The following is a 68,580-nucleotide window of genomic DNA, read 5'->3' as shown; positions in this document are numbered from 1 at the left end:
GGCATTCCCTCTGTGGACTGTACTGCGGGCAAGCGCACAAAATATGGTCAATTGATTCGCCATGGCCCCAGTGGTCACAGGTTGCGGTGTCGGTCATCCCTATGCGGAATGCATAGGCTTTAGTGAAGGCAACGCCCAACCAGAGTCGATACAAAAGCGTGGCGTCTCCACGGCGAGGTGAATGTAGTTGGGACAAGATATATAAAGATCGTAGGTAAACTTGTACAGTGGAAAACATTTTTCATATAAATAGAAAAGTGAATGCAGTTGCAGCGAGATATGCAAAGTAAGAATGCGGACCTAGTTGCTGTTGTGTGCACGAGAACACACGTAAGGACACGTTTTTCGTTTCCATCCAAGATCACGTGCACCTCAGTTGAGTGCGAGACAGACGGTGGCCGTGTGCCCCCGCGCTCCATAATGAACATTGCAAGTAACACTGCAAGGCTGGGCAAAACGCGACGAGGAGAAGGAAATAAACAGGGCGGACGCTCCGCGTCTGTTTTGAGCGGCTGCCGTACTTGATTGATTACTGACTATCCCGGTTGTCCGTGATATAATGGACAAGCGTGCGTCAGGCGCGCCGTTGGATCGGGATGTGGAAGAAGCTAGCGCTCAGCGTGAAATTCGGAGGACGTTTAATCATTCTGTCGAAGAAAGCCATATAGGTCCTTACCGTAGAATGAAAATTTAACTGTGGGCTTTTACGCGCACATAACAAGGCACAACCCAATGGGAGGCCCCGACTTAATTTTGACGCCCTGAGGTTCTTTGAATTCGGCCTCGAACCCGCGACATAAAGCTGAGCAGCGCCACGTCATAGCCGCTAAGTTATCATGGCGGGTAACATACGCAGTCAATAAAGCCACACAGTATATCTTAAAGAATCCTGCAACTGCTCCAACAAACGTGTGCCAATCCGCCAGTGGCACTGGGGTGCGACGCCAAAGAAAGTGCGATAAATGTTCTCGGCCCCCGCTTTTCTAAAGGGTTCAAAAGAGCCTAGGGCTTCTTATAGACTGTCTTTTTGCAGAATTCGATACAGACAGAGATGTCCACCTTTATGAAAAATTGTGTTCATCCACCTGTTCAAATTTCAGTTCAGTTCAGTTCAGTTTTATTCCTTAAAGGCCCCCATTTCAGGGGGTGTTACATAAGGGGTGGGATTACATTTGTAGTGAGAAAAATAAACAGCGATGGTGATTTAACATTGAAGGTGATCTGTTGAGAACGTGATCTCTTCTTGAAACTGCAACTGCTAATTGTGTCTTATATGCGAATATTCATTTACTACTACTACTACTACTACTACTACTACTACTACTACTACTACTACTACTACTACTACTACTACTACTACTACTACTAATTATATTAAATATTATTTTTGCATTTACGCTGCACAAAAAGCAGACGGCACCAACTGTTTTAAGGCAAGCTGAACTGGGGCTCTTATGACCGAACAATTCAGCAGTTAAAGTAAAGAATAGAACACTGGGGCTCAGTTATATCTCCGCTCCTTTTCAACTTACTTATGCTGGGTCTCCCCAGCAAACTACGAGAAATCGAAGGAATCCACAATCTTATATACGCAGACGATATAATGATTTGGGTGGACCGCGGCAGTGACGGTGAAATTGAGAACGCACTACAAACGGCCATCCACAAAGTCGAAGAGTATCTTCAAGGAACGGGCCTCAAATGCTCCCCGAGCAAGTCCGAACTACTCCTTTACTGGCCCACGCGCAGAGGCATGCCACCAAAGAGCTACACGGTATCCCCGGGAGTACGAGGAAATCGGCCTGCATACACTCAAGACGGAAATGCAATCCCCAAAGTAAACAAGATAAAAATCCTCGGAATTATCATTGAGGCCAACGGAGCTAACGGCGAAACCGTGAGGAAGATCGCAGGCAAAGTCACCAGCGCCATGAGACTCATAAAGAGGATAACCAACACACACGCGGGCATGAAGGAAGAAAACGTCATTCGACTGATCCACTCCTTAGTTGTCAGCCACATCGCCTACGTAGCCGCCTACCACAACTGGTGCGTCGCGGAAAAGAACAAGATCAACACGCTCATAATGAAAACGTACAAGATAGCCCTGGGCCTCCCGAAATCGACGAGCACTGAGCTCCTGGCTCAGCTGGGCATACACAACACCCTGGAAGAAATAGCCGAAGCACAACGCATCTCGCAGCTCGAACGCCCGTCGACCACCACGACGGGAAGGCACATTATGAACAAGCTCGGCATAAGGTACTACAACCAGCACGGCCAGAAAATGCAAATTCCCAACAAAATCAGAGACACCGTTACGGTGGCAAACATCCCAAGAAACGTGCACCCCGATTACTACCGAGGCAGTGCTCCATTCATTCGGCAGGGAGAGAAACGCGCGCTTTGTCGACGCAGCCGAATATCCGAATGGCCAAAAATACTCCGCCATAGACATAGACACAAACTCCAAAATCAGAATCGCATGCAGTGTATACACCAAACGCTCAGAAATAGCGGAGGAAGTAGCGATCGCGCTGGCCCTCACGTAACAGGATTGCGAAGCCGTACTAAGCGACTCGCAAACGGCAGTAAAGAATTACGCCAAAGGTAGAATTTTCAAGGAAGCCCTGTCCATTCTGGCCAAAGCGGGCAGATACAAAACCGCGAGCTCGAGGATGATATGGTTCCCCGCGCACGTCACCACGGAAAGCGACGCGCTCCCGAACCTAAACGAGACGGCGCGAGACATGACCCGCCGCGCCGAACAGGGCAACGCCTCTCGCACGATAGCGAACACTCCTCGCGCAAAACGGGACAAACTCACCAGATACAACGACATAGCCAGTGCATATCTAAACGCCAGGAGGATATACCCACCCCCGAGTCCTAAATTGAACAGGAGGCAGGCCGTCGCCTGGAGACAGCTCCAGACGAACACCTGCCCTAATCCATTCTGTTTGAAACGTATCTTCCCAGATAAGCATCAGGACGACACGTGGAAATTGTGCCAGGAAGGACCAGAAACACTCAAACACATGCTGTGGGAATGCAATGCAGTTAGAGGAAGAGTGGCAGTTGCTCCGGAGACCCTGCCATCGAGGTGGGGCGCCGCTCTGCGCAGCTCAGACCTCGGAATGCAGACGTGGGCTGTCCAGCAAGCCCGTGAGGCGGCGTTGAGGGAGGGCCTTGACGTTCCCCCGTGGGAGACCTGAGCCCGGGTCGCGTTAAACCTCGCCGGACGTACAAGAAAGTTGTACCCATCTTGTTGCGCTGAACATCGCTGGCTAACAGTGCTGTTCCCACGTTTGCGACATGGAAACAATGCTGTTCCCATTGAGACAATTTTATGAGCCTCGATCTGCAACTACTGACGTGCCTTTTTAGTCCAGTCGATGCAGCGTTTAACGTCCGCTCGATGTTTGGTCTGCGCCGACACGCTTGGAATGGAGACCAGTTCCTTGAGAGAACCCACCATTGCAGCCTTGTTCTCATCGATTACCCTGGAGAAAAAGGGCGAGGTTAGAATATTCTCGTCGCTAGACACGTGTACAAGTAGAACAGGGCATGTTCGGTGTAAATTCAAACTCTGGTTCTTCATGTGCCAGAACCACGATTTGCTTATGAGGCACGCTCTTGTGATAGGGGACTCCGCACTAATTTTGACCACTTAGGGCTGTTTAACGTGCACATCAATCTAAATACGCGAGTGTTTTTCATTTACGCCACCATCAGAATGCAGCCGCCGTGGCTGGGATCGAACCTGCTACCTCAAGCCGAGCTGCTCAATGCCATACTCGCTGTGCTAGCTACGTGAGGCTGACCGCTGCGGTAGCTAAAGCCCCGCACGCGTAACGTTTAGACTGTGGGTTTGACTCCATTCAGTGGCAAGTTGTATTTTCGTTCAATTCATTTCACTGTTACTAATTATTTCAATCAAACGTAACTGTTAATTTTCTGTGCCATTTCTCTAGCATCAGTGTCTATTTTCTTCATATGGTTGTGTCCGAACTAAAAATCTAGCCTCTCCGCTGCCCTTATTCCTTTCGTTCGGTGGTGTATTAGTAAAAGCGTTGAGCCTCTTTCCTTACTTCTGATCGTGTTTTTTTTAAAATTGTGCTTCCCTGCCTTGTTTTACGCTGCAGTGTAGCAGTGTTCGCTTGCCTCGGCGAACTTGTCTATCCTCATTCCTGTGAACAAATCCTCTTTCCCTTGGCTACAATGCTGACGCACAGTTGCTGCAATTCGCCAGTTACCTCTCAGCAACGACGCCAAATGCTAAGCACGAATATCGCGTTGTTTTGCAGTCCACACACTGGAACACGGCGTCTACAAAGCCCAACTCATTATATCGACTGCGTACATGGTTTATCTTTTCCCGGTGACCATTCTTTTGCTGACTAACCGCTGCTACAAGGTTATCGTACGGCTCAAGACGCGCCTACACGTGTGAGAACTTTCCCAGTTGTTGCAGCCGATACTGGCATAGCGAAACCATCTTTTCCAATTCGATTGCGCGGTCGACGAGAATAGCAGTGTGCATTCTGGAACGTACGCGAACACCGGCGAACGTGCTATCAGTCTCGCATAACATAGACGACGCACTTGAGTCGTACTTCAACGTCCGTCAATCAACGTCCGTCGATTGCGTTCACCACTGTTGGCGCACTGTGAGTTTTACTCGCTTTTAGGGGACAATTTCGCCCACGAAGGAGCTGGAGTCGTGAGTCACAGCTTCATCACTCACTGGTTCTCCACCGTCATTACAACGTGACGACAGTACTTACTGTCGGAATTCGTACCTGCTACACAAGGTGTTGAAGTACGAAACAGATTGCTCAGCATACAGCACACCTTTGGTCTATAATTTACATTATTGGTCTATAATTTACATTACTATCAACTTATGTGCTTACCTGAAAATTGATTGCAAGTCTTTGGAGATATGTGTGCTTCCCATTTTCAATAGGTCCGTCCGCCTCTGAAACACAAGCGAGCAGTCATTTCCCTAATGCAGGTGGGCAATAATTTCAATAATTCTGTGGCTCGAATGTAGTGTGTGAGAAAACGACAATATAAGATAACTCTAAGCAGTAAGTGCAGCTGAGTCGTTCGGCGGGTTATTTCGGTGAAGTTCGTTTTGAAGAACGGGCAACTTTGATGACGCGTAACAAAATAACAACAACTCTAGCCACCTGTAAAACTGCACTTCTGTTGACGCGCTGATTAGGGCTGCACAAAACAGTAACAGGAGAAACGACTGGATTCGTAATTCACGACTAGATGTTATCAGTTACTTAAACACTGACGAGTGCTAACGTGCCAGTTGATCTATTAAAACTAGTCATAGCGAATACGCGTATATCATTAGCGTAAAGCATGCCTACCGGCGTTGTCTTGGAGCGATAACTCTTTACTTGCAAGTCAGGCACCTTTAGTTGGTCGCCGACGCTTTGGTGCCTAACTGACAGTTCGATTCGTCAGTCAAATTCTAGGAAATGGTGGAACTTGCAGCTGTTTTGTTGAAAAATCGACGATGCCTTTTAAGCTTCAGTAGCGCAAAATCGCAATGGGATGTACGTTGCAAAGAAAAAAAAGGGGGAGGGGGAGGCTTCCCTCGCATGCGCACACTGTCCCGACTATTCATCGAAGGCGTAAGGCAAATGTGCTTTTCGGATCGAATTCTGGCACGAGCCTGCAAATCAAGGCATCGCGAAGCACCTAAACAATGCTCAAACGCTCGAATGCAATTCACGAAGACATGTTTATTTGCGGTGATGGGGAGAAAGTGTGTTGGATGGGCAGTGCTTTTGCCTTCGCACTACGATAAAAAATAGCTGAAAGCAAGCGATATATGCAGCATTCCTTAAAAATGGCTGGCCATCAACGTTTTTTTAGCACGTTGCTCAACGGAAACAAAGTGGCTAAGTTTTCGCAAGATGTTCTAAAGTCGCTATATATCCAGAACTGGAGAGCGCATTATAAATAATCTAGGCGTTTTGAAACCCTATAATGTAGGCTAACATAGCGTGTCGGATCTGCCGAATTGTGTGACGTTCGTCTATAGTATCCACGCAAGTGAGGAATAAGCAGTGAATTTATTAGAAGGATGTAGAAGATGTTTACTCTACTAATGTATTTAAAGAACAGTGCATGATACTGGCTGAAATTTCGTGTTTAGCTTCAGACCTTACGATTAAAGTCAAACATGGCCCGAAAGCACAAGTACGGATCGAGTGATTTTTTTAACACAAGTAAGCATATGGTCCATGTTATGCCTGAAAATTCTCGTTTTCAGCGCATGTGGAAGGAGAACTAAATCATGCAAGCCAAATCTTGGTCTTGTTAACATGATAATGGCAATTACTAACCTTTATGCAAATCCAATACGTCGTTGCTGAACCTTGATCAACCTGAAAGCTTCGTACCGCCTTGATTTGTCCGATATTTGCGAGAAAAGCAGGCGGTGCGTTCAGGCTTGCATGAATAAGCTCATCTGCTCTCTCAAATACATAACTATTCATTCATTCATTCATTCATTCATTCATTCATTCATTCATTCATTCATTCATTCATTCATTCATTCATTCATTCATTCATTCATTCATTGAGAACATTGAGACGCACAGTGCAGATAATATGCAGCAGTCTGGGACAATGTCGCCAAAGGCAACAGTTCGCCTAAGTGGGCTGCAGCACTCTTAGACGCATATACGCTGCGCGCAATACAGCGGACAATGGTGAGGCACAAAACAGTCGAAAAAAAAAGAAAATAGCGTACAAGTGCATACTACAGCTTCACATACAAATGATTTCAAAGGTTTGCATCGATGGCAACCATAAGAAAAAAATGCACCAAGAACATAACCGTACCTATAGCATATTACGTCATCCGACCGAGTGCACCACTATTACCCTTTTAAAGACATAGGATAAATAAATTCGAGGCTAATTCATGAGGTATTAAATAGCTTTTGTTTAATGAAGAATGATTTTGAAAGACTGATGCCCGAGTGCCACAGTTCATACGTGTGCGCGGGGTTGCAATTTTATTTTGCCTATGACTATAGGCAGTCTCTTCGAGAGAGTAAGTCCTATCAAAGTGGTGGCAGTTCATGCGTCGTTGTTGAAAAGCTTCAACACCAAGCCTGCACGGGAGTGCAACTTCTACTGGAAGTAAGTAAAGTTTGACGAAGTGCAATGAAGTGTTTTCAAGAAGTGGCAAATTACAATTGGACCGTATAACTCTTTTCTAGGGTCTTAACAGTCATGCAAGTGTCGTTTTAGAGGCGGTTCTCTCACAAGAAAAGAATAATGTAAGCGATTTGCTGCAGTTACTCTATTATCTTAATTCCCTTTCTGCGTTGGTAATCTCCTCATAAAATTTATTGCACTAAGTTTTGGAAAGTTCATTTAAATTATGGGGTTTTACGTGCCAAAACCACTTTCTGATTATGAGGCACGCCGTAGTGGAGGACTCCGGAAATTTCGACCACCTGGGGTTCTTTAACGTGCACCTAAATCTAAGTACACGGGTGTTTTCGCATTTCGCCCCCATCGAAATGCGGCCGCCATGGCCGGGATTCGATCCCGCGACCTCGTGCTCAGCAGCCTAACACCATGGGTGAAAGTTCATTTACTGCTGCGCTTGCGAGTGTCCACCAAGCGAACGCAAATAGTCGAACGAGCTTTATTAAGAAAAAAAATTCATGTTGTGGACAAATTCTGACGCCCGCTTTTCCTCAGCACAATTAAGCGCGGCAAATGGCTTCCGTGAGTGCCAACCCCCGTTGCTTAATCATGATCACATAGCCCATGCACCGTACAATCAAATCCAGCCACCTTTCTGTTGATCTTTAATACTAAAGCGCTTTATAGAAAGGGATTTTCGAAGCAATAAAATCAAGGTTACTAGAGTACTGCGAATCTTTCTATAACGTCGGTAAAAAGGTGTCACCGGTCGCTAAATAGAAGTATTTGTCGCTAAAGAGGCCAACAGTCAGTGAATTTAGCGAAAAAAATGACTAAAATGACAACAGTGCTGGTCACCACGCACGAACGAGTAATTCAAGTCATGAAGTGCAAATGCGTAGCGAGAGATTTTCATCTGACGCACAGAGAGGCTGATTCAGTTTGCGGACGTAGCATAGGGTAGATCGAGGGCACAAAATTTTGCAGCAGCAGCAGCTCGTCTGCGGTAACATTGTAACGCTGGTTATGCAGAGCCACACCACTCTCATTCCGCATAATGATTTGACAATTCACTCCGTCGTCTTAACTTACCCATCACAGATGTGCAACTGCCATGCGCCGACCCGACTAAATAACTGTTCTATATGTTAGACGTCATTGTCGAGGATTCCGTAATAATTTTCAGGACTTACATGATTCTTTAACTTGAACCGAACTCTGAGTGTGCGATATGTTTTTTTCACAGTTGGCTGCAACAACAACGGGGCCGGTGCGACCCCTCAATCAAACCATCGACAACGTAACTGTTACGTTCTACCGGCCAAAGGCCGGCAGCTACGCGATGAAATCCAGGCCGATTCGCAGAGCGAAAAGACGACGCTTTATTTCCAGTTCGGAAATATATATAAAGAAGGAAAGAGGGACCATAGACGCATGCGCGGAGAGGCGCACGTGGCTCCGAATAGGTTATCTGCAGCAGTAACCAAACTGGCCATCTCATAGCGAGATAACGAACGCCACAGATACCGAGAAACCGCGGTGCGCCAAGCGTGACTTCCGGTAACCCGTCGAAGTAAACAATGTATTCCTCCGCGAGTACACATGTGTGGAACACAACAGTACAACTTGGAGGGAATAAAGTCGTTTTATTCGTAATTATATAAAAATATTTTAATATGACAATTTCTGTATCGCGAATGTCCGAAGAAGGCAAAAAAAAAAAAATCCTCCTGCGAGCAAAATACTACCGGGTCAGATTCTGATTTCCAATTGCGCGGCACAGGATCCCTCCCGTAGTGCGGGCTCCGAAATGTCGACAGCGGATTTCTCGGGCCTTGTACCGGTTTGTAGGTGGACTTCCATTGTGGAGTCGGTGCCTCGATCGCGGTACAGGATCGCTCAGGAGAGCTTGGACAGTTCGAACATGTACGCTGCGAACAGCTTCGCCTGTAATGCAGCATCAGAAACACATTGGTAAAGTAAAAAGTAGACAATAGGAAATATCGTTTAGAGATACGACTACATTGTCGAGCCCTTATATTATCACGCTGTGAAATTGTGGCTCTAAAATAAAGCCTCCACGTAATTCCCAGTTCAGAAGGGGATGGTGGTGAAAATAAAGCTTTTTACAGTTGGGTCTGGCGACAAATTTCGTAGCTCGCGAAAAGGCTTTGCAGTGTTTCACAAATGCTGTACAATCCGACGGGTATCGCCCCATAGCGGTGGAGCTTCCCACCATAATAGCGCAATCATGGAACAGCCACGCGTCTTTCAGACACAAAATGCCTGAATAGCGTTTGCGACGCGTAGTGTCTGAAGGAGACGAAGGCGATGGCGTGATTCCGCCCCACTTCAATTAGATCGACGAAATGATAGCAGGAACTTGCCGCGGGCCAGCTGCTTGCTCCCGTAAATTTATTTCACTTTAATGCGACAGTAGTCGAGAGTTCTAAAAAAAGACTCGCTGTGTCGGTAGGCCGTCTTCGTCTCGTTTTCATTGATTGATTGATTGATTGAAAACTTTATTATTCCACCAAGCTGGGGGGCCCGCCTCTTAATCTACACGTAGGTAGGGGGGGGGGGAGGATGAAGCAGTCCCCGCGCGTTGAGGACGGTGAGTCTTCACGGCCTCAACGGCCAGGCGAATTGCTCGACGCTGGTCGTCTCCAGCCTCGCTCTGGAGCAAGGCCTCCCAGGCTTCTCTACTGTCAATGTTTTCCTTGGCCCCTGGGGTGCTAGCACATTCCCATATTATATGGTCTAGCGTATCTTTTTGCTTACAAATTTTCAACCTACCCATGACATAACCGTCGCAATATGGCGGAGAGAAACGAAACTTCTCCCGCTACGGCCTCTACTGCCAAATGGGTATCGAACTGCTGCCCTCGCCGCAGCGTGCAGTACGAAGCCGGACGTGCTAACCACTGACCGATCGCGCTACGCTCGGCTTGGTAACTTGTGCGGGGTTTTGTGCGCCACGCAAATCCCGAGAGTCGTGGCGTCAGTGCATGGATTTGAAAGGTCACGGCCGGATGTAGCGGATGGAGACGGCGTGGCGCTCATCGCGACTGAAGGTGGCAGAGGCCGCTGTGAGAGCACGGTTCCGTCGCACGCAAGAGAGTTCAAAGCTCGTAGAAATCGCTGAAGCCCGCGGTTACTTCATTTTTTTTTTAAAGATTTCGCGTACTCTCTTAGGCAGCACGTTTGCTCGTGCCTAATCAAAGTGAACGCATATCGCTGGGCGCACGAGAAGTCTGAAAGATTGAGCTAAGTATAAAACCAGAAATAGTCCCGTAACAGGAGTCGTAAGCAATTAATTTGTTCTTATGGAGCGTAATGATATAGTAGAACACATCCGCTATTACAATAACGGCAGTCAACCGGCGCAGGAGGAAATGCAACGAGAAACGTCTGAAATATAAAGTGTTAGTCGAAGCTCGGCTGCGTCTCTCATCGAAGGCTTTCGAAGCATCGATAATGACGCTCACATACCATGCATTTGAAGTCTGCTCGTTAGCCCTGAAATGGGTGATGGAGCTTGCACTTCTCGCTATCACATTTAACATGTATATAACTTCAAAGATTAGGCACTTAGCTGAGTATGGGATCAGTTAAGCGCCACGGAACCGGTAGCAAACATAAAAAGACAGTGACGCTATTGTATGCCAACGGATGGAGCCTTTATGCACACGTCCAAATGGTAATGCGGCACGCGTTCCTCTGTATAAGCGCGTTGACCATGGCTTCCGGCAAGGAATGCCACATGGTAGGCAAAGTGGCAAATTCTTCTCAAATTCACTTACAATCTTGTAAATGATAAATGAAGAAACGTTTAGGATAACCACAGGCTTTGCGGAATAGCTGTACGTGTCCGCTGCAGCGCTCATTTCAGTAGATGTAACAGCCGGTTGCACAGAAGAAGGTGTCGCACTACGACTATGCACATAGAAATAGCGATGCCGAATCGCTCATATCTGACGGTCAAATATTAGATGCATAATATATCAGAAGAATGCACGCGTTCATACTACATGCTATCGCGCTGCGGCTGGTCACTGACCCCTGCGACGAGGTCTTCGATCCGGAGGTACTCGTCCTTTGAATGGAATCCGCGGCCGGCGGGGGTCATGCTCAGCATGACCAGGTCGGGGCACACGTGCTTGTGCAGATAGCCGGCCGCAGTCACGCTCCCGCCTTCACGGGTCAGGTCCGGCCTCACGCCGTACGCTGTGCGACAGTGAACGAGTGACAACGCGTTGTTAGTGCGATAGCAATTATATGAATGCTCCAGGCGCATTTCTGCAGTCTCCGTGATGTTCGGTATAAAGCCCAAATGTGATAACATCGTCGGCGCGGAGTGAAAACGTGGGAGGGTGAGCCGACGATGGAGGCCCAATCTCGCACACGGAAGGGAGGAAAGCGGGGAGGATGCGCGCCGTCTTCGGTCGCGCGCAACGCTCCGGAGGGGAGAGAATTCTGCTACGTTCTTGTTTACCTTCGCGTCAGCAAATTTTATGTGCTTATGCATTTTGCTCCATGAGCTGTAACTCTATTTACTTTGGTTTGTCCATTATCACTTGTGCTAATGTATAACCGTCTAGTCACTGCCGTTGTTAGTTTCCTACTCATTACCAACGGGCAAGCTTTAGTCAGATGGAAATAACACCTTTTGCCTGCCCTTTCGCTCTATTGCTTGTAAATGAGTGCATGCAATAAGGACGTTTTACATTATTAGTAAAATAACTTGTCATGTGTTAGTAAATTGCCCTTCTGCAATACGAAAACAGTCACTCTCACAAGCTCACCGTGACGCCATAGATTTTGACGGGGACTGCCCGGCCTAGTTAATGTTTTATTGCTAACGATGGACTACACTGTAATCTAACGCAGCGAAAGATTGAAAGTGTGAAGTTTCAGAAACTTTTAATAAGCCATAAGGGCCAAGATACGAAAAAACACCTTGAAATCTGTGACGTTGGTTTGTAATCCAATAAATAAAGCTGCGACCATCATATTTTTTAGTAAGCCCCCTATTACCGCGAAATAAACTAGAGTTCTTAATTAACTATTCGTCTAAACTGATATCTTGTTTCTTTAAAGCCAAGAAAAAAATACAGAGTCTTACCATCAAGGGAGGATTAACAAAACAGAAATGAATAAAAAAATACACGAAAGAATACTGGAGACGTCAACGTGAAGTTTCTGCAGTTGTTCTCAATGGCGTCATGAATTTCGATAGCGTATGCTTTGGGATAGATAGGCGTCTTTCGATATAGATGACATTTTATTTTGAATGTAAGCGAATGTCCGAGCAGTGAACTTTTGTGACCTTCTTATCGGCAAAAAGCGACTGAAGCAAAAATACCGTGAAATTCATGACAGTTGCATGGTGGCATGGTTTGGGCGGGAAGTGTGAATGTGTAAGTCTGGCCTGGTAGTTTCTTTTCTGTTAATGAACATTCTTTGGCCAAAGAAGTGTGAGTAGTGTTTTAAGTGAGTAACCAGGGCCAGCATATAGAGATTTAATATTGTTGCTTGTGGCTCCTGCAAGCAGTTTCACAAGAGGCGACGCAATAGCCCTGGTCACTATTTCCGGTGTTCCTTAGACTTCCCGTAATCTTTGTATATCGGATGTGGCGGATGGCACAAAACCATTTCCTTGAGGAACATTACTTGAACAGTACTTGCATGAAATCTTGAGATGCATACAGAATATTAAACAAATCATTAATTAGCTTACCTACTATATTGCGGCGCATACTGTACTTCACCAATTGTAGCCGGTCAGTTTGCAAGGACTATCCACTTAGAATTAATTCTGCCGATGACAGCAGTTTTGATATATTTAATCCCAAACTGCGCGACGACATACACTGGCGATCCAGTTATTCTCGAGCTTCAATGCATAAAAGTGGCGCTTTCTTCAAATAATAATGGGAACAAGACTCTATCTCTGGTATCGTCAACAGAATTCATTCCACGCGGATATGTTTTGCAAGCTAACCGGTTTGAATTAATAAATTTTAATATATGCCTCAAGATACACAGCTAAAACTTAATTAGTTGAATTTCGTTAATTATTCAATAACTTATATTGATTTATTGTACAGAAAGTAACCTCTTCCTATTCGAGCAATGCAGATCAAGGAGTAGCATTGTGCTATCTGATGGTGTTATTCCCATCTGACTAATTGATTGATTGATTAGTAGAGTTTATTGGCGCAAGGGCCAGATGTGGCCAAAGAGTGCCAAGTCGATGATCAGTGCTTCTCAATGATATGTGAGTGTTAATTGCGAGGAGTAATAAAACACGGCTGTATAGTGGCCTAAAATATTCACTAAAATGTGCAAAACATGCATGTGGTGCAATGAAGATGTAAAAGGACCTAAAATTTATTCGCTCTGAAGTGCATAAAATAAGAATATCTACATATTAAAAATGACAGTGATTGATCGTTTCTCTGATGACAATAGATGTTCCACGAGATAGGGATGATCAGTAAAATATGTAGAATCTGTAGCACTAGTGCCTCAGCAAGGCCTTGAAAGCAAGGGCTGGGAGACACGTGCTCTAAATAATGGTTTCGTTGCAGCTACGACCTCCAGGTGGAGGCTGTGCTACAAGTAGCCTGGCCAAATCACTTGTAAGGTGTCCGTTTCAGTTAGAAAGTTTAATACTGATTGAAAAGTAAAAAGGGGTTCATTGCTGAGAAAGAATGCTGGGTGTAACGGTGTGTGTTGGAGATAAGCAGAGGGAAAGTGCTTTTTTCTTTCTGCCTCTATTTCTGTGCATTGTATAAGAACATGGATAACTGTAAGCCTCTTGCTATATTTGGTACATGTCGGAGGTTCGCTTCCCGTCAAAAGGTAGGAGTGAGTGGCATAAGTATGTCCTATTCTTAACCTACAAAGAAGCACTTCCTTATGTCTTGCTGTTCTTTCAGATATCCAGTTGCCTAATTTTGGTTTGATAACGTGTAGCTTATTCTCTACTGCATTATCCCATTGGTCCTGCCAGTGCTTCCTCAGTTTGTGGCGTAAGAATGGCTTAAGTTCTGTAGCTGCTATGGGTTTATTCACATCCGTTTCATTAAAGATGACTGACGTTGCACTTTCGTCAGCAGCTACATTACCTTTTATACCCCTATGGCCAGGCACCCAACATATGACTATGTTTTGGTTGTATGTTAAGCCTAAGCATAGTTCTGTGTATAGATTATTAAAAATAGGGTTTTTATGTTTTCGAAAACTCATTAAGGCCCTTATTACGCTTAATGAGTCTGTGAAAATGATGGCCTTATTGAGATTTGTTTGTCTGATATGTTTTACAGCAGAGAGTATCGCGTACGCCTCAGCCGTGAAAATACTTGTGTTGGGATTTAGAGAATCCGAGGTGGAAAAACATGGCCCAAGAGCTGCATACGCGACACCAGCAGATGATCTGGAAGCATCTGTATAATATTCCGCACAGCAGTACTTCGCTTGGAGTTCGAGGAAGTGTGACTGTATGTGTGCCTCTGGTGCATGTTTTGTTATTTCGACAAAAGAGATATCGCATTGCATGGTCTGCCATTCCCAAGGAGGTGGAAGGCGAGTGGGAGGCATAAGGATATTTTCCGGGATATGGATGTTTGTTTCTTCTGCCATTGCTTCCAAGCGTAGGCTCAAAGGAGTTCTAATACGTGGGCGGTTAGTGTAAAGTCTGGAAGCGGACAGGTCGCTAACTATGGAATGACATGGATGCTCGGTGTCTGATTTTACCTTGGTGTAGTATGCAAAACTTAGGAATGTTCTGCGTTGGTGTAAGGACCATTCGTTGGCTTCAACGTACAGACTTTCAACAGGGCTAGTTCTAAAGGCGCCTGTTGCCAGTCGTATACCGAGGTTGTGGATTGGGTCGAGAATCTTTAGCGCACTCTCAGTTGCCGAATGGTACACCACGGCTCCGTAGTCGAGGCGTGATTGTACGAGACTCTTATACAGGGTAAGCAGACACTTCCTGTCACTGCCCCAGGTTGTTCGAGAGAGCAGCTTGAGGAGGTTCATGGTCTTGAGGCACTTTTCTTTAAGATATTTTAGGTGGGGGATGAAGTTAAGTTTTGTGTCCAGGATAACACCTAAGAATTTGTGTTCAGGGCTGAAAGTTAGTCTTTCTCCATTAAGGTTAATATCGGGTTGTGGTAGCACACCTCTCTTGTTTGAAAACAGGACACATGTGCTCTTTTGCGGGTTCAATTTGAAACCATTCTCGTCCGCCCACCTTGAGAATCTATTCAAGCCAAGTTGTAGCTGCCGCTCGCAAATGCTAAGATTGCATGACCTGAACCCTATCTGTACATCGTCCACATAGACGGAATAGAAGAGTGTGCGAGTTAATACGGTGTGGAGGGAATTCATTTTAACAATAAATAACGTGCAGCTCAGTACTCCACCCTGCGGTACACCTGTCTCCTGTATGAATGGTCGAGATTGCACGTTGCCAACTCTAACACGAAATGTCCTGTCAGAGAGATAACTTTCAGCTATTCTCAGCAAGTTGCCGCGAATGCCCATTGTATAAAGATCCCGAAGGATCCCGAAGCGCCACGTAGTATCATAAGCCTTCTCCATGTCGAGAAATACTGATAATACAAGCTGTTTGTGGATAAAGGCATCCCTGATATACATTTCCATGCGAACAAGCTGATCTGTCGTCGATCTGCCTTCTCTGAAACCACATTGATATGGGTCTAATTTCTTGTTTATTTCTAGGTAGTGAACCAGGCGACTGTTTACCATCTTTTCAAAAACTTTGCATAAGCAGCTCGTCAATGCAATAGGCCTATAACTATTTGGCAAAGAAGGGTCCTTACCCTGTTTCAAAATAGGAATTATGATGGCCTCTTTCCAGGCAGAGGGAATGTGGCCGGAAGACCATATAGAATTGTAGAGACAAAGAAGGGTTTTTTGTGATTCAGACGGCAGGTGTTTTAGCATTTCATATAGGATGCGGTCAGAACCTGGGGCAGATTTGTTGCAGCTGTTTAGGGCTGCCTGAAGCTCTGCCATGCAAAAAGGTCTATTGTATGCCTCGCATTTTGTACTTTTCCGTTCTAATGGTTGTCCTTCTATTTGCCTTTTGTATCTTTGGAATGTTTCAGAATAGTGCGACGAGCTGGATATATGTTCGAAATGTGCGCCAAGAAAGTTCGCCTGATCTTCCATGCTGTCGCCTTGAGTATTCACTAAAGGCAGAGAGTAAGACTGTCGGCCCTTTATTCTATTCACTCTATTCCAAACCTTTGTTTCGTCAGTGTAAGAGTTAATGCCCGATATATACTTGTAGCGTTCCTACTTAAAGGACACAGTAAACGTAAAGCATTGCTGTGGAACTGGCGTCCATCTTGTCTACATTTTATTCTCACTTCCCTCTTCTCTTCTCCTGAACGCAGACTCCTGCGCTTCTTCATCTTCTATTCCAAGGCTCATACCGCTTCACCCTTCCAGGTTTCTTTTGCTAACCCCTCCTGGTGTAATACTTGAAAACGTTTCCAATCGAAGCACATTCAACTGAGCCACGTTCGCCAATGTACCACACAGTCTTCAATATTCCTTTCTGAGTGGCCGTCTTTGTCACAGAGTAAGGACCATAAAATTTGGCATTGGATTCTCTTACTCCTTTCCTAACTAGAATGAGGTCGGTGACTTGAATGTCTGGAATATCTGAGCAATGTCTCTTGTCAAAATTTTTTTTCATTCGTTTACGGTACCTCTCCTCCTGCGATTTCTGTTTCCTTTCCTCGACGATCTGGAGATTTTCTAATAGCCCAAGTTCACGGTCCGCCTGAAGAATAGGGGTTTCTCCTGAAGAAGCGAATTGCGGGCTGCATCCCAAGCCGCTGGTGTAGGAGCGATTGTGATGTCTTACAGCTGCTTCTAAAGAGCATTTCCAACCACCAGGGAAACTATCGTACATCCTGATGTATTGTTTAACATCTCGTATAGCACGCTCTGCAAGCCCATTCGCTGCGGGATGGTATGGCGCACAGAACTGGATTGATATATTATGGTCTCGAGCCCATCTTGCTAGCTTTTCGCTCTTGAACGCTGGACCGTTGTCACATACAATTGTCTTGGTTGTCCTAAACATATCCCGTTCGAGAAGGGCGATGACACTATTCGCATCTTCTTTTCCTGCCCGTGCCGCGACCATCCTGGTGCATTCATCTATGGCCAGAAGAAAAGCTTGCGTTTTTCGGACTCCTTCTCGTTTCTTATTTAGCTCGGCGAAATCCAGGTGTATAACTTCAAAAGGCACGTTTGAGTGGCAAGGTATTATCATGGCGTCCGTAGGCTGCTTATATTTCACTTTGTTGATTTGACAAATGTGGCATGAACGAACGTATCGATTGACGTCGTCTTTCATGTGAGGCCACGTAAATCTCTTGACTAGCTTGTTGTAGGTGCGCCAAAATCCGTCGTGTCCTCCAGATTCTGGGCTATCGTGGTACAAATAAAGCACCCTGGAAACCAGCGTTGGCGGGACTTGATAGCGACCTTCCCTAAAAATCAATTGTTCAGTGCCTTCCCACAATTTAATTTCATTGATTTCTGCCGATTGTTCGTTGTTGACCTGTATCATCAGTCTAGACAATGCATCTGCATCAGTCAAAAGGGGTCCAGGTCTGTGGGAGATGGTGAAATCGAACTGCTGCAAATAGTTCACCCATCTGGCGATACGTCCCTTAGGTTGGGTCATATTCAAGAGATGAGTGAGGGCTTGGTGATCGGTGAACAAAGTAAACTTCGCACCTTCTAGGTACGTACGGAAGTACTGAATTGCTTTGAGGACTGCAAGAGCTTCCTTTTCAGTAGTGGTGTAGTTGACTTCAGGTGGCTTGAGGGTGTAGCTGTAGTAACCTACTACGTGTCGCTTTTCTCGGCCGGATGCTTCTGGACATTTCTGGTACAAGACTGCACCTGTCCCATAGTGTGAGGCGTCGGTATTCAGTTCAAAGGGTAAAGTGAAATCTGGTATGCGTAGAATAGGGTCAGCAGATATTCTGTGCACCAGATCACGGTAGACTCTCTCACATTCCTCATTCCACTCAAATGGAACTTCTTTCTGTGTTAGGCGCGTGAGGCATCTTGTTTTGATGGCAAAGTCTTTTATGAAGAGCCTGAAATGTCCTGCTAATCCCAAAAATACACGCAATGAGTGTACGTCATATGGTTTTACCAGTTGGGAAATCCTCTCGACGGACTCTTGTTTCGTGCTTTTGGTAGTCCCATCAAAGACTCTTCCAAGAAACACCACTTTTCTTTGAAAGAACGCACTTTTCTTAAAATTAACCTTGAGGTGTGCCAAGCTCAAGGCATTTAATACCTGGGACAGGTGTGCCTGATGCTCCGTCTCTGTTTTGGAGAAGACGATAATATCGTCTATGTACACGTTACAAAAGACACCTAGGAAAGGCTTCAGGACTTCGTTCATAATCTTCTGGAACCATGCTGGTGAGTTTTTCCAGCCGAAAGGAAGCCGCTTATACTCGTACAGGTCGAAGGGCGTGATAAAAGCAGTGTGCATTTTTGTTTCTTCGGTTAGCGGGATCTGCCAGAAACCTTTGCACAAGTCAATACGTGAAAAACATCGGCAACCACCTGTCTCATCTATAATCGTGTCTATCTTCGGCATGGGAAATGGTACAAGTTCTGTCTGTCGGTTGAGAACCCTGTAATCTGTGCACAGTCTGAAAGTTCCATCTTCTTTCGGCGCAATAGTTATGGGAGAGGCGAAGGGTGACACTGAAGGCCGGATTATATTGGCGTCTAGCATCTCCTGCAATTCCTTCTTCAACCATATCTTGCGCTCTCTTGACATGTTGTAAGGTGATTTTCGGATGACGGTCTTGTCGGTGAGTTCGAAAGGCACCTTGTGTGACGTCATCGCCGGTGGATAGCTTCCTATGCATACTAGTTCAGGATAGGTCGTTGCAATATCCTCCGCGCAATTGACAACTCGCAGGTTATCCTTTCTATCCGGCTGTGTCTCTTGCCTTGATAGTCCTTCCACTAAAACCGCATCGTCCCAGTATACGTTGATTTTTAGTTTCTTTATATCTGGTCTGGATAGCAGAAAGTCATACGTCACCCCCTCAATCACCAGTACTTCACTCGCTATTTCATGACCTTGGAACTCGATGTTTACTGAGGCCCACTGATTATGCATTGTCACTTTTCCATCGTAGCCTTGCACCCGTAGTACTCTTCCACTATGCAGGTGACTTGCATCTACCAGCTTGGCATTTATTATAGACACAGAAGCACCGCTGTCAACCAAAGCCATCATGTGTCTGTTTCCCACTTTCACAGGGATGTGAAGTAGGCTAGAGCAAGTTAAATAAACAGTCTCAGTTGTGGTCATCGGGTCGGACTGATCACCCTTGTTTATCAGTTTTTTGTCGTCGGAGCCTCTTCAGCGTCCGAAAGTAGGGGAACAGGGTCGCTGTCGATGTTATGCACCCGACCTCTGGGAGCGCGCCAACCCAAGCTCTCTGTGCCGCCTGCAAGGCGGCGCGGTTCTCGCTGATTACGGCTTGACCAATCCGTGCCGGACCGTGTGAAGTGACCGCTTGAGCTAGCGTTTATATTTTCTTCTGAAGTAAATGATATGTCGTGAAGGCACTCCAGGAGCCCTTCCATAGTTTTAGGTGACCGTAGTTGCACTTGCTTCAGGACTTGCGCGTGCAGTCCGTGCATTATTAGTGCTACTACGGCAGACGGAGGAAGCATAGGCTCGGCCAGCTTTAAAAGGCGGCATTTGTCAATGAAATACTCTACGAGGGAGCCTTGCTTGAATTTGAAATTAAGCGCGGCGTCCCACCTTTGCACTGGGTTGCTTCGGAATGTCGTCAAGAATTTTTCTTTCCACTGATTCCAAGAGTTGCCAGCCTCTTCAATAATGTGCAAATCATACCACTTCCGTGCAACACCGCTTAAGTAACTACGCATGTTAGTAATCTTGTCCTCATTAGAGTGCCAGTTGTTCTTTCCAGCGGCATATTCATAGAATTCAAGCCAACCTTCTGGACTTGATGACATGCCGTCGAATGCATCAGGTTCTACAAATTTAGTCACTGGCTTCTCAGCGTTTAAAGAGCTTATAAGCGATGTCACCAGCTGGTTTTGTTGCGAAATCTGTTCTTGTTGTAGCCGAAGTGCTTTCAAAACGAGGCTCACCTCTTCCGTCGACGACTGTGATCCAGAGTCCTTCCGACGCATCGGTTGAAGAACTAATTCGTCGAAGATCACCAGAGGCAAGTTCACGTTCACAGCACCCTTCCGACGTAGTTCATCAGGGTCCATGGAAGCCTTCTCTAAAACCAGGTTCATGAGTTCTGCCGAGTTGAGTTCGCGAGGTAGTTCCACCGCTGGTTCATCTTCAGCTTGGTATCTCGAAAAGATGATCTTGTCCGCGGAGGTCTCCTCAAGGAAAAATCTCACCCACATGTTGGAGTTCGCTGTCGGCTGCGCCAAAATAATGTAGCGTTCCTACTTAAAGGACACAGTAAACGTAAAGCATTGCTGTGGAACTGGCGTCCATCTTGTCTACATTTTATTCTCACTTCCCTCTTCTCTTCTCCTGAACGCAGACTCCTGCGCTTCTTCATCTTCTATTCCAAGGCTCATACCGCTTCAATACTTTCTCCAACTCTCTCTTCTAGCTTGTCGCCGCGTTCTTCGACCCTGGGATTTGACCTGCTTGAAATTAACTAGATTTTCTGCTGTCGGAGAATCCCGAAGTAAAGCCCATGCCTTGTTTTGCTTCTTTCGCGCTTTTCGACACTCATCGTTCCACCACGGAAGACGGCGTTTTGTGGACAATCCACTTGTTACAGGGATACATTTGGAGGGTGTGAAGGAGAAAAACCGTAAAATATTCAACCGCAGCGTCCATGCTTAAAGCACACATGTCGTCCCAGGATAAAGTAGCAAGATTTTTGAACTTCTCCCAGTCAGCTGAGTCAGTTCTCCATCGAGGTAGTTGTGGAAGGCATTCATTAGACATTGGTGTGCTTAGAACCACAGGGAAATGGTCACTCCCGTAAGGGTTTTTAATAACTTTCCATTTAAAGTGGGGTAGAAGAGTTGGAGATGCAATGCTATGATCTATTGAGGAGTATGTTTTGTTTGCCAGATTGTAATACGTGGGCTCCTTCCCATTCAAAAGACATGCCCCTGAAGAAAAAAGGAATTGTTCAATCAGGCGACCTCTCGCGTCGCAGCGCGAGTCGCCCCATAGGTTGCTGTGTGCATTTAAATCTCCAAGCACAAGATATGGTTCGGGTAACTGATCTATTAATGTTTGGAATTCGTGTTTGTGAAGCTGAAAATGCGGCGGTATGTATAAAGAGCAAATGGTTATCAGTTTATTTAAAAGTACAGCACGAACGGCCACTGCCTCAAGGGGTGTTCGTAGCCGTAGGTGTTGACAGGCTATAGATTTGTCAGCTATGATGGCTACGCCGCCGGATGATGCGAGGGCATCATCGCGATCCTTCCGAAAAATAACATACTGACGTAGGAAGTTTTTATGATTAGATTTCAAGTGAGTCTCCTGGACACACAGCACTTTTGGAGTTTGTTCTTTAAGGATTTCTTGGACATCGTCGAGGTTGCAAGGCAGGCCTCTGATATTCCACTGAATAATTAGTGTATCCATATTAACATAAATGTTGTGCTATGTGTCAAGGAGAATGGATTTGATTTAGCTTACAGCGCCCTTTTTAGGCCCTGTAATTGGAGTTTTGTCTTTCCTGGAGCGGTCGACAAAGTCGCGCCGCTCCTTAGGCGTCAACTGCGCCTTCTGACTGGGTGTTGTGTCCATAGCCTCTTGAGAGGCACTGGACACGCGCTCTTGCGAGCGGTGAGTTTTCCGCGAAGGCCTTGTCTCTAAAGACAAGGCCTTGGAGCCCACCGCCCTGGTGGTTGGTGGGCTTGTCTTGACCTCGGAGCTGGGCTGACTGGTGCCAGCACCAGCAGAGGCCTCCACTGTGGACAATTTCGGGAGAGGTAGGGCAGCCTTCGCTGCTCCCACCGTGGGGGCGGGTGGCGTTGCCGCACGCTCGCTATGCGTGGCGCTGGCGTCCGCCAAGTGCCGTTGTGGTACTGCCCCCCGACGTACCACTTCGGCGAAAGATGTGCTCTGTGCAAATGTTGGTGAGATGCGCTGTCTTGCTTCTCTGAAAGTTATGTTTTCTTTTACCTTTATCGTAATTATTTCTTTTTCTTTTTTCCAGACTGCGCATGATCGAGAATATGCAGGGTGGCCACCGTTACAATTACTACAACGGGGCTCAGCCTTACAGTCATCTGCAGAGTGATCATTGGTGCCGCATTTCGCACATGTTAGCCGCCCTCGGCAGCTCTGAGAAGCATGACCAAACCTCTGGCATTTAAAACATCGTCGAGGGTTTGGGATGTATGGTCGTACTCTGAGTTTGGTATATCCAGTTTCTAATGTCTCTGGTAGTGTGCTAGAGCCAAAGGTAATAATCAGGTGCTTAGTTGGCAGTTCCTTGTTGTCACGTCTAATTTTTATTCTTTGTACACTTATTACGTTTTCATCCTTCCATCCTTCCAGGAGTTCTTCATCGGTCAAGTCCATCAAGTCTATGTCAGAGATTACGCCTTTGGCTGTATTCATGGTTCGGTGTGCTGTCACACTGACAGGGATGTCTCCAAGTTGTACAAGGTTTGTTAGCTTGTCGTGTTGTGCTTTGTCTTTTAGTAATAGGTCCCCACTGGCCAGCTTGGTGATCTTATAGCCGCCTCCAATGGTCTCTGCGATATGCTTCGCGACAACGAATGGTGAAATAGTTCTTGCTTTGTTGTCGGGTTTGTCACTGTGGACAACATGAAATTTAGGGAAAGTCTGAGTGCCTTTTAGAAAAAACTGAAACGTAGCATCGGTGCGCCCCCTTTTAGAGGGACGATCGGTACAGAAGGGGTTGGAAGTTCCCATGAAATGTGTTGTGTATTCAGCGACGATGCCAGTCACCCACCACCGAGCCCAACAAGGGGACACGGCAGGGTATGCGGTGAAGCAAACCCTACCATGCCAACTGTACATCGTCGCTATAACCACATATGTTATAACCAAGGTAGGTCATAGCACACCAGGTTAACCCTCGCCGCCAGGAATATTGGAAGTTATCAGAAGAAAAAGAAGACAGGAAAGACTAAAAGTGAGAGGGAAAGACGAAGGTGTGCGAAGAGAGAGACAGGAAAAGGCGACTGCCGATTTCCCCCGGGTGGGTCAGTCCGGGGGTGCCGTCTATGTGAAGCAGAGGCCAAAGGGGTGTGTTGCCTCCGCCGGGGGGCCTTAAAGGTCCAAACACCCGGCATTGGCTCAACCCCCAGGATCCCCCTTTCCCCGGACACGGCTAAGCCGCGCACGGCTACACGCGGGAGGGTCCAACCCTCGTGTGCTCGGGTCCGTGGTGTCGCAACACACCAAACGCCTGCTTCCGCAGACGCCCCTGCGGGGCTCCCATCTGACTAAAGCTTGCCCGTTGGTAATGAGTAAAAAACATAATATACATAAGTAAATAATCCCAATTATCGCTTACCCCTTGACGGAATGAGTAAGACATTATGGCGTGTGCCATACCTCGATGTATAGACAGTAATAGTTCATAGTCACAAATGTATACTTTTTCTGCCCTCAGACGCCTCATGCATAAGAGAGCCTCGCGATTACTCGAGGCTCTCTCACAACAAATTATTGTGTCAACGTAGGATAATGATAACGCTTACAGAAAAGTGGTAAGCGTGCAACCATGCTAGAAAATGACAATAAACGGAGACAGGGATTGCTTTTCATTCTGTGATAATGGCGGTTGTGTAAAAATTTTAGAAAACAAAAATGTAAAACATCGCTACTTAGAGCAAGTTCCGATGAATAAAGTTATTTTGGCTGGGGTGCCCCAAAGAAGCAGCATAGTAGATGAATTGTGCATGTACTAGAGTCTTACAGGTATTTAAGGTGCTATGGCGCCCTAGAAAACATACGACGTAGGTAATAATAATAATAATAATAATAATAATAATAATATTTGGGGTTTTACGTGCCAAAACCACTTTCTGATTATGAGGCACACCGTAGTGGAGGACTCCGGAAATTTGGACCACCTGGGGTTCTTTAACGTGCACCTAAATCTAAGCACACGGGTGTTTTCGCATTATGACGTAGGTAGGACAACATGAATTTAGAGTTATGACAACGTGAACTAGGTGCGAATTGGACCATCATTGGTTAACGGAAATAATAACACGTAGATATTGGCACAAAAAGAGATGTTGAAGTAGGGACGGTAATTTCTCTATCGGCATCATGCACACTGTGTCTGGTATTTTACTTTCTGTCGCGCTCTTGCTGCTCCTTATCCAACGAAGTACTTGATTCCAACATTATTACTAGACACGAGAATGCTGATCAAAGGTCCAGAAGTACTTTCCCTGCAGTGACGTGGCCAATTTTGTCGTCAGTAATGCTCGTGTTGGGGCTACTTGGAACATGTATGCGTTAAGCCCACAACGTGTGTGTTTGTGTGCATGTTTAAGTGGCTGTCGTATAACACTACGATGCTGTATGTAGCCCAGTAGTTTGCTAAATAATATAAGCTATACACAGACAAGCCTCGGTGAGGCGTTTGTCGTTTTAAACACTGTTAAAGAGCTCACTGTGGCGCATGGCAGCCGCAGCGGCCCTGATGTGGGGCCTCTGAGGTTCGCTGATCCATGTCTCAGTGCCCTGCGTCATCGTCACCCTGGAAACAGAAGGAACAGCCGTGAGGAACATCACTATTATGCAAGTTCCCATCCAACAGTGAGATTCTCCTTCTAAGGCAAAAGAGCCCGCTCATGTTACCTCTGAATCATCACAACTAATCGCAGTTACGTTGAACAGTAGTAAATGGTCTGCCTTGTCAGGGTATTCACGGCTATCCTGTATAATGGCAGTTACAATGCACACATCGCGCACGTCGAGTGGCTGTAGCGCTCCGCTGCCGAGCGAAATGTGGCGGGTTCGTTTCCTGGCAGCGCAGCGGCCGCCTTTCAAATGCGGGCGGGATGCGCTCATATTCAGTACAGTGCTTACCGAGCTCCAGATTTTCCATATCATCAATATTAAAGTAAAGCTACACGACTTAGAATCATAATGTACTGAAATCACACTGGAAACTGTAGCTTTACAACATTTTCGTATGAGTGAAAGCCAACATTCTAGAACCAGCCTATCAGATGATTCTTTTTTCAGTCATTCTGGTTTACTCTGAGTCGTCTCACATTTTGAAGCAGATGTTCTTGCCAAATAGAGAGCCCTAGGATATGGTGACACCACAACTGCGTAAAAGTTTTTTCGGCAACAAAACCTCAGTGACACATTACTAAAATGTTACACGCGCGCAGGAATAGACAGCAGAAAAGCGTCGCAAACACGACAAATTGCTAGACTACTTTCGTTCTTGTATAAGTTCTACCTATATGATCTTAGAATGTGGTGTTCACTCTACCGATGGCAGCACTACAACACCAGTATTTGTAGCGGAAAGTGCAGAATGGTAAAATAAATATCCGTGAAGACTTCTACGAAAGCATTATCATGGTAGCTGCTTCAAGCCATCAAATTGAAAAATGACAGGAAGAGTAGCGAGCTTGCTCCCCTGCAAAGTTCTAGTGTGCTCTTTCAGAGTGATGTAGCATATTAACTCTAGGGTTTTTGATCATACTCTACTATTGGTTAAATGCTTGAAATGTGGTTCTGGCGCAAGGACAACTAAGATAAAAGAAGAAACAGAAAGAACGCCAAATTCGTTGGCGTTCTTTTTGTTTCTTCTATATATAGCGGATATATATATATATATATTCCGCTGAAAGCATCGACGAGCCCGTGCCAGCTATACCGTTCCAAGGAAAATACTGTTGCCTTACAGTGATACCTCTCTTTCATATGAAAAGACCCAAAAGCCTGCAAATGGAGTCTTATAGACAATAAAGAGCAGTCATACAGGTAAAATGCTTTAGAAAGAGCGGCCAACGTTTAGATAGAGGGACCTATCTACGTGAATGGCATCCTTGTCGTGATTAGAGTGCTAATTTCATGCGGTTAGGGGAGTGTCGTCGCGTGGTGTCGCCATTATCGTTGGCAACCTGTTGTGAAAGCCAGGGAAGCCACGCTACATAATAAAATAATAAAGTAGAGTGTAACACCTTTTATAGCCATGATCGTATCTATAAAAGTGTTTATTTCTGTGTTTGCAATACAGAGATAAATACTTCAGCGGCGTTATAAAAACAAATGCGAGAGAAATGCGGTAGCATTACGTCACGCCTCTTCGAAATCCGGTTTCCGTTACTTAAACCGCGAAGTTGTTCAGGAGCTCACTCGACACACGTCCTGCTTCTTAAAGGAGCGAAGTGCAACTAAGGTAATACGGAGCAAACGACCGTTAGCTGCAATATTATATATATATGTGTATATATATATATATATATATATATATATATATATATATATATATATATATATATATATATATATATATATATATATATATATATATATATATATATATATATATATATATATCATAGCTCTGCACTGCGCACTTCATTATATCTTCACTCCTCGCTGAAGACGAAGCCATACAGGTGGCCTAAGGAGTCGTGAGGACGAAGGACTTGTGATACGGCTTGAGGCGATCTACGTGCAAAGTTTCGCGGCCTCGGCGACGCAGGACCTTAGGGGTCGTCAGAGGTTCGATAACTTAGTTTACCGGAAAAGTCTGCTGTAGGACTCGGCAGGGCCCATGGCATCTGGAGACAAACTTGGAGGGGACACCTGATGTCGAAGTACGAGGCACCCACCACCTAACGAGGGTGTCAGGCGAGAAGTGTTGGTGCCCGTCGTCATGACGAAATTTCTGTAGCGGTTGCTTTTGCGTTGTAAGTGAGCGTGCTAGTTGTTGACATTCTTCCGCATACCGGCTGGCTTCGGAAACCGACGTACCCTCTGACAAGTCGGGTCGGTAAGGAAGAATAGTGTCAATGTTAGACGACGGCTCCCGGCCATATATTAGAAAGAAGGGAGAAAAGCCCGTCGTTGCTTGGGTGTGCCGTATTGTATAGCGTACGTGGCATAGGGAAGGACGAAGTCTCAGTTGGTGTGGTTGGAAGCAGCATACATTGAAAGCATGTGGCCAAGAGTTCGGTTAAAGCGCTCCGTTTGTTTGCGAGTGATATGGTGGTACAGCGGTGCATAACGTGGCCTTCAGTGAGATGTTCTTGAATGACATCGGCGAGAAAGACGCGTCCTCTGTCGCCCAGGAGCTGGCAGGGAGCGCCATGACATAGAACCAAGTGTTGAAGCAAGAAAGAGGCAACATCACGAGGCGTCGCGGCTGGCAGAGCGGCCGCTTTTGCATACCTCTTGAGGTGGTCTACAGGCACAATGACCCAGCGATTGCTAGCAGCTGTGTATGGCAGAGGCCCGTATAGGTCTACCCAACCGGGTCTAAAGGTCGCGAAGGGCACGGCAAAGGTTGTATTTGTTCAGAAGAGCGGCAAGGATCAGGCTTGCGTCGTTGACATTCTGTGCAATAGAGAATGTACGTTTGCACAAAGGCGTACATACTACGCCAATAAAACGTATTACCGAGTCTGGTGTAGGTCTTGAAGATACCAGCGCGCGCGCACTCAGAATCGGCGAGAAAAGCTGCGCATACATCAGCTCGGGGATGCCGGGGTATTACTAGCAGCCATTTGCGCCCGTAGGGACGGCAGTTACGGCGATAGACGATTTCGTCATGGATGGCGAAATGCGAAGCTTATCGGCTTAGCGCTCGGGATGGTGGGCGTGCAGGCGTATCAGAGAGGTAATCTATCAAAGATGAAATCCAGGAGTCTTTGCGCTGCTCCAAAGCCATCTCGACAGAAGCTAATGGAGGAAGTTGGTCTTCTAGGACGGAGGCGCTGACAAAGTCGGCGTGGATGGGCGAGCGGCAAAGAGCACCGGCATCGGCGTGCTTCTTGCCTGAGCGTTAGACAACCCGGATGTCGTACTCTTGGAGCCTCAGTGCCTACCGGGCTAGGCGACAGGAGGGATCTTTGAGGTACGACAACGAGCAAAGTGCGTCGTGAATGGTAATGACATCGAAGGACTGACCGTACAGGTATGGACAAAATTTTGTTATGGCCCAGATTATCGCTAGACATTCTTTTTCCGCGACTGACTAATTAAATTCTAATCTTGAGAGTACGGCTCACGTAAGCAACAACATATTCCTGGTAGCCGGGCTTTCGCTGGGCGAGCACAGCGCCAAGACCAACACCGCTAGCATCCGTATGGATTTCCGTGGGAGCAGTTGGATCGAAATGGCGCAAAATCGGTGGCGCTGTGAGCAGGCGACGTAGCGTCGCAAAGGCATCATCGCAAGCCGGGGGACCACGCGGAAAGATAGTGCTCTCCCCGAAGAAGCTCTGTGAGTGGTGCCATAATCAAAGCGAAATGTCGAATGAAGCGGTGGAAGTACGAACAGGGGCCAATGAAATTGCGCAAGTCGTTTAGAGACGTGGGTCACGGGAATTCTTTAACAGCACGTAGCCTGGAGAACGCCGTCATTCGACACGAAATGTCCGAGAATGGTTAGCTTGCCTGCTCCAAACTGACTTCAAGCGATATATATATATGTACATATATATATATATATATATATATATATATATATATATATATATATATATATATATATATATATATATATATATATATATATATATATATATATATATATATATATATATATATATATATAAGTTCTATCCTCCTCTCTCTACCTTCACTATGTGATCAGCTTCCCACGCTTCCCACATGCACTTTTGTGTATTTTGACACTCTAATGCTAACGCATGAAAAAAGCAAAAAGCATGTTGCACGAGAAAGCCGCCAGGGGGAAGATTATTACGCGAGTGTTAGAGACGCGCCACATGATATGGAAGTACAACAGAATAAATCCATCGGGGGACAAGGAAATTTAGGCCACACGAGCTTCCCTTCATAGCAAGGTGACACCTCCCCCCCCCCCCCCCCCCCCCCGCTACACGATGGGCCAGCCCTGAGAAGGATAGATGTAGCTGCATTAAACAAGCGTGTCGATGATGGCAAAGACCACCATTAACAAAAAGTAAATTTTCGGTACTGTAATATTTATAAAGGTGGATGTGCGAATTTATAACAGTGCTGGATGCCTTTAGATGGGAAAATATGCGCATGTTATAAATCTTATCGTGTTTGAAGTAAGGTTGTCCCTCTATGAAACCTCATGCCGCGAAGTCCGAGGCCAATTTATCTGGTTAGATCCATCTTTAATCTCTCTCTCATGTGCTCACTTGAACTTGTTGGGGCTGTTTCGTTTGGCGAATTCCCGCTCCAAGTGACGGGTGACGCAGTCGCGCACCTTCTGGCACGTCTGGTTGGGCACCGTACGCACAGAGAACTTGCCCACCACGCGGCCGGGAATCACTGCATTCTCGCCGGGTGACCAGTGGGCGCCTTCGATGCCTGTCGAAGAGCACGGACACAAGGCTCGAGAAACATGTGCGCCGCACGCAGCGCATCCAGTGGTAGCATTTTGTGCCTCCACTCCGACTGTGGCGTTGTGTGTGTACAGCAACTTTACGAGGCAGCCACATTTGGCATGACTGAATTGACCATGCAATGAACTGCTATCGGCTAAGACAAAAACTGCAGGGGAACACGAAATATGGCACATCAACGCTACACCAGACGCACAAAATACACGCTAGACGTTGACTGGGAAACGTGAGGCCTCAGTTAACGTCTAGTGTGCATGACTGTCTCACTGTGTGCTGAGAAAACCTGAGCGAAACCTCCAACCGCTGAGGACCGAGGCTTGCTCTTTCGTACGTTGTCAGCTGAGCAATGCCAGCATGTGGCAGCACCAAGTACCCGCCGCGTTACAGCAATGTCTGGTTTGTTTAATTTTTAAGAACGTCAATTTTCTTTATGCTCTCGAAAATGTACGTACCTTTGCCACGAAGAATTATTTGTGCATGAAAGTTGCGACATTATAGCACGAGCAGGCTTTTTGTTTTTTACTGACGCCCATTGGTTACTAAATGTATGCGCAAAAAGTCAAGTGCACTGCGTAAAACACTTACTACGCACAGCTCTTGAAGCATAAAATGTATTGACTTCACAGTGATGGAATGGTCATGTAGCATAAGGCATATATACGTGAAGGCGCACTGCCAACCGATAAGTGCTGTGGCTCTTCAGTTTAGGCCCCATGTACAGCGTTGCGAAGTTTTATGTGTCGCGGCGGAATGTGACTATCTTGCGAAACTGCTAAAGCTTTATTTTAACAAAAGATGCGCAGCGCATTTCGACAGCCAATTCTGGACATTTATAATCCACTCGAACGCCCATGAGGCCACAAGAACCATTGCTATAAGAATTGCCAACCGCCGCACCACCGCCGCCGCCGTCGCCGCCAACGACGACGACGACAACGACAACGTCAACGTCAACGACAACGACGACAACGACAGCAACATGGTAATGTACCCAGACGTCAGCGATATTTCCTTGCTATAGTTTCTCCCAGCTGTTCGTACCGTGTATGGTGAGAGATGGGTACCGCCACCTGCGCATCAGCAGTTGCACCGTGTCGTCGATGGTGACATGCCAGATGCCATGTTTCATCTGGTACTCGTCCTGCGATAACGGTTGTGATGGCACTGAGAGTGGATTTCGGTAGATCTTGATATGATGCAAGATGCCCATGCCCGAGTTCTCTGGCACTGTTTAAACGGATGTGTGCCGTTAGGCGCTTTCTCTGCAAGCCAACTGTTATGGCAAACAAGGCTTGCTGCTACGTACGCTACTGTAGCTGTGGCGTATACTGTGCTTCTGCATTTCAACAATACCAGTGACAGCGTAATGTTACTAGCGTACAAGTTGCTCAGGACCTAGGGAGTTCGAAAAGCTCATGTTCGGGATTCTTCCTTTTTCGAGCCATCCTGAACTATGAACATCATGACTAGGTGCTCGTTTATATTTCATTAAGACACCACATGGCATGGCTAAGGGGACCCACTTCCTAACATAACGCTCCAATTGCTCGATAAAGAGCAGTCGTCTCCAGTGGGCGACGAAGTGTGACGTCATCGGTCAAGTGATTGGAGGCCGCGCCTCACCGGCTGCTCCCCGCTTTTTTAAGCCGCTGCATTTCAGTTGCAGTTGAATTAACTCAGTTTAGCAATTAAGTATGACTAAGGTAATTATCTCATGTCCTTAAAATTTCATACAAGGCCTTCAGATCCTCGAGTGCCTTTATGACAAATACCTGTGCTGGCTGAGCTTGCCGATGAAAATGATTAAAAGGTGTAGTTTGAGCATCGCACAAAACGGGATGTTACGGAATCTGGAAGTCGGTTTGTCAGGACTAACTCTTGTAATAAAAGAAAAACTCTTGTATTTGTATAAAAATAACTATAGGTTTTGGAGAGAATAAAGTGCCAAGAGAAAAGCGACAGAAGAGTTTCCTAGTCATTCACTCTTAAAAAAGATTTATATATAGTCCTCTACATATCAACTACGCACATCTAGTTATATACATATGGCCCGGCCTCGTGCATATTTTGCGCGGCTGTGAGCACCTTATCGTCTTCAACCCTACTCCGGAACTTATTCTTCTGCGCGGGAGCCGGTATTTTCTGCGCGGCTGACATTGTCTCTGCATCGCTTGTTCCACTTTCCTCTACACTGGCCGCGCATTCTGCAGCGTGCCCGTGAACTGCCTTGTTTCTCCTCTCTTTGCTGCTAGAGAACGTTGCTATTACGAGACAGAAATTTACATATCTCCCGCGTGAAACCGTTCACACACGCGTGCAGGTTGGCCGCTTTCGTTAGTGAGGAGAAATGAGTGTGAGTATATACATACATATATATATATATATATATATATATATATATATATATATATATATATATATATATATATATATATATATACACAAGGCGGACAGCTGAACTATATCGCGCCGAAAGACGAGCCATCGCAGTCGGTCTTTCTTCACGATGTCTCCTCCCTCTCATCTATTGACCAAGCACAATGTGGCTCGCCTTCGGCGACCTGACAAAAACTGGGGTACTTATAACATAACATAGCACACGTGCATTTAGTATGCCTCGTGAGTTTCCCGTATAACCGCTGTTGTTCCCACCGGATCGAAGTCCACGTGCTCGTACAGGTTCCACTCGGAGTCCGAGATGGGGGCCACGTCATCGTGGATACCATCGACTGCGATGCGACCGCGGGTGCCCATCAGGCTGTCTAGCAGGTGGACAAGGTCTGCCATCGCCTCGCTCCTGCGTACACATGTAAACGAACGATGATGATAATAACGGAACGAGTATTATTTAACCCATGGTCCTAGGATCCATGGGGTGCTCCCGCTCAGTCTTACCACCTGGCAAAAAGCCATCAAGCTGGTCTGAGCCAGATGCATCTGCGACGCAGGTTAGCTGGCACGAGCGAAAGTTGTCAGATGGTCGAGACGGCAGTAGTAAAATACCAGTATGCGCTATTTTGAAGTATTTAAATAACTGGCTTGCTTTAACGTACCAAAGCCGAAGTTTGGTTACGAGGACGCCCTACTCGGTAAGGTTTCCTGGTTACGTTTGACTACTATGAATTATTGAATGTGAACCTAAACAACAGTACAATAGTGCCTCATAAGAATTCGGTCGTCGCGGCCGCGAATTGCACCCTCGACCTAGGGACGTATTCTGCGACGATCACTTTCGGCGACAGTGTCGCCTAGGCGATAGTATCACGGTCAGGCGCGCGCTGATTGGCTGGTTGAACATAATCGAATGACCTAGTGCTCAACCAGCCAACCAGCTCATCCAATTTTGCTAAAACAGCCAATCCGCGCACGCCGATGGCGACGGTTTGTCCAGCATCGCCGAAAGTGATAGTCGCAGAATACATCCCCTAGTCTTCAGCTCAACATCGTTCTCCGTAGGCCGTTGTGAGGGGGGGGGGGGGGGCGTAGCAAAAGTAATAGTTTGCGTGTCAGAAAAAAAAGTATGTCATAAATAATTCAAAAGAATGCAAACATATTTAATTACAACCATGCGATGAATCACAACCATGCAATCTTGAAGTCAAACAAATTGTAATCAAGCTCTAGTGTATCGAGTATTAAACTGATGTTTTGTTAATAATGTTTAAAATTTGCTGATAACTTGCTTTTACCTTCTTCAGTGTAAATTAAGAGTTGTACGTGACTGGGACACTTCGTTAAGGTATAACTATGCGGTGCGGTAATTGAGACAAGCACTGCCAATTTATTTTGTTGATCACGAAGCGTTTTATCTGCTTAAGGCAAACTCATTCTGTGAGTTTTGAGGATATAACGAAGGGAAATTCAGCGTCGAACACCAAACTTGAGCATTTACCGAAGCATTTCCACCTGATTGATTCTGTGGAGAATGCGGACTTCCTAAGGTGGCTGCATGTTCGTTGTTTATCAACGTTGTTGATAAAGTAACTCGATAGCGAGAAGATATTCTCGTTATCGAATTACTTTATCAACAACGTTGTCAAAGCGCTCTTGAGATTGCATTCTTGCTAAGGCAGACCATAATGAGTTAGACCTCTCGTGAGTAATATGCACAGGACTCACAATGCTCCACCGTCGACACCGGAATCATGATCTGATCGTGTGGCGGCTATTTCCACGCTGAAGGAGCATAATCCCCTGTAAAATGAAGGAATAAGAAAAATCTCAGTTTATTAGTTAAAATTCTGGAAGGCTACCTTACTCAGCTTATTCATCAGCGACCTATTTTATGTCCACTGCAGCACGAAGGTCTCTCCCTGCGGTCTCCAATTACCCCTGTCCTGCGCCATCCGATTCCAACTAGCGCCTGAGAATTTCCTAATTTCATCCCCCCCCCCCCGTAGTCTTCTGCCGTCCTCGACTGCGCGTCCCTTTTCTTGGCACCCATTCTGTAACCCTAATGGTCCACTGGTTATGGAACCTACGCCTTACATGGCCTGCCCAGCTCCATTTTTTTCTCTTAATGTCACGTAGAATACCGGCTATGCCCGTTTGCTCTCTGATCCGAACTGCTCTCTTTCTGTCTCTCAACGTTATGTCTAGCAGTCTTCGTTCCATCGCTTTTTGCGCGGTCCTTAGCTTGTCCTCAAGCTTCTTTGTCAGTCTCCGAGTCTCTGCCCCACATGCCAGCACTGGTAAACTGCACTGATTGCACACCTTTCTTTTCAATGATAGTGGTAAGCTTCCAGTCAGGGTCTGGCAATATCTGCCGCATGCGACCCAACCCATTTTTATTCTTCTATGAATTGCCTTCTCATAATCAGGGTTCTTTATGAGTAATTGACCTAGGTAAACGTACTCCTTCATAGACTCTAGAGGCTGACTGGCAATCCTGAACTCTTGTTTACTTGCCTGGCTTTTGATTGTTACCTTTGTCTTCTGTATATTATTCATGAGCCCCACCCTTACACTCTCCCTGTTAAGGTCCTCAATCATTTGATGACCTTGATCATTTGTGGACCAACAGGTCACGCCTGTTGCATGCACTCGCCACGTGCACTTAAGGAACTTTTACATTATGCGCCTGCATACTCAAAGATTGTGAAAAACGCCATTGCTTTGATGTGTCTAGAATATTCGTTAATGATATGCTGTCATCACACTGCGAACCAGAGTCTCATTGCACAGTTAAATAGGCTGCAGGCTGCGGGTTACCCAAGTGTGGTGTTGACATCAGTCTCTGAGGTATTGCTTCAGAAACTGAGAGGGAAGCATCACAAAGATAAGTGGGTTACACAAAAGAAGAGGCCTGAAGTAGTGCCGTATTGCCATAGAGTGGCTCACAATCTAAAGAATGTCGCCACTAGGTACCAAATCCCAGTAGCGTTTTCTGCTCCTCATAAACTGTCAATGTTGTGCAACCGTAATTTCAAAAACAAGTAAAAAACCAGATTGTGAAAAGAAGATTGTAGCGTTGGTGTGGTATATAAGAATCCCTTGTCATGTGGCAAAGTGTATATAGGGCAGTCAGGCCGCTGTGTTAGCGAGTGCCTTAGAGAACATGAGCGATACATACCGACCGGTACAGGTTCCCATTTAGCTCAACATTGTAAAACATGCAAGTGTAAAGCTATGTTTCATGATATTACGATTTTGAAAAAGGGCCTTGATACCACCACCCGAGAATTATCGGAAACTTTTTTCATACAGTCACTGGGTTCGCAGTGCATTAGTGTGCCTTCTTTAACCTTGTACAGCGCTGAACATGGTTTCTTGGATTCTGTTACAGGACTGCGCTCTGATGATCGGATGTTGTTGTGGTGGTTCCGGCACATGGTGCTCACTGCGCATGTTCTTCTATATTTCGATCTCTATTAAGGAGTGACGCAATAAAATGATGTCAGTTGAGAGTAGCGCCTTGTTCTGTTGTGTCCGTTGTTTTGCGCTAAACAAAGTAATTATGCAATAAAATGCCTTTTCATAATATATGAAAGCCATATAGAGAGGCTGACTGTACTTTGTAGATTTCTCAATTATCTGTCTGATCACATGGGTGGAATCCATTGTAGAGTATCTGTTCCTGAAGCCAGCCTGTTCTCTTAATTGAAGTTGAGCGCTGTGCTTACTATATTGAAAATTATCTTGGTGAATATTTTACACATTACTGGAAGTAAGCTAATGGGTTTATAATTTTTCAATTCTTTAACGTCTCCCTTTTTGTGGATTAGTATAATTTTGGCGTTCTTCCAGTACTCTGGGACCCTTGGGTGGTGAGACATTTCGTATAAAGGGCCGCAAGCTCTTCAAGCACGATGTCTCCTCCACCTTTGATTAAATCGGCTGTTATTCCATCTCCACCTGCCGCTTTTCCCCGTTTTATGTCTTGCAAGGCCCTTCTAAGTTCATCGCTAGTTATAGAAGGAGCCTCTGCAACATGTTCATTACTACTTCGAATGGAGGTACCATAGGTGTTCTGGGTACTGTACAGGTCAGTATAACATTATTCGTTTGATTTTACTATACCTTCGGAATTGCTGATGATATTACCCTGCTTATCTTTCAGTGCATACATGTTGGATTGTCCTATGCCAAGTTTCCTTCTCATTGATTTCATGCTGCGTCCATTTTTTTACTGCTTCCTCACGTTATAATTTCGAATATCCCTTACTTTCTCCTTGTTGATCCGTTCTGACAGTTCTGCGAAGTGTTACGAACTTGCACCGCTGCACCACGATTACGGCTTTGTGGTCCCGTAGCGCTCGTCACCCGTTTCGTGACAGAGCGTTGGTAGCGAAGACTCCGAGCCTGGCGTCGATGAGAATAACAAAAGGGATTTTATACATTATATACAGGTTATCATACAGGACATGAACGGGTCGGCACTGGGGCCGAGTGCTCACAACAAACGCGACTGTTCTCGCACGACGACGTCCGGCGAAAACGCGTGACACATCTCACCCCAGTCGGGAGCGACACTCTCTCCCGGTGGGACGGCGGATCCTGTTTTTCAGGCGGCGTGTCGCTGCTTTTATAATCCCCGAGGAACCATTGTCACTCAAACGGCCCAATACAAAGTCAGCACACGACGGTCGTCCGAGGGGTCCAACCAGCGACCGCGCTGGCCACCCGGTTCAAAGTTCGCGCGCGCGGTGACCTCCAGGCAAGGGAGGTGCGGCGCCGGGCTGTCTGGCACACGCCGACACGTCCAAACATGCGGCTCGCCGAGGCTTCTCCCGCAGCCCCCGCACGACGGCTCAGCATCTTGACTTGTGAAGGGAGAATTAGGGCGCTCGCAGGATAGATTCCGCATCTTGCAGATTCGGAATCCGGGCTTGTGGTAATGGCACAACAGCATCCCCGCCCTCAGATAAGGCGCCGGGAAGACGAGCTGCCTCCACGTGGCTCGGATGCCGGGCGCGCACGTTCGTCAGGCTCGTCCAAGTTCACGTCCAGTGTCGGGACGCCAGGTAACTTCACGTGCCCAGGTCCGACTCGCCAGGACAGGAGCTCTGCTCACCGCGTCGTCGCCAAGGCACCTTGACCAGCTCCGCTCGGGTCGTTCCTAAGACCTTGCTTCTCGCCACTGGTCCCGCTTGGTCGTTCTGCAGCTTGCAAAACCGACCGGCAAAAGGCAACACCCAACACGAACAAGTGCCCTCTGTCTCCCGTCAAACACCAGACAAGGCCATAATTCAAATCAACCTAACTAAATTGCTATCCCTCTTTTTGCTCCCGCTGCAACAAGAGGCAGGTGTACGATCTAGCACACAAGGCTCAAACAATCAGTTTTCAAATCAACAACACAACAAAATAGAAACAATTAATAATCAGCAATAATAATGACAAATAGAATGGTCCCCTTGAAATCGCTTTGGACCGAAAACATACTACTGAGGAAGCAAATGAGGTCATTCATTTTTCCCGGTGATATTTTCGCGGAATCCGAAGCTGCTTATATTTGCGACCCTGCTTATCCGTGTAGCGGCGGTACAATAAGCCAGATTCCTTGCCAAATGAAACCCTCTTTTTTTTCACTCCCCGTTTGACGCTCTTCCTCAGATCGGCTAATGAACAGCCTTCCTGTTGCTCGCGAATCAGACTTTCTCTTTCAACTGCAGCCTGCTCCTGCCGGCTGGCGGAAACCGGAGCGAGTGTGGAGCCCGCGTCGCCTAATTGCGGCGTCGCGTCTATATCGCGGCTAGCACTGTACGCGTCACTCCCACTCACTTCCAGGACCCGCTCGTCTAGGCCAGCCTCCGAGCTCTGCCTCTCCCGTGACTGCTCGCCACTCAAGTTACCCTGATCAGTCCGTGTGCCGCACCGCCTTTCGCTCACCGACGCTAAGTCAAGTTCCCTCGATAGCGGGCGCGCTTTGGATCGCGTGGGGGCCATGTACGCCACGTCGGCAAAGAATGATTTGCCCTGATCCCTGAGCAGCTGCTCCGAGCTATTTGAGAAGAGGTAGGAAAATTGCTCCGGGAGGGCGGCTGACACAGCGGCTTCGGTGTTAAGTTTCCCAAACTCTCCTTCAATGATAACCGTTGCGATCGGTAAACAGACACTCTCCTTCTCGGCCACTTGCCGTATCCTAACGCACTCTCCAGTAAAATCACTCGAGGAGACGAAAGACGGGTGAACAACGTCCATAGTTGCTGCAGAGTCCCGCAGTGCTCGGCACTTCTTGCCGTTTACCTTAATTTCCTGCACATAGGGCTCCAATAGACGTATGTTCTTGTGAGTTTCCTGTATCGTTGCAAAAGCAATTCTCTCTGGGCAGCTTGCAGCGATATGCCCTTGCTTTTTGCAATTGTAGCAGGTTAACGGTTTCCGTTTTTCAAAAGAACGCGTCATTTCGTTTCGCTGTTTCGGACCATCGTCATCATTCTGAGATGCATTCTGTCCTTCCCTTACAGTTTCTTTGGTAAGGGATTCGTCGTCCCGAAACTCGCGACGCGTGATTTGCTTCCGTTCGTCGGACTTCCCGGAAAACCAATCTCTCCTATCAGCTTTTTCTATGCGCACTGCCTTGCTGTGCAAGCTGCGGCGGGTGTAATACTCTTCCGCTAACTCTGCTGCCTTGTTTAGCTTAACCTCTTTTAGCCTATCTTGCAGCCAGAGCCGGACATCCTCATCAATGCAACGGTAGAACTGCTCCAACGCGATGCATTCGACAATTTTGTCGCGGTCGTCGTAAACCTCTTCGCCCTTCAGCCATTCCACCAAGTCGGCTTTTAGACGAAACGCGAAGTCAACATTCGACTCCTTGCCCTTTTTTGCATACCGGAACCTCTGCCGGAAAGCTTCGGGCGACAATTTGTACTTCCGCAGTAGCGCTTCCTTCACATCACTGTAGCTCTCGAACGCCTCTTTCGATAAGCAAGTTATTACGTCTGATGCCTCCCCAGGAAGCAAGGCTAACAGATTCTGTGCCCAAAGGGATCGCTCAATGCTATTCCGTTCGCACACGTGCTCAAATTTCACGAGGTATTTGGCCATATCCTCTCCGACGACAAAGGGTGGAAGTTGATCGCGTATTCTTGGAACATTAGAAGTGAGACTAGGCGCTGGCGAGCTATTTCGGGTCTCCAACTCTTTCATTTTAAGCTCGTGCTCACGAATCTCTCTCCTTTCCTCCTTTTCCTCCTCGCGACGTTGCTGTTCTGTCCTTTCCTCCTTTTCCTCCTCGCGACGTTGCTGTTCTCTCCTTTCCTCCTTTTCCTCTTCGCGACGTTCCTGTTCTCTCCTTTCCTCCTTTTCCCGTCGTTCATTTTCCTTCCTTTCCTGCTCGCAACGTTCCTTCTCCTCCCTTTCCCGACGTTCATTGATACCCGCCCAGGCCTCAGCGGCTTCCTCAGCCGTTACGTCCCCGGTCCTCATGACCTCAAGGATCGCATTCTTTCTTTTGGTTGAGCCCAACTCAATGCCCAACTCCTCACAAATTTCGAGAAGTTCCTTCACCTTGTACTTCTCCATCGTTCACACTGTCCTCCTGCTGTTTACCCTTTTTGAATATACCTGCCGTACGCTACTATAACACTACTAGTAAGACATATGCAAGTATATCACACACTGCCCTGTTTTACCCCCTCAGCATCCCCTGGTTTTCAAAACACTCTTGCTAGGCTTGAAACACACAAGGTTATCAAAATGCAACAGCAAATCCTTCCCTAAGCTACTATAACCTGTGTTAGAGAAAGTCTGGTGTTTGAGGTAAACTTCAGGCACTCACCGCGCCGAGGTAGCTGATGCCGGTCAATCCCGTAGCTGCCATCCACTGTTACGAACTTGCACCGCTGCACCACGATTACGGCTTTGTGGTCCCATAGCGCTCGTCACCCGTTTCGTGACAGAGCGTTGGTAGCGAAGACTCCGAGCCTGGCGTCGATGAGAATAACAAAAGGGACTTTATACATTATATACAGGTTATCATACAGGACATGAACGGGTCGGCACTGGGGCCGAGTGCTCACAACAAACGCGACTGTTCTCGCACGACGACGTCCGGCGAAAACGCGTGACACATCTCACCCCAGTCGGGAGCGACACTCTCTCCCGGTGGGACGGCGGATCCTGTTTTTCAGGCGGCGTGTCGCTGCTTTTATAATCCCCGAGGAACCATTGTCACTCAAACGGCCCAATACAAAGTCAGCACACGACGGTCGTCCGAGGGGTCCAACCAGCGACCGCGCTGGCCACCCGGTTCAAAGTTCGCGCGCGCGGTGACCTCCAGGCAAGGGAGGTGCGGCGCCGGGCTGTCTGGCACACGCCGACACGTCCAAACATGCGGCTCGCCGAGGCTTCTCCCGCAGGCCCCGCACGACGGCTCAGCATCTTGACTTGTGAAGGGAGAATTAGGGCGCTCGCAGGATAGATTCCGCATCTTGCAGATTCGGAATCCGGGCTTGTGGTAATGGCACAACAGAAGTATACCTGATCTGTTGAGTTAGAAACTTTCAATCTTTGTCGTTTCTTTATTAGGACCTTCGTTAGTCGGGAGAGCTTACCTACTTGGCTTATTAGTCTGTCGCAAAGTAGTGTGATTATTCATAGTGATTAGTGTGAATCCTTCGCTCTAAAGAAAACAACTGTAGAACTGTTGTGGAAAATAACTGTGAGTGGTTGAAGTTAGTGACATCATGTATCCTAAAGACAAGTAACATCGCAGAATCTTGCTTGATTTTTTATGGTATGTGAGGAATTCTTATAGCCAGTGAAGAAGAGTCCGCGTTGAATGTTTCGCTCTCGTTCAGTTAAAGAGCCACTGAGTTAAATAACTAATTGATTTCGGTTCGGCTTAAAATAATTACAGTATCGGGAAGCGGTTTTCATTTCGGTCTTTTACAGAATTTTGTTTATACATTCGGGCGAGGGCCCATCCAAATGATCTTTTTCGCACAGGACAGCAAGAACAAGTCGCATATGTGCTTTTTACTAATTTTCGTTCACTGCGGGGCACCTATACGGCACAAATTATTGATCGGTTCGCACTACTCAAGTCACTAAGGCCTCTCAGGAAACTAAACCTCGTGCTCCCGTATCTTCATCGCGTTAAAAACGCACTGAAGTGAACTGCTTATTCACGGTAACCTGAAACTGTTATATCAAGCTCAATTGTATCAAATCTAGCGATTAATTTTGACAGCTTTCATTTCAGTTATTGTGCCCTACCTTTATGTTTTCCAGCGACCATAGGCTGTATCTAAGAAATATCCTTCTATTACCATTGTAATAAAAGCTAGCATTTGCAGCCTTTTCTGAGCAGTAGAGTTAGGGTGCGTTTGTAGACGTTATCGCGATACATGACAAACGCGGCGCACGACACAGGTCGTATAGTGCCAGCGCTGCGGCGGGCCTCACACAAGTCTAAAATGAAAGCACATGATAGCCGGCTCCACCGCCGGAAGAGATGTTATAGGGCCTCTCAAAGGTCTTACTTCTCTCGTTCTATCATTGATGTTAACTAAACTAAGTTGTCTGCTTTACTGCCCCAAAGCTGGTTATCAGAGACGTCGTCGTGGATAGCTTAGGATTAATAAAGACAACCTGGTCTCCTTTAACGCAGCCTATTTCACGGAACACGGACGTTTGCCATTTCGCTGTCATCGGAATGCGACCGCCGCAGCCGGGGACCGAACCCGCGACCTCTTGCTCAGCAGCGTAGCGTCATAGTCAGTAAGATGCCACGGTGGGTCACATTGCACATTGATGAAGTTAGTAACTGTGATAGGTTAAGTTGAGAAGCCTCAGCACAAAACGCCATGGGATTAATTTTGAGACGTCGCGAAAGCGTATATGAAATTCTTTAAGCATGATCTCGTGACGTATCTGCGAGAAAAAGAAGAAGCATATTCTGAAGACATACCCACCGAGTGTGGCGCCAAGCGGAGAGTGAAAAAGGGCGCACGTGAAGCTACAGGGACTGAGAAAGAAAAGCTGGCCGTCATCCCCTATGTCCACTGCCAGTCGCGTATGGCTAGCGTATCGCTATGCTAGCAAAGTTAGCGTATCGCTATGGCGTGGATGTCGTTTTCTCTACGGAGAACAAGCTCGCCACCATTTGTTCAGCCGTGCGCAGGCGTAGTGAAAGATCGAGCAGCTCCACTACAGATGTAAGCAATTCGTCTGGTTGCAGTGTTAATCATGCAAACGATTTCGTTTCATGTTCAACTTCAGTGGTGTACTCTAACTTAAGCCAGAGTTTAAAAATACGCAAACGCCACTTAGATGCATAGAACAAAGGTAATGTTGTTTGCGGCCGCTTGGAGATACTCAAACAATGCTTTTAATTCCGCCTAATGAGATAATTAATCTTAATTATTTAATCAACTTCTCAAATGTTTTCAGATGAAAAGTGTCACTGAGAAAATTGTAGAGCGACATGAAAAACTCCCGATACTGCTTTCTGTTGCTCAATACGCGCTACACAAAACTGTTCTTAAGTAACGAAAACGGATCGAGATAAACCAAGATAGAACGTAGTCACATCTACCTGAGCCCGTAGCTGATAGAGGGGGTACGCGAGCTCAGCCAGAAGCCATTGGGGATGCAGGCGAATTTTATGCCTTTGAAGAAGTCCTGCTTGGCGCTCGCCGCCAAGTAGCGTCCCAGACCCAGTGAGCCGACTTCCTCCATGCTCTCGACAAGGAACTGCACCGGAACAGCGACAGAGTGTGTCAGAGCACACACGCAAAAAAGAAAACCTAGAAAAGCTGAACAAGCTCTTCAGCGAAGCAAGGAGGTGCGACTGCTATCTTTATTTCCCTCTACGCAAAAATCGTTCAATCGGCAGGTGTTTTTTGGTGCGCGCCAGATCACTCCTGCAGTGCTTATTTTCTGTGCTTTTCATTTGTTATTAGAATACCGTACTTTGCACTTCATCTGGACGTGGCCTCAAGAGATCATAATGCTAGTTTGTTCGGACGCTCGGGGCTTCCTGTCCATTACCGAAATCTGAAGAGAACCAGGCTGGCAGGCAAATGAGATGAATCACTTACCGCATGGTAAATTATTTCAGCGCATCTGTATTTTTTTCGATTTTGCACATACATCTTGGCTTACACTCCATCTGACACCAACCACCCTCTAGTAACCAGATACGCTGAAGCCTTTGCCGTCATTCCAGAAAACAGGCTAATGTCCATGGCACTATACGTGGCTGCAGACTAGCGAATAATTGAGCGAGCTGGTCAAGCAAAACGAGCTTCTTGAGACGAGCTATCCAAACCAACATCATTCTTGCAACTCTAGGCGAGTTCTCCATCTTGAATAGGTTTGCGGTAGCGCGATTGAAAGACAGGACAAAAGAATACACACAATGACACACGTGGCGCTGTCTTTTAATCCTACTGACACACAACAACACACGCACTCTGTTTTTGAACCGCGCTACCGTAAGCCTATTCAAGGTGCGTTAGCAACAAGCAGACATTGCAATGGTTCACGTAAAAGTACGAGTGTTCACATTTTAGGATCGTTCACAATAAGTGAACGCGATAACACGATCTTGCTTGTAGTCATACCTTGAGATTGACGGGCGAAGCTTTTGCGGCGCTCTTGCGGTAAGCGTAGAGAGCTCCGATCCATGCGACCAGGGGACCCTTGTCGTGCGCTACGCCCCTTGCGAAGAGTCGGCCGTCCTTTTCCGTAGGTAGAAACGGGTCCGCCGTCCACCCGTCCTCCTGCGAGGTTGTCGTGGTGAGAATGACCGCTTTCGTAGCGATTACTGCACACAAAGAATATTCGGACGGAAACCATCTCAGAGTGACTGCCGACGATAGCTCGATTAGCGTTGAAGCATTGTTGCGGCACACCGCGTCGCCACCGCCGAAATGCGTCACGTGTGAGGCGTGCAAGTAATGCAGCGGGGCTCCTTCCTCGCCCTTCCATCTACAGACACACATTCTGGCACATTCTAACGGTGCCGTCGCTGCGAAGTCCATGCGTGGCATGGGTCTGAAATATGTGACGCGTGTCAGTGCAGAGCGGCACAAGCCCAGTGATCCAAGTTTGCGCGAAACTGGTGAATTGAAGAGAGGCACAAATAACCAGTGTCACATACCCGGTGACCAAAGTTGGTCCGACGTTCGGTTTGGAACACCGTTCCCCTCAGCACGACAGCCCGGTGCTCTACCCATTAGACCATGGAATGCCCAGGAACGCATGTTGGTGTGAAATAGGTTAGATATATGGACGGGCAAACAGGCATACCGCAAGCTGGGTTAAGTTCCCAAAGAATGCCAGTCGCATTGAAACCCAAAATGCTCCCACTTATCGAAACGTTCGTTGCGAGGGCAGTCTCGGTGTCACCAGAGTACGGAACCAGCGTGTGCCTTTATCTCTACGCATGTTCTGTCGCTCAGCTTAGCCACCGTGTTAAATACCACGGCACAAATACCACATAACCATCATCAACATACTTCCATTACGAGTAGAACAGCAGAGCTACGTACCGAGATTACTCTGCACTGATCTATGTTTGGGAACAGGCACACAAACAAGCAAAAACAAACAATAAAACAAATTATAAGCCGACAATATCTGCCGCGCATGTCAGCGCCCGCTGTCGTGGCGGTTAAGCCATGATACGAACGATGGACAGTACGTGAATTTCGTTGAACTTCGCCCTTCCATAGTCGTGCACAACTTAAGAAAGCAGGAGCCCAGACAACCGAAGCGAGGCAGCCGATTGCCTCCGCCCCTAAAGAAATAGTCCCGCTGACGCGACTCGGCCCAGCTCGAAGCGCGGGCTGCCATGTTCCCCGTCGGAGGTGTCACCGGCCGTCTGGCTCATGACGTCAGTCTAAAGTGCACGCGCCCACTGGTGGAGGCATGTGTGCATCCGCCTTTGAGCGGCAAATGCCGCGGCCTTCTGAAGTTGTACCCGACTATATATATGAATTTATTGGTGGCGAGCTAAGTCTTCGTCGCGAAATCTTCCTCTGGCAATGGTTAGGGTAAATAAGCCTCCAATTATCACCAAACGCCAATGTTTCGAACAATACAGAAAAAACATGTTTGTTCAGAGTATCAAAGATATATTTTCATAGTGCGCATCGCTGTCCAGCTGCCATATAGACATGAAATGCATTTAACTCAAAGTATCGTGACCTAATTATTCCGCAAAATCGTGAGACAATATTAACACCTAATGCAAGACATTTCGATGTTGCGAAGAATTGTTGTAAGAGGTACACATCAGCATTACCTAGCCCCACTGAAGAATAGCGGAAGCCGCCGCACGTTTTGTCAATGAATCCCTGCGTTATTGCAAGACAAATTCCTCGATTATCCACGGTCTACAGCGTTGCCGAACGATTGGCGTTAGATTTATCAGTATAAAACTTGCGCAGTTGCAAACTCTCTTGCACCTTCATGTTTACGTTGCGTAGAGTTTTACACTTGCAAAAATATGACGAAGGAGGGTAGATAGTTCGCGCGTCGTCCGTCCGCGTCCTTCTCTTCTTCTTCGTCATATTTTTGTCGGTGCAAAACTCAGCGCAACGTAATGATGAGCGTGCACTAACTAGACCCTTTCATCGCTCCGGCTGCACAAATATCCCTCCGTATACCGCGGCACAAATGGCACGACGCAATCCAAGATGCGCTGCGACAGCGCTCTATAGATAGTGATCTCGGGAACTTTTAACCAACACAAAGGTGAAAAAGTTGATAAAATCACGTTTGTTAAAGCAGCCACATGAAACATGGATAGTGCAGACACAGAAAATGAAAGGAAACACAATCACTATTTAGGAAGGAAAGAAACCACGTAGGCTCTACTTTGGCCCTTGCGTTCACCATTACCTTGCGCGCCGGATAGACGTCCAGGTGCCCGTAGACGCACAGGGTATTCTTGCCGGGCTCTTGACTGGTCGAGCCCAACAACAGTGGTGGCAGCGGCAGCTTGCTCCCGTCCGGCAGCTGCTGGTCGCCTAAGGGCACCGTGGTCACGTGGACGCCTTGTTCTTGCAGTATCTGCGACCCAGCCACAGAAATGGTTGGTTTTCCAGTGGCCTAACAATTTCTTCCTCATGATCAACGCAGTTCTATGATATCCCTTTGACAAATTATTATTCACGTAACACTGAATTGACAAAATATTTTCCTTCAAGGGCTTCGAGAAAAAGTGTGCCAAGGACTTTTTTGTCAGTGATGTAGCGATACACAAGGAAGATGAGCGACATTGTAAACTTCGGTTTTCAGGCCATGGGTATCCCTTCTGGAACGCCCACGTACTTTGTTGCGATTGAGGCAGAACATGCCGAGGACAAATATAACCCTGAAAGTATGTGCAGCGTTGTAATGTTTTAGGCGCTATCGCTTGCCTTGCAGCCACCAATGCTAACCGAAAACACTGCTCAGCAGAAACCAAACGTAACTAGGCGGCATTGCAAGGGGTGCGATGCTGCACACCTTGAACATGAAGTGAAAAAGACTTGCTTCGAATGACGAGTGGATCAAGTTATGCGATGACAAATGAGTCAGTGGTCGGGCATGCACAAGCCGGAACAAGAGCAAACGCGCCAGCGGTGACCGAACTGCACTGTGGCACACCGCATACAGCTTCGGCTGCGATGCCTATGCCGAATCAACGATGCCTCTGTCATAGCTTCATGTCAAGCATTGCTGCGGACTGCGACGTACGACAGCGATATTGCGAAACTCAAGTTGGTTTTGGCAAAATATAAAGCTTGGTCTTTCCAACAAGCGCCCTTACGTCTGAGACTTGCTGAAAAAATAATTAAAAAAAACGAGGAAGAAGTCGCATTTATCGCTATTACATTCGTGTTTTCTAATAAAGGGGTAGAAGTGTGTGTGCGTGGTGGTTCTGGGGCTTTGTTCATAGAGACGGATGCGTATCCTCTTTTCTAAGTCGTGCAAAAGCCGCAAGATCCGTTGATGTAGCGTTAGCCACTAACACCAGCAGAACTGTCCACTTGTCATTCTTGAGGACATTTTCTCGTAGTTATAGTGAAAGGCATATACGACATTATATTGAGCGCATTGCGTACCCAAGTGCGGTATGTATTCTTGACTTCCCAAAGTGGTCCATAAGCAGCGCTTTACGTAACACGCGATAAAACGCCCGCCAATGCAGTTTTCTGTACCATTCTGGCTTGGCACTGCAGTTGAGATCAAGTCAGCCCATTATCAAACAGATGCGTTTGCCAATACCATTAACATTAACTAACCTAAATTTTAGTTTCGGGAAGACCATTGGCGCCAGGCAGTGCTTACAAATTCGCGCACATGCATAGTAAATTTCTCAGCGTATTGCTACCAGCTGAAGGGGAAAAGGCCCAAGTAAACAAGAATGCGCTTATCTACGGGAAACTGAGTCCGTTATTGTGAGCCTCAGCGAAAAAGACCTACGCGAGAAAAAAAGTACCAATAGAAAAGAAGTGGACTTATATAGACGCTGAAGGACACCCTTTTTGACTAAGTTCCTTATTGTTTTACCCTGTTCGTTTCTTTGATGACGCGCATGATGTCCTTGCGGTGTTCCTTCTCGGCTGACACGCTGGGGATGGCAACCAAATCCTTTAGCCACGCGAGCATCTGGCCCTTGCTTTGCTCGATGATACTGCACACATAGACATGTGTCAGCACAATACTAGATGATATATGGACACGCAAGAATTCTGATGGTGCGCTTTCATGACCAATTTCGTTATAAGTTTCCCGTCAATCTTAATGATGTAGGCAAATTTTCATTACTTGAGTGCAGTAAGTTGGAGGAATGACAACTTGTTTATTGTTTTACGGATACGACCATATTGGCTTTTCCGTGTCCGAAAGCGACTCCAGGTTAACAGACACAAGTTCAGAAAAAGAAAACGCGCGGGATTGTTTGTGTACGCCCGTGGTAAACACTTAACGCATGATAGGGAGTTATGATCCCACATTTGGTGACATTTCCAGGGACATATCCGCATTCACATTGCCGCACGTAAAGCGTTTCTAGCCCCGTTTTCGTAAATATGGTAACAGACCTATGTGCTGTGCTACAACCACACGTCTACTAATTTAGTGTGAACAAGAAAACTGGTTATGGTCTGGTGGCAGCTGCGCAACTGTAGGGATACACTTGGATGACTTTTTCGTCATAATAACATCTTCCATCTCAACCCGACCAAAATCAGCGTCTGGTATCACATAAAGTTGGAACGTGTCTTTGCAAACATATAATAAAAAGATCTTGCGATTTTGACTGCACGCTTGCATGCCGAAATTCATAGCCCCCCCCTCCTTCATAAATGGTGTTTCCTGCAAACGAGCGCTTGTGTTACATTTTGTTAGGCCCATCTGCCACACTATAAACACGTTTGGAAGCAATCGCGCTATATTTACTAGCACTAGTTACTTCTTCAAATACTACTGAAGGTTTCAAAACACGTTCAATGGCGTCTCCATGTAACATGCTATGTGAAAAATGGCCAACGTTCATCTTTATCTGGCAAATACAGTCGCGTTATTGACTATGGCGAGGAGCTGGCACATAGCTTTTTATGCCTTCGTTTATACCACTTACTCAAAGATGCCTTGTAGCTCCTTGGGAATGCCTTCGTCAATTGTTCCCGCGCCGCATGATTTTCCTGGTGCTTGAAACGATGAGAAACGCATAAAGATTACAAAGAACTGCTTTTACATTTACAGGCTTGAACATACACATCGTGTGCACATTAAGCAGCGAAAAGATAAAAAATACAGCAATGCAATGCAGTTGCGAGTGAATATTAGAAATGTTTAAAATGTTGAGCGCTGCGAGTGTTAGGGTTAAGGAGCTCTAAACAACTGTCGAATATCTGAAATGTTGGAAACGATATGATTCTCATATAAAATAGCTTTGAAGCAATACCCCAGACGTTTCAAAGGTACACATTTAATTAAATACTTCAAGAAAATTATGTTGTTTAATAAACACGCAGTTCTGAATGCAAGTCAATACGTGCTATCTTTTTTGGGGCCTGCGCCTTTAGCACCTCCTACGTAAACATCCTGATCTCACGTTACGCCCGATGTTTGTTACCTCCCCCCTTTCCCCCGAGAATACAAAGGCAGTATGGTGGTTTATTTTTTAACCTCTGACAACTGTCTCAAATAATAAATACTGAGAGCTCAAGGTTCAATGGCACAATTGAAAGAAAAAAATCACAAAAAGAACGCAATTTAACATCTAGATTGCCCACGAAAGTGATCCACAGCCCGCTCATAAGTGGACGTTAGAACTTGAGACTGACTCCAACCAAATAACTGAATTTTATTAGCCCGACGTTTCGGAGCCCATTCGGCTCCTTCTTCAGGGGGTTGTTCTTCGGGGGGTGGCGGTGTGCCGCTTTTAAAGCATCTTTTTTGAAGAAAGGAGGGAGGGGGGAACGGGAGGTGGGGAGACACTTCACAGACGGAAAGGTGGGGGGGAACAAAAGGAAAGGGGGGTGTGTTGTTGAGCGCTTCCATGGTGCTGGGATGACCGGTGCTGGGGGGAGTGCTCGCGAGGCTGCCCTTGATGGGGGGAACTCCTATGGGGGCCTCAATTTCCGTTGCCATAGCTAACTTGACTATGGAGAGCATCGAGGAGAGAGCTTTAAATACTTTTTCGCCGAAACCAAAAGTCTTCCTCAGGTACGTGGATGATTGTTTTTGCATCGTGAAGACGAGCCAAGTCGAAAACTTGCAGAAACACTTAAACTCCATAGACCCGGATATACAGTACACATATGAGCGCGAACAGAACGGATCACTCCCATTCTTAGATGTACAAGTTACACGAAAAGACGGCATTTTAAAATTTTCAGTCTACCGAAAACCAACCCACACAGGCCGCTATCTTCATTTCCAATCCGACCATCTGGCAAACCACAAGACATCTGTTGTAAATTCTTTATTCAAACGAGCCGAAACTCATTCCTCATCGGAATCGGATCTAAAGAAAGAAAAGAGAACGGTTCTCAACGAACTTCGGAGGAATGGCTACACAGATGACTTCATTCGAAAAACAACCAGACAACAAAAAAAAAGAAGAAGCAAAATGCGGGACCTTCAGCCGTCGACTTCTCCCCAACCCCAGAAGCGAGTGTCCATCCCGTACATCAGAGGTACCAGCGAAGCGCTCAGCCGAATATTAAAAAAAGAAGGCCTCAAAGTGGCGCACAAACCAATAAACACTTTCAATATCCTCCTCCCTAAACCAAAAGATCGTCCACCTAAAGAAAAAGCTCAAGGCGTCGTCTACAAAATCAGTTGTGCCGACTGTCCGGCGTCGTACATCGGGGAAACCAAAAATCTAAAAGAAAGGATCAGACAGCACGAGAACGACGTCAGGACATTCAACCGTATTCGCAGCGCCGTCGCTGAACACTCTCAAGACGCCGACCACAAAATTGCTTTCAAGGAAACTGAAATCCTTCAAACAGAAACGAACTGGCGAAAGAGACTACTACTGGAGTCATGGCACATTCAGAATACGGGGAATAACATAAACCGCGTGAAGGGCAACCTACCCTCGGTGTATGTCCATGGCCTTGGCGACCTGACGAAAAGAAGAAAAGGACGCACAGCCAGATAGACTCCCGCTTGTTTCACCAACACAGAACGTCGGCGCGACCCTGTAACCTCCCCCCCCCCCCGCCCCCCATCAAGGGCACCCTCGCGAGCACTCCCCCCAGCACCGGTCATCCCAGCACCATGGAAGCGCTCAACAACACACCCCCCTTTCCTTTTGTTCCCCCCCACCTTTCCGTCTGTGAAGTGTCTCCCCACCTCCCGTTCCCCCCTCCCTCCTTTCTTCAAAAAAGATGCTTTAAAAGCGGCACACCGCCACCCCCCGAATAACAACCCCCTGAAGAAGGAGCCGAATGGGCTCCGAAACGTCGGGCTAATAAAATTCAGTTATTTGGTTGGAGTCAGTCTCAAGTTCTAATCAATTTCCCAACCAGACAGGCAATTCTGTCGAAATGTTTAGCTATAAGTGGACGTGCAGGAAGGAACGCTGGGGTTGCTTCGCAACGCATCAGGAGAGAACTCACCGGAGTGTTCTCAGTTACCTATAAGCTTTAGTTGAATACGAGAATTTCGGTGCACGACACTTGCAGCCGAGTACGATTTAACGTTCCAGCAACTCTTACCGGTGGCATCAGGCGGCGATGATGCACTCATGTCTCAGCCGAGATGATCGACGACAGGTTCCAGGATTGGCCCTTCTTCTTTGTCTCTCAGACTAGAAGTGAAGACACGCGCGCACGGTTGACACTGACTGGACTTCTTCCTCGTCTTCTAATTATGCCAGTTCACAGCGTTTCGCAAATATTTAGAGAGCCGTTCGTTGGCAAGTAAAACATTTCACACGTTGGGCAAGCACATGAAAATTGCGCTAACACCGAAGTCTCCAGTCTAGATATACGCGTAATCTCGTGCAACTTTGATAGGAGAGATAGGCTACTCTACTAGACGTTACTAATGCGGCAACAGTCTGAGACGAGGACGAAACAGATGAAACAGAGAAGTACAAGCGCTTGTTCTTGTTGGCTGGTAGCTTTCCCTCAACGAATGGCCCGTACCATCCATGGTGGATTGGCCGAGAATCGGCTCAGTTAGGAAAATAATTCGAATCTAAAAAGAAACACTAATTAAAAATTTCGGATTGATCTGTTTCCTCGTCAAAAAAAGTCGCGTTGTTATGCTTGCGGGCTGTCCCGCGACTCTCGCCGACCCCGAAGAAAAATGGCTTTACTGGCACAAGATGATATCAAGCTCTTCATATCAAGATCAGCTATGGGCTGTCCAGAGGGTCCACGATGACGCCATAAGGTTCGGCCTGGCGGTGCCGACGTGGACGCGGCCCGCCTCGGTCTGAAAAGACCGGGCTTCAGGATACTAATAAAGTTTTGTGAATGAATGAATATGCTTTGAATCACACAGTCGCGCCTTGTCCTGTCTGTATTTCTTCTTGTGTGCCGTCACTTTTGGTGCTTCATCTATTGAAAGCTATGCACCAACTAGCCCCACCAACGTGTTTTACTGCACTAATCCAATCTTTTACGTTAATAAGTAACTTATAACTTTACAAAGACGTTAATAGATTACGAACGTTGGTCTTACACAAGTTATTTTTTTTTCAGTGGTAGCGCATGCATTAGGTTAAGAAAGTTGGCAGAGTGAATGATGGTTTACATCTACGTAAGGCGAAACACTGCGCTAATGGTTGCAGCACGAGACGCGGATGCGTGCCGGGCCCGAGAGGCCTGAGACGCGCCTTGTCGTTTTGCGATTGCCTAGCGCTTTAGAAGCAGCCGCGATGGCGTACAAAGAACAAAGACAAGTGGTATTGGGAACAACAACAACAACAACAACAACAACAACAACAACAACAACAACAACAACAACAACAACAACAACAACCTAACAATTGTGAGCGAGCTGTAGTTGCCCCAGCATATGCCATACTTTCCTTCTGTAGCTATCTGATTCAAGAACCCCGATGCCGGGGCGCAACTATGGGCTATCCAGAGGGCCCACGATGCGGCGGTCGGGCATGGCCTTACTGTCCCAACGTGGGAGCGGCCCGCAGCGCGCTGAGTCGCGTACCTCAGGGCTTTCACTACAGTTTTGCATTCATCCATCCATCTGTATGCATTTGGTTCCTTTTTTCAAAGCCAAGCGCACGAAATTGCGTCGCAAGCAAACATACAAAAGTTGCATGCAGTATGTAGACTATGCGGTTCTAACTAGTTTAATGTGTTTCGCTGTATGCTCGTAATGTGCTTTAGGAACCTGAGAGGCTAAATAAAAACACAGTACCTTGGTTTCAATAGAATGCTCGATAGTTTCTCAGTGTGCTTCTGTGGGACTCATAAGTGCGCGATTTATTCCAAAATAAGACAGACGAGCGTTTGAGGATTAGGCAAAGATGAAAGAAATAGATTTGTTGCAGCAGTGCCAAAGTCGGCGATATGGCTTCGCATTTTGGAATACCATCTGCGAAGGCTCGTGCACCTCTGTCAGTATAATCATGAGCTAAATGCGCAACAAGAATTACGAACGGGGAAACGTTCTTTGAAAATCATAAAGCAGCAGCCTATAGTTGATTTCCATAGAAAATTGTCGTTAACAACAAAATTTCACTATCAATGTTCTTGGAGGCAACTCGACTTTTCTGTGTAAAAAAATCACGCAAAAGGGAACTTTACCATGCGATCCCCTATATGAGGCACAATACCGATTTAAGTAACAGAGGTATCTTGAGCTGGAACTACACACCTAATGTTAAATGAATAACAGCACACGGGACTCAAAATATTCAAAAGCGTTCCCCTTCACTCAGATTCTCTAAGTTAGAGAGTCATTGCTGGGAATGCTGGAAATTGATGCCAGTGTAGCAGCTAGGCTGCTCAGAATGTCGGTGCAGGGATGATGTTCGGATGGTTCCCGGTGCTTCGGGCAGCCGAAGGCCTCCGCGAATTCTGGAGAATGCACGGTCGCGTAACTGCAAGCCGACGCACCTATCGGGTCACCGCACTTCATCAGGCATAGTCTCCCGAAAAAGACCTGCGTCCTCGCCTTGTCGTTCGAGTCTCTGGGCACGACCGTTGAATTCGACGACAACGAACTCGCTTCGCGATGACCGGAAGCTCCGCGCACTTTCCTAGCCATCACGGCTGTTGCATTCAACGCAACCCTGACGGCCCAAGGCGCCAGCAGCGCGTTCGTTAGCAACACCTCGTCGGAGGCCCTGTCGCTCAATGCGTGATCCAGAGGGTGGTTCTTTCGCACGCAGTTACCGTACGATGCAGCCGTCGCCGACCAGTGGTCCCTACGCGCTATTACCGAGCGCGCCCACGAAATCAGGACGGGCACACCGACCGTAGGCACGTTTAGGCTGGGCTCCGAGGCTTCGGCGTGCAGCAGGTCTCCGGATAGGTACAGCGGAGGTACGAATACCGTGTGTTCGCTTGCCCATAAAGAGAAGCCGAGGCTACTGTGAAGTTGGAACGTTCCGTCTTTCGTCACCTCTGCCACGACTGCACGGGGAGGCTCAGCGTTGATGAACCTGTCCTCTTTGAACATAAGGACAACGTTGCCAACAAAGTCGTCGGTGGAGAGGAACGGCGGAGACAGGCTTTCCTTGCGGCATGCAAACTCGCTTTTGCGTCGCTCGGCTGCGAAAGTAACCAAAAATAGATTAGCCAGAGCACGAGTTGGGAGACATGGTACAGACGTGTTAGTGCTAATTATTTTTGCCTGCGCCCATTTCTCAGGAGCTGTAAAACTTGACCCTTATTCAAGACGTAGTTCGTACGCTGAATCGTTCTGAATAAAGGTAAACGCCGGTCAATCATGATAACGAACGCACATTAGCGAAGACTCTGCCAATGAACGAAGAAAAGTTTTTATGAAAGGAAGATATTGCGGATTGTGTGTTCATAGGACCAATTAAGCAGATAAGAATGTGATAAATGTAGTTTTAAAATGATGATACCGCTGCACAACTTACGGATGGTGTCGACTTTGAAGGGAACATGCGCATGGGTGCCGTTTACTGCCAGGTTGTCTTGGTCAGGAACCGAAATCGTGAGGGCGCTCCTGAGCGCTGACACCATGTCGCCGAAGTACATCCGGGCCCGCGCAGACTCAGTCCAGGCTGCTACCAGCGAGGAGAATTCCGAAGCAAAGCAGCGCTCCGTTGCACGAAGGCAGGCAGGGATGACTCTGTCTTCGCGGTTCTTCCTGGGAACCAGCCATGGTCGGACGTAGGCGAACAGTTGGGCCGCCGGCACAAGGAGCGTGTACAGGTTGGCCACATCCGGTTCCGTCGAGTCGCCCAACGCGCGTATGACTTCTCCCACTTCGATGAGGCCGCGCACGTAGAATGACAAATTTCTTGGACCCTATCAAGATGTATAGGCACAAGTGTAAGCTCCGATTCTAAGTTTCAGGAATAATTGTAAATAGCGGCGAAAAGTATGGGATACCGAAGAATGGGGGGAACCCTCCCCTCCCCTCCCCCCCTCAAATTTTATTACACGAGAATGCGCCACACTTGCGCATTTCTGCATCCGTTTTCTTGTCCAGCGTTTTTTGCGCTATTAGCAATTATGTAGCGAATGCTACTAAACAACATCATAATTGCACGACAGGCTCCGAGACTGTCGTGAAGCTAGCGAAAATCTTTCTCACCACGAGTTTCCAGGGAGGAGTAAATGGTTTGTACTGTATTAAATCAGGAACATTAAGGTTAATTAAGCGCTGGTTGGTGGCAAAAACTAAAGACTAGCAGGGAGTTATATAGTCACCATGCTTGAAAGTGTTGAGAATGGTACCTTTACAGCTGGAAATTTGTGCTCCCATTTTCCCTTATGATTACAAACAGCGAAGCTGTTTTGAATCATAAGGAGCCTCAGGCCGAGGTACAAAACGCGGGCCAAATTCACAAAGCGTCTTGTTCGTATGTGTCGTTCGCCACGGGCCGGTCGCCTTTGCTAATAATATGTTCGGCGTCAGAACTTTCCTGAAATTTGCTCTCACGAGCAATTCTAGCACAAGATATTTTTGCGGATGCAGGCCTAAATACGTACGCCACTCGAGTCGAAGAATGTCTGGTTTCGCAGGTCTGGTTCTAGGAAAGTGTGCCAGTGCAGTTCGGCCAGCTTACGAGGCAGCTGCTGGTCTTGGACGTTTCTAAATGGCTCCGAAAGAAGCCCGCCACCGAGCTTTCTTCGGGTGCTGTCGACGAAGCCGTCCAGTTCGGCCACCTTAGACCAATGCACGTCCAGCTGAAGTTCCTGAAGTGCCTTTTCCACGAACCATCGAGGGCGCCCGGTTGCGACGTCATCGCCATCCTCGTCCTCGCCGTTGGCCAGGCTGTGTTTGAGGGTCTCGCCGACTTCAATAAATATACTGTGCCCATCTGGGCTCCTTCGGACTCTTATCACGGAAGCCACGCCACTGCGAAGGCAAGCAGCTACGACACGAGCCAACAACTCCTGGGAATTTCTTGAACTCAGCCACGCTGCAGCGTCAATACCAATCTGTAAACATACATGTGTGGGAGAAAACTGAGTGTTACCTTCTTTCTTGGGTGCTTAACGAGCAGTTTTAGTAGACACCCGTGTATGGTAATGTGTCAGACCCCGTTGCCCGTTCTGTGTGCTACGCAAAGCACCGAGTTCCCTATAAGTAGAGTTTCAGGTCACTCTATGTAGGCAGCGATATGCGAGACTTCTACACAATAATATCTCGTTTAATTGGTCTCATTGGTGTCATTGGTCGACAATATGAGACCCTGTATGGGAAGAACGGAAAGCTTGGAATAACGTTTTCATAAGGAGAAAACGTACATTGATACAATTTTTAGGGATAATTCATTATATAGTTTACGCCCATATTTGCCGCAATCCGCAGATCACTACGCTCAGTCTCTTAGCTATGAAGGACTGCTCACCCCAGAGAGCGCAGCCTGTAGAGACGGCATAGATGGTCGACGCCCGAAGCGAAGGCAGCTCGCGTAGAAGACGGCTATCATTCTAGTGCGCAAGTCGCAGCCACCACGAGCCGGCGGCACGTCAGTACCGCTCCTGCCAGAGTCGAGTGACAAGCCTGACAATCTGCGGTGAATGGTCACGAGGAAGTTGTGATGGTTCTCGGCGGCGTAGCTGCGACGCCTCGGATTTACAGCCCGCCATCGACCACACATGTGCCTGCATATAAAGATGGGAATAGAAAAGAAAATAGATGTTTAGTTTTTTTTAAATCTTTCAAGAGCGCTCCAGATGTTCGACGTTTGCCAGAACTTTATTAGATGAATGCAATGCATATATTTAAGGCAGGCAGGCTTGAAGTATGGAGCCTTGGGTGGCTGATGGCGGCAACGATAATAATTTTTGTCATGAGACGGGAAGCACTGGAGACTCCAGCAGTGGGTCAGATAAATAAGGCTAAAGGAACAGGACTGGCCCGGATACTAGCACTGAAACAACGGTGTGGTGAAAATCAAACATCAAGGTGTGTGAAAAAGTAAAAAAAAAGAAAAAAATGCCGCACTTTTGCCCGAAAGGTGAAGCATCCATTGCGATAGCAAATTCGACAGCTAGACGAAGTAAGGATAGTAGATTTATCGGCAGAATAAACTTGTAAACGCTTGTTTACGAACTAGATTAACAAGCATGGTGTCACGCACGCATAGGAAAACATCAACACATATCTTAATCTATGATCGCGGACACTTGCTGCGAAAACAATCGCTGGCGCCAGGAAGAGCAGCAGCAGCAACAGCGAGCGAAGTGCCCTTCGTGCTTCCTCTCGCTTCAGCGCGAAATAAGCGACGAGAACAAAGCGCACATGAAGCCTTGAGCCCTCGGGGCCCCTAGGCTCTGCACCGCAGATGGCTTTCAAGACAGGGCCTGTGCGGCTGTGCTAAGCCGCGCCATAGACAGCCGCTAACAAAGTTGGACATTTCGATGTGGGCGAAATGCAAAAGCGTCCGCGTACCATGCATTCGGTGCACCGTAAGGAACTCCATGGGGTCAAAGTTAAACCGGAGTTCCCCAATTACGGCGTGCCTCATAATCATATTGTCGATTTGGCACGTAAAACCTGAGAATTCGAAAATGAAAGACGAGTCATTATTCGACATGTCAATATATGAGCCAAACCTGTAAAGGTCATCGCACGGGGACACGTTCGTATCCATGGGCTCCATCAGCGAGGCGAGGGCTCTGTCGCAGGTCGGGTTGTCACACACACTGGACCAGTCACGCAGCTCTAGTCCCGAGCGCGCCAACGAACCCTGAGTACGATTCAAGCGCGGAAGCAAGATGACTATCGCCAGCAGGAGGAAAACCAGTGCAGCCAGGGGCACGATTTGACACAGGAGGTACAAAGTACGCCAGCCGGTTTCCGTTTCACCCGTGGAGCTGCTGCTTTCGGCTTTGCTTGATGTCGTTGCATTGGTGGAATGCCCAGTTGTACGACCTGCTGACATAAGGACGATGAAAATTTGAAATTATGCGAGAAGTGGGAGGCGGAAATCGGGGGTCCATTTGCTTGAAAAGTCTAAAGCTGTTTCACAGGTATACATATTCCTTGTCAAATGAAAGTTATGTTTCGTGTTGTCTAAATAAACAGCCTACCTAGGCAAGCGCCTACGTGGGCTGGTAGGTAGCCTACCTGCCCGCGTTGAACAAAATACGTCGTTATATCTATAGGAGCGACAAAATTCTAAGTGAGCGGCTGCTTTACGGCCAAAAATCATGAGCCTATTCTGTTCACCTGCGAGAGCATCAACCTTACCAATTAGTTGAACAGCTTCAACGGTGAAAGCTTTCAAGGAACCGTAAGGTGCTGTGAAATGCAAATTGGACATCATTCGTATATATATGTCAAACCGACAACGAGTGTTCAGTCATTTGGAGTAATTTTACGATATGTGCTTTGATATTTTCAATCTGACGCAACTTCAGTTTGCAGAAGCTTCAGCGGATCGATTTTTTTGGTCCTTAGGGAGCGTTGTTACGACATTACGAAAACGAAAGTCATAGCAGTAACAAAAACGAGATAGTTGTTGAGTATATGCGGGCATGCTCGGATAGCGATGTGAAAAGGTATAAACAAAAGGTACTCACTCATCGAGTTCGACGTTTCCGACCGTGCCTGTGTGCTTTCGCTAGTGAAGCCGGAAGTCACTCTGAGCCCACTGGCAGGTGCGCGAACTTTCATATCTTTCTTTCTGCGCGTGGTGCGAGAAGTGTCGGTACTAGTTACACGCGTTCCTGTGTCGGTGGTAGTGACTTTCGTGGCCTGGGACAGCGTCTCCTCGAACGTGGACGTGTTCTTCGGAGGCTCGACCGGCAACGTTATGGTGGTTGTAGTTGTGGACTCCGCAGCTTCTACGCGGCTCACGGGGAGGGTCATGGAGTGCTCGATCCGTCGTATCATATCGCGGATGGCTGCCTCGTTCGTCATGTTCTGCAACTCGATGATGCGCTCCGTGTCCAGCGAGAAGGAACAGCTTCGCTTCGACGTTTCAAGAACAGCCGTAGAACGTCTCACAGGCGACGGTTCTCGGGATCTGATGAATGTTCGCGCTTGAGACGCTAGCGTCCACGTCCGATCGCCGACGGAGGCATTGGCAGCACTCGTGGCAGGACTGGGCTGTTTCACGCGCACAGATCCCGCGGAGCTTGCCTTTCCACATGGACGGTCGTGGCGTGACTTATCGGCATTTAATAGTGGTTCTGATGAAGCACGGCTTTTAATTGCAAAAGGTGGCGCCTCAGAAGGGGCGTGCCGCTCTTGGGAGCGCGGCCGTAAATTCTTGTCGTTCGAGGCCCTGGAAGAAAAGGCATCTCTCGCTGAGTTGCCGCTTGCCGTTGCAGTAGTAGGAGCGTTAGCGTTGCTCTCGAGAGGCGTTATATTTGCTGCTCTTAGCGGCTCCGAGTCTGTCAGGTGGCAAATCGTTTGCGGGACAGTTACCCGGCTCGGATCATTCGCTAAAACGGGATGTTCGTGCTCGGATCCTTCAAGAACGCGTTGTTCGACCATCTGGCTAGAGCGCACCTCATTCGGGCTCGCTACACTGGAAGACGTGGCGACGTACCGTGGCTTTGTGGAGCTGCTTTGGTTCTTGCGGACTCCGCTGCTTACGGATGGGGCGGTTGCCGCACCAAGGACATCTGATGTGGACGACTCTTTCGTCGCGTTTTTCATTTTCAACTTGCACGAACGCAGACCAGACGGAGTGCAAGCGGGTGCAGTTAATCTTCTTCTGTTACCCGGGCAGTAATGGCCCGCGCTGACAGTGCGTGATTAGCCATGGCCTCTGAAATTGGCCTGCATGCACGGTGTTGGGCACGACGGGCTATCTCTGAGGCTATGCATTGGCAATGTAAATATTTATTTCGAGGGGTGATGGCAGCGCGGACTACGCCTGCAAGCTTTCTATTGCATTGTAGCGCTACAGAAAGTCGCTTTAATGCACTGGTAAATTAATTTGCTAAACAAAATGAAATTACCAGTCGTTCATTCTTCTTCTTTGTCTCTTGGTAGTCTGTGATCCGTATCTACTATGTGATTGTTCTTAAAAAAGAAGGTTGGTTGGTTTACGTGTTCACCTTTATATCTACACCTACCTCTACTTGCTAGTGCAGGATTTCGCAGCGTCAGCTTATAGCCTGGTGACATCATATTTTCATTTTTTTACTACACTCTTTCTATGGCGCAGTTCTAGTCCTAACGTTCCTTGTTCAGTTTAAACTGACTCCCAATTCAACTAAGTTTCCTTTTACTCGGGCCCTCTCAATAGTAACTTATAAACCAGGATTCGAATTTTTGTCTTTAGCCTGCAGTGAGGGCAACCTCTGTGCGATACCTCACAATACGTAGTTTATTAAAACTGGCTGTAAAACTAGATAGTTCGCATCTTAAGGGGCTGGGGGAGAAGCGGACATCTTTAGCTGCTGCCATCGTAACATGGGCGGATGAGATTAAGAAGTTTGCAGGGACGACATGGCCACAATTAGTACATGACCGGGGTTGTTGGAGAAGTATGGGAGAGTCCTTTGCCCTGCAGTGGGCGTAACCAGGCTGATGATTATGATGATGATGATGATCGTAACAAAGGTTTGGAACAACAACAACAACAACAACGACGCTTTTGTTTTTGGAATTGTTTTTACTTCTTGAATTCAAGGGTAAGCAACACTGAGAATGGAGGTTTCAATGTACACATTATAATAATATATGTGCCATCAAATCCAGTGCTTGAACATAGTGGAATTGATAAACTGGAGAGAGAGAGAGAGAGAGAGAGAGACAAAATTTTAATTATTCACACAGCTGATTTCTCACAGCTTTAAATGCGATTCGACACGAATTGTTGGTTGTGACAGCACCGTGAAAAGTCTTGTTGGATGCATTGCACGAAGCCCTCTTGAAGCGAAAAATCCCTGAATTAGCGCGTTCTCCCGCATAATAATACATATATAATGCGACATTCTATGAACGCGGCGTACAAAAAGTTGTATTTGCATCCGGCACGTGAACAATGGATATGTATCAGAGGCAGTACTGGTCGTACATGTGACATCTCGGTTTGCAGTATCTTGCGTCATGCCAAGTAGTTTTGAGTCACGGCCTACCATGGCTCAGGCATGCGTTTGGCCCTCGCCATTACTGGAGAAAAGGAGCTATTAAATACTGTTGTATACGAGCACGTCGAGCTTCGCTAAACGGGCTCAAGAGGCTGATCATATATTTCCATGCTATCAGACTGGAGTGTAATCATAAACGCGTGGCACGCGTCTAGCGAATTCTACTGAAATGTCTAGAACTCTAGTGGATACCCGTAAACGATAAGAAAGAAAAGTGCCTGTGTTAACAAAAAGCGTTTACGATAGAATTTTTCGTAAGAGAAAGTTTCAGCCATTCCTGATGCTGGATATATAATATTACCGCAGGCGGCCGGCCGATGGCTAACAATACTTACGAAAGAAAACCTTTGCGAATTCGGCCAGTTGTTAAGGCTCGATCTCCAATGAAAGTATAGGGAAGATATATTATCAATAGAAGGTGGTTCACCCGAGCTGCAGCGTTCGAAGGTATTACGAATGTGGCAAAAACAGCCACTCTACTCGAGATGCGCTTTCGAAGAGTTGACTATTTTCGCCTAACGCCAGCCGTGCCTCACCTCCAGGAAGATGAAAAGGAGTGGGCAAATTTTCAAGCGTTTAAGGCATTGAGCATGTTCAGACTTTTCCTTTCCTCAAAGTAATAATAACCCTTATTTATCGTATGTTTGCTGGCCCTTGAATTTTCGTTGGGGACAAGTGACTCTGAGCTCGTAATGATCGCATTTATTTAGGTCCCCATTATTTTGCCAATTAGCGAACTATTTCACCATTGTAGTTTTCCTTCCGGGAGTTCTTCTGGTACGCGTACAACTTTGTTGGTATAATGTTTCGCTTCTCTGCCTGCTTCCTCAGACGCCAAAGGATTTCCATGATTAAAGGGATGTTATCGAATCTCCGAGATTTTCTAATTGCTAAGGTCGCTGCATTTGACCAGCCTTGCCAGACATTCATTATTCCGACTGCAGCTCTCATACCTACACCGCCGAACTACTTTCGGATGCGTGCGGGCTTCTCGGGCACACAAAGTGCAGCATTCCGCAGTCTCGACCCTTTTCTGCACGGCTAGTCAGCGGCACAGAGGGAATTTTAAGCACGAAGACTGCGTTTACGAATGAAGAAAACAAGAATATCAACAAAACGACCACTGGGCACGAGCGGCACAGTTTCAGTAGTTTCAGTACAGCGTATGACATGGTACTAGTTAACGTGGTCGCGTGCGCAAACCGCCCTCATTGGCATTCGCCGGAGGCTCGCATGCATCGAACACGTACTTTGGCCACTCACTGCCTGCAGAAAGTCAAGCCTGCGTTCTCATTAGTACTTGTTTTCCCGTCACGTTCAGCTTGAGCACACAGACTGAAGTTCTGTAGCTCTATGGCGCCGAACTTACTGCAACGCCCCCTATTGACAGGTCCTGATTGGAGATAATTGAATTATTTCTACTGGCCGGGAAATTATAATTGTAAAGCCCGCAAAAACATCGTTTTTCTCTTACTTTAGATAAAAAAGGGCAAGAAATAATGCGTATTGTATGTAGTTTCTTGTTCTGTCTTCCGTTTTACAATGAAATCCTCAAAACACTTTGAGACAGCGAGAACGACAGCCCACAATCTTGAAGTGGGAGTTTGTGTTTGAGATGACAGCATTAGAGCTCATTGTTTATCCATTAGAGGGTACTAGTTATTGAAATTGTTGATTATCATTCAACGAAATGACCTTGTCAGTGCGACTTTACAGTGAACATTCAAACTGTATATTGCAAGACAGATTATTACACCGATTATTACATATGCATGCACACAAACACAAACACACACACACACACACACACACACACACACACACACACACACACACACAGACACACACACACAAACACACATACACACACAAACACACACACACACACACAGGCACACGCACACGCACACACGCACACATGCACACACACACACGCACACACACACACGCACATACACACACACACACACGCACGCACACGCACGCACGCACACACGCATGCACACACGCGCACACGCACAGACGCACGCACGCACCTGTAAACCTGTTTTCTCAGTGGTTTTCAAAGCCTGCCATTAGCATTTAACGAACCCACTGAGCAATAGATGCGACGTGGATGTCGTTTTCAGGCCTGAACAAGTGCCCGGACGCCACTGCAAGCTTTTGTTTGAAGACGAAGCCGGTATTGTTGTCAATAGCGAAATAACTTAATTGCTTCGCTCGCGGCAGGTGTTTCCTCGGGCAAAACGCTTGATGGCGGAACAAAACATCGCCTTGCGGGAAAAAAATGAAGATAATACGAATTACATGTTTATAGCACAAATTGCGAGAGGCCCTTCTGTCTATATCTTCAGACTATGTGTACAACGAGCTCGTGAACGGACCACCTCCAGAGCTTCCAAAGATATGAAGTGAACAAATACACATCTACACACACAAAAGGAGGAGGGAACGATACGAGTTCGGAGCTTTCGAGTCTGTTGGATACTGTAACTTTCTTCAAAAAAGGCAATCCATACGTTGCACGAACAGAAAGTCTTTCAAAACAAAAATGGCTAACGGAAAGCGCTGATCGCGGCTAACGAGATTTTGATTACCTGGCTTCGTGCGCTTCTTATTTTTTGGCTGAGGAAAATACTTGTCGCGTGTATCACAGGTGAATAAAAGAAACGGCAGCCATCCATCTCACATTCCTTCTTTTCTCTTTCAGTGGTTGTTACGAGAGAGGGCTGGAAGCTGACGTACGACAAGAGGAAGCTTAAGGGGCTCACTCAGCAACGCTTCAGGGCACCCTAATGCAGTCCTTAAGCAATGCGCTCACAGAAACAATAAATCTCTGCTATATTTTGCAAAGATGGCCGTGTTTATTTCAAACTGATGTTGTTGTTCTTTTTTAGAAGGCGTGAAAGGGTGACGGTAGCTATAAACGGCCTTGAAAAAGAAATTGACATGGGCGATGAGTAGCTTATGTACGCAGTCGGATACTTCTTTTGTGGTATGGAGTGTGTGGAGGAGATGGCGAGTACATGCCCGGAATAACGGTGTTGGCGCACAACCAGAAGAAGTGTTTTCTCGCAACGCTTCAGTTTGTTCAACTTGCAGAGTTTGTTGAACGTTTACGCGGCTGTCTGTAGAGTTAAAGTATAACCGTAAACACTCTAACAGAAGTGATAAACTCTGTGGTGAAACACAACCGCTCACGTCGGTTCAAGAGGACACTTACTGCATAACGTCACTGAAGTTATGGCATGATGTGGTGTTGCACCAGTTCCTATAACCTTTGTTTTTGCTATAATTTAATGATAGCCGCCCTAGAATAACACACGCAAACACACAAACACAAACGCCCTACCCCCCCCCCCCCCCCCTCCACACACACACTGTTAACCTTAACATTCCCCATAACTTAAAAAAAACTCCATAACCTCCTCGTGGTTGAAGGTTGAATCTTTCGCCTTGGAGCACCTATGTTTTGACGTCTAGACCATGACCCGGATACAATTCGTGCAACCAATATAATGTCTTTCTGTGTCACATTACAAAAACTGGCGGTTCTGTCTCCTCCTCAATTCTTGCGCTTGTAATAACTACACTTGTAATAAACAAACTGAACAACAACAAAAAACGCTCAATGAATAAGTAGGAAACGTCAGCGGTTGTTATTTAAGCAAGAAGAACAATCCGCGTGAGGGTAGAAATGGGTTACATTCGACAGAATCGTTCTATGCCGTAGGGAAAACTAACTAACTAAACAAAGAGGAAACAGTGCACGCCAAATACATCTGGGTAAAGAAGAAGAAACAGAAAAAGAAGACAGCACCGATAGAAAACGGAAAGAACCGCGGCACTGTTCGCTTCGGCATGCCTGCAGATATCCCCCGCCTTCTACGCAGCTTTTTGAACTGTCGAGTCCTTTTGCTGTCTTTTCTCCCTTTGTCTCTCAGGTCTTCCGCTCCATGCAGAGATCGTACACTAACGGCAAAGGCGACTTCTGCCATTCCAGCACCCTTGCAAGACGGCAAGGCAAGACTCAATATGGGCAGCGATGCACCAGCTACTGAACAAAGAGTGACAGAGCTTTGTTCTTTGCATGCACCTTCTTTGCTTCCTTCCTTTCTTCCTTGCACAGTGTTTCCACGCGTCCGAGTCATCTTTGCGGCTTCTGCGTACAAGCTCTAAATTGATTCCTCGCACATGCAGCTGCCTTCCTATCTTTGTTGTCCGCTTCAGTTCGCCTCCCATCATTTGCTCACATGCTCTTGGCGAGTTACAGTGGCTACACGCCGATTTGACGCGCATCGAAGCCGGCACTCACTTTCTTTCGGGCGCGCTCTGTCATTCATCGGCTGTGTGGCGGCAACGGCTGTGCACATGCGTCAATGCCCTGCTGCTGCAGGGCGAAGGTGCATGGGTGTTTCATCAATGCGCTTCTTATACGGTAGGCCCTCATTGACCGGCTTCTTAATATATTTTCTTTTTTTGCTTTTAATTTCGGTAGTCGCTTTCGCGCCCCGTCTGCAGCTCATCTATTTTTGCTGTTTCGACTGTCCGGGACTGTCTTTCGTTTTCGAGCTGGTTGAATCACGGCGTGTCAGCGCATGCGAAACCAAAATAGTGGTGCCAGATGCGCGGCTTCGATATTCAAGTGAAAGACCGTAACGTGAAAAAAAGAGAAAGAACAGGAAGAGAAAGAGACTGTCCAGAGCTCTTTTAAGGAAAGAGCTTGAGAGAACGACTACGAGACTCGACTTTTTCGTCGGCTTCCTCGGCGGGGTTCTCGGTATATTTTTTCTATTTGCCGTTTCAGTAGTTTCTTTTTCATTCTTACGCCTTTTTTTTTACGGTCTTAGCTTATTCTATCTTCGAAAGCGCAGAGTTCTTTTGATATGAATGGAGTTTGGACAGCTCGGAGATATGTACTCGCTTCTTTAGATCTTGTCCTTCGAAGCTTGAGTTTTGTAATTCATCTCTCCGTTCTTTTAACAGAACTTTCCATGAGTGTGCTTAGAAAACAAACAGACAAGCAAAAAAAAAACTTGATCATTTGTTTCTTCATGGAACGAATGCAGAGGACATAATTCGTTCGGAGTGTCAGTATGAAGCTGTAAGGAAAAACGAGCAGGGCTAAAGTCGCAGAGTTCGCTTTTTGAAAAGATCACAGGAGTGGAGCATCTTTTCTCTACATCATAAATTATTCCTCCCTTCGCATTCTTTATAGAGCCTAAGCGAGATAGCATTATTACTTGGCTTTTCTTGGCTGTGAGTGGCAGATGTATCACCTGTCATACAAGCAAAACTTCGAAGGCTGCTGGAAAAGGTATTAAAAGTATTACTATACTGTCTTTTATTCATTTCATTCTGGCCCGCGGAGTACGCTGGTGGCGCGAGCTAGACTTCTGCTTTAGCGGAAATTCATTATGAAACACCACAGCTTTGCGTTATTTCATTGCTGTTTGACAGTGTGTTTTGCCTTCTCTATAGCAAACTGACGAATTCAGCACCAATAGTGGAGCACTTCGAAGGAAGCTCCAATTTCAGTCATTCCTCAAATAACTTATTTGCTAATCTTTCGCTTCAATGTCGGTGACATGTTGACAATTCTTCAAGCCATAGTCATGCAAACAACAATAGCTTTCAAAAGAGAACGCTCTGGCAGAGACTGACCTTTCTGCTTTATGCTATGTGAGGAACCATTCAATTGAAATTTTACGACCGGAAAAGTTTGATGGGGCTTCAGATCATCCAGAAGGATGGATAGGTTTTGATGAAAAGGGAGCAAAATGCAATGTATGGCGATCCAAACCAAACTGGGTGGTAAGCATGCAACCATTTTTCAATAGCGTAGCAAGAAAGTGGTATGATTTACGCTTCGTAACACATGTAGCTGAGCCATGGTGTACACGGAGCGGAAAGGGAACGTTTTGTCTAGATTCAGAAGAAATAATATTCAACGATGGGACCAGGTGCTATTCTATAGTGTCAGGTTTGGTTCCTCAAGTCTGGAAAACGAAATTCAAAAAGCCATGCAAGATACTACGCGTGCTTTTCAGCCTTTCCTGAAATACGAAGAATTTGAAGCCGAACTGCAGCGACTACGAGCAGTTCGCCGGCGGGCTGAAAGAAGATACAGGAGAACCAAATCCATCCATGATCTCAGAGAGGCAAGGCGGATGCAAAAGAAGATTCAACGCCGCATTGATGCACTTCAATCTCAAAGATGGAAACGTTTCTGCGAGTCGTTGGATCCACGTCAGCGATTATCTCAAATATGGAGAACTGTGCGTGGACTTCGTGTATCACCGCAACAGCGTGTTCCATTTAAGTCCCTCGCTTTAGAACAAGGTCGCAGCGAATTAGACGTTGCCGAAGAATTTTGCTCAAGACTTGCCAGCTCGCAGCCTCAACGCGCCCTTACACCATGTGCCACTCCTGTGCCACGGGACTCCCGCATGGATGTAATGTTTTCGGTGGAGGAGCTTGAAGCGGCACTAGCGACTTGCAGGCGCTCTTCGTCACCTGGGCCGGACGGCGTTACCTATGCGGCGCTCGCCAATCTTGGGCAGAAAGCACGACTCATGCTGCTAAACCTTTACAACGAGTCTTGGCGCAACGGTTAGGTTCCACGTGAATGGAAATGCAGCCGCTTGGTTCCACTTCTCAAACCTGGTAAATCACCGTTAAACTTGTCATCGTACCGCCCCATCGCTCTGGCCAGCTGCATAGGGAAAATAATGGAACGAATGATTTTGACGCGCCTGGAATGGTACCTGGAAAGTTACAACGTGTACCCAGATGCTATGGCTGGCTTCCGGCGTGGGCGCTCATCCATAGATAATGTCATCGATTTGGTCGCGTATGTTCAACATCAAAAACGGATGAAACGACTCACTGCGGCATTATTCCTTGACATAAAAGGCGCCTATGACAATGTAGCACATTATGCCATTATAGAGGCTCTGATTAAAGCAGGAATCGGTGGCCGCACTTTTCAGTGGCTGTGCAGTTATTTGACTGACAGGCATTTCTTCGTGATGACCGAGGAAGGCGCCACGACTCAACACCAAACGTTCTGTGGAGTACCGCAAGGCGGAGTGTTGAGCCCGACGCTATTCAA

The 68,580-nt window shown here is 46.9% G+C and overlaps 3 protein-coding genes across 5 annotated transcripts in view; all 3 read right to left on the bottom strand.

Moving 5' to 3' along the window:
- The window catches only part of LOC135898688 (cytosolic non-specific dipeptidase-like), a 32,884-nt gene extending 27,344 nt beyond the window's left edge, over positions 1 to 5,540 (bottom strand). The window contains exons 1-3 of the mRNA XM_065427785.1: positions 5,388 to 5,540; positions 4,917 to 4,981; positions 3,380 to 3,503 (exon numbers count right to left, since the gene is read on the bottom strand). Of these exons, the coding sequence (XP_065283857.1) occupies positions 3,380 to 3,503; positions 4,917 to 4,960 (168 nt within the window). The 5' untranslated portion in view covers positions 4,961 to 4,981; positions 5,388 to 5,540. The remainder of the gene's footprint in view (positions 1 to 3,379; positions 3,504 to 4,916; positions 4,982 to 5,387) is intronic.
- Positions 5,541 to 8,844: 3,304 nt separating this feature from the next.
- On the bottom strand, positions 8,845 to 51,572 carry LOC135898687 (cytosolic non-specific dipeptidase-like). The gene is made up of 13 exons (XM_065427784.1): positions 51,450 to 51,572; positions 48,857 to 48,926; positions 47,785 to 47,908; positions 46,129 to 46,299; positions 43,845 to 44,003; positions 42,815 to 42,972; positions 33,949 to 34,023; positions 32,482 to 32,626; positions 30,871 to 30,970; positions 29,623 to 29,794; positions 24,916 to 25,001; positions 11,252 to 11,418; positions 8,845 to 9,138 (listed from the first exon to the last, which is right to left on the bottom strand). Exons 1-13 carry the CDS (start codon positions 51,478 to 51,480, stop codon positions 9,091 to 9,093), a joined length of 1,506 nt encoding a protein of 501 aa, XP_065283856.1. The 5' UTR covers positions 51,481 to 51,572; the 3' UTR covers positions 8,845 to 9,090.
- A 1,588-nt stretch (positions 51,573 to 53,160) lies between these two features.
- On the bottom strand, positions 53,161 to 60,125 carry LOC135898729 (uncharacterized). Of its 3 annotated transcripts, XM_065427838.1 has the most exons (7): positions 59,915 to 60,125; positions 58,941 to 59,647; positions 57,972 to 58,293; positions 56,762 to 57,017; positions 55,896 to 56,348; positions 54,815 to 55,208; positions 53,161 to 54,479 (listed from the first exon to the last, which is right to left on the bottom strand). In XM_065427838.1, exons 1-7 carry the CDS (start codon positions 60,022 to 60,024, stop codon positions 53,650 to 53,652), a joined length of 3,072 nt encoding a protein of 1,023 aa, XP_065283910.1. In that variant the 5' UTR covers positions 60,025 to 60,125; the 3' UTR covers positions 53,161 to 53,649. The 3 variants fall into 3 exon arrangements, with proteins under 3 accessions (XP_065283910.1, XP_065283908.1, XP_065283909.1); XM_065427836.1 differs by having other exon boundaries at positions 58,941 to 60,124; XM_065427837.1 differs by having other exon boundaries at positions 57,972 to 58,290; positions 58,941 to 60,124.
- Between the last annotated feature and the right edge of the window lie 8,455 nt (positions 60,126 to 68,580).

The sequence above is a fragment of the Dermacentor albipictus genome, chromosome 3 (genome assembly GCF_038994185.2).
Source record: "Dermacentor albipictus isolate Rhodes 1998 colony chromosome 3, USDA_Dalb.pri_finalv2, whole genome shotgun sequence".
In the NCBI taxonomy this organism is placed as follows: Eukaryota; Metazoa; Arthropoda; class Arachnida; order Ixodida; family Ixodidae; genus Dermacentor; species Dermacentor albipictus.
Note: the sequence above shows the minus strand (reverse complement) of the source record. Positions and strands in the feature narration are given on the sequence as shown.

Bases quoted from the DNA above. Each gene is read 5' to 3' on its own strand.
- LOC135898729 (XM_065427836.1), bottom strand. From the start codon at position 60,024: ATGAAAAACGCGACGAAAGAGTCGTCCACATCAGATGTCCTTGGTGCG. The intron at 58,294-58,940 runs GTGAGTACCTTT...TCCTTATGTCAG, and splicing joins GGAAACGTCGAACTCGATGA to CAGGTCGTACAACTGGGCAT. The intron at 54,480-54,814 runs GTAAGTTGTGCA...TTACTTTCGCAG, and splicing joins CTTCAAAGTCGACACCATCC to CCGAGCGACGCAAAAGCGAG.
- LOC135898687 (XM_065427784.1), bottom strand. From the start codon at position 51,480: ATGAGTGCATCATCGCCGCCTGATGCCACCG. The intron at 48,927-51,449 runs GTAAGAGTTGCT...CATCGTTTCAAG, and splicing joins ATCGCCGCCTGATGCCACCG to CACCAGGAAAATCATGCGGC. The intron at 44,004-46,128 runs GTAATGGTGAAC...ACAACCTCGCAG, and splicing joins ACGTCTATCCGGCGCGCAAG to GAGGACGGGTGGACGGCGGA.